The sequence below is a fragment of the Scomber scombrus genome, chromosome 12 (assembly GCF_963691925.1).
Source record: "Scomber scombrus chromosome 12, fScoSco1.1, whole genome shotgun sequence".
Taxonomy (NCBI): Eukaryota; Metazoa; Chordata; class Actinopteri; order Scombriformes; family Scombridae; genus Scomber; species Scomber scombrus.
Genome location: NC_084981.1, coordinates 6,738,886 through 6,810,974, shown reverse-complemented (window position 1 = coordinate 6,810,974; position 72,089 = coordinate 6,738,886). Strand labels below are relative to the sequence as shown.

General features: G+C 39.6%; 2 protein-coding genes across 2 annotated transcripts; both read right to left on the bottom strand.

The window, feature by feature from the left end:
* Positions 1-23,018: 23,018 nt before the first annotated feature.
* LOC133992273 (homeobox protein vent1-like) lies at positions 23,019-24,010 on the bottom strand. Its single transcript, XM_062430991.1, has 3 exons — positions 23,737-24,010; positions 23,398-23,630; positions 23,019-23,288 (listed from the first exon to the last, which is right to left on the bottom strand). Exons 1-3 carry the CDS (start codon positions 24,008-24,010, stop codon positions 23,019-23,021), a joined length of 777 nt encoding a protein of 258 aa, XP_062286975.1.
* Positions 24,011-29,560: 5,550 nt separating this feature from the next.
* Positions 29,561-68,588, bottom strand: LOC133992071 (kinase non-catalytic C-lobe domain-containing protein 1). Its single transcript, XM_062430756.1, has 31 exons — positions 68,484-68,588; positions 63,221-63,419; positions 58,524-58,582; positions 55,711-55,857; positions 54,332-54,449; positions 54,100-54,239; positions 51,249-51,884; positions 49,676-49,790; positions 49,376-49,447; positions 49,205-49,266; positions 48,947-49,105; positions 47,095-47,172; positions 46,843-46,930; positions 46,371-46,563; positions 45,212-45,918; positions 43,393-43,531; positions 40,346-40,630; positions 38,976-39,312; positions 38,046-38,139; positions 37,859-37,956; positions 37,578-37,762; positions 36,190-36,300; positions 35,866-36,013; positions 35,115-35,270; positions 34,562-34,768; positions 34,263-34,345; positions 32,442-32,595; positions 31,771-31,893; positions 31,311-31,370; positions 30,702-30,859; positions 29,561-29,789 (listed from the first exon to the last, which is right to left on the bottom strand). Exons 1-31 carry the CDS (start codon positions 68,586-68,588, stop codon positions 29,561-29,563), a joined length of 5,445 nt encoding a protein of 1,814 aa, XP_062286740.1.
* Positions 68,589-72,089: the final 3,501 nt, after the last annotated feature.

Below are 72,089 nucleotides of genomic sequence, written 5' to 3'. Positions count from 1 at the left end.
CATGTACAGTTGGTTCAAAATGCAGCAGCAAGACTTCTCACCAACACTCATAGGAAACACATCACTCCATTTCTGGCCAAACTACACTGGCTTCCCATTTGTGATTTCAATTAAAGATTCTATTGATTACTTTTAAATCCCTACATGGTCTGGCTCCACTTTACATTTTGAAACTCTAAATGCCTTATTCTGCATGGAGACAACTCAGATCAGAGAATCAAATGTTGTTAAAGGTTCCATTGTTCACGCTTAATACATTTGTGTATGATCTTCTAAATTGTATTTATGTTGTATTTCTCTGTTTGCTATATTTGCCCCTATATTGTATGGTATTGTATTTTGTGGAGCGCCTTGTAACTATAGTTTTGAAAGGTGCTACAGAAATAGTTTATTGTTTTCAACTCAAAGGCAGAGTTGGAGAAAATACATTTATAGTATTATGTTTGTTATCTAAATGTACTTTGGTTTCTTCACAATGCAATCCTGTTTTATCTTTTCCAGGATACATGTAATTTAAAGCCCCCTCCAACTCTAAAATATGTTTGGCTTATTGTTACTTCAGTTGGACATCTGAGCTTCACTGTGCAGAGACTGACACTCAAAGTCTGTTTTTGTAGTATGCAACTTACATAAGTGTGATGTGGGAACTTGAAGCCTCACTCAGAATAGACTTGTGGTTTCCAACCTTTTTGGATTTTGACCTCTTACAAAAAGTAATGTGTAGTCAGGCTCACATTTCAGATGTATATGAGTTAACAACTCCACCAAATAGTGATTTTCCCCTCTAAATTTCTCACATGGCTTCATATGAATAAATGTTCAAATGATCCAATATTTCAGCAAAAATCAAAGATTAGAGAAAAATTCCAAAAACTGAAAACACATTTGTGTATCAGAACTTTGTTTTTTTTTCTTTCCTCTCCCATTTATCATCTCAACACTCCTCACATTTATCTGCTGACCCTTTGGAGGGGTCTGACCCCTAGGTTGGGAACCACTAGACTAAACTAGCTAAATGCATATAAAGTAGTGTTAACTAGCTCCACCTCCAGCAGCTACAACAGTAACATGCTGATACACAGTGATGCTTCAAACCACTACCTTAATGCTTTATGTACGTTTTGCCGTAATACTTATGTACTTTAAATAATGTAGGATTTTTCCATGCAGGACTTCTACTTGCAATGGAGTATTTTTACCTTGCTGTATTGATACTTTTCCTTAAGTGACTACTTATTCCATCACTGCCCTGTTGTGAATATTGTTGCTGAAATATTACAGTAAAACTGAGTTTCTGTTTTGCTGCAGAAGGAGTTTTGATTTTCTATGGAAAAAACCCTCTTGTGTCATTAATAATTCTGGTTCATTTTGATTACACCTGTTCGGATTGGTACGGAGGTTTGACAGCTAACCAAACTGCATGTGCAACAATATAACATTACTTTGTATTTACTGGATGCATCTCTTCGAACTCTTGTTGCTAATGATGAACAAAGAAGCGTGGGCCTGCTGTCTGTGCAGCTCGGGGAAAACAGAAGCCGCACCAAATATGCTGTAATACCTATGGGCATGCCCTTGAATATTTGCGCTCACAGATAATGATGGCCTTACACTCAACATGGCTATAATAACCAGTGTGTGTTCTGTGCCTTGAGTAAATAATTTAGCCAGAATCTCTCTTATAGTGGCGGTGTACTGTGAAACAGCCTGTCATTAAAAATCAAGTTGATAAAAATAAGAGGGAGTTATTCATGAAGTTAACTTGGCAAGTTATCAATCAAAGTGTTACTTGATCTATTACACTCATCTGTTTTTGTTTGTATTGATGTGTTTTTTTATTGTGTGGTTCAGTTTGCACTGATGTAGTTTGAGTTTTAACATTTCATTACTCAGGGTTTTTTGTCGCGTTGGAAATAAGTGCTTTCACTTTATGTGTTAAACCTTGAATTGGTGTGTTTTGTCGGCTCATAAATCAAATCAAAGTTTACAAACCTGTTTTTACCTTTTGGTAGCTTTTAATATTAATATACTTCTTTCTTTTATTTCAGTTCAATTCAGGTCAAGAGGAATATTAAATTGCATTTTCTCCATTGTTGTGACCTTCTTTACAGTGCTGATCTAGGACCAGTGAACAGTCACACAACCTCCCATTTACACATGTCCTCATCATATTCATATTTCACACAGACTCAACGACTATCAGCTGAAAAGTGGGACCTGAAGTTTGGGTTCCACCTCTCCAGACCATCTAACACCTCCTCTGTAGCAATGATGAGCTGATAAATATATCACATCTGTCCTCTTCCAAACACACCTTTATGTACCCTGTGTGTGTGTGTGTGTGTGTGTGTGCGCATCCCTCCCTGTGTCTGTGTTCGTTAAGCATCTTGATTGTGGGTGTATGTATGACAGCCCCAGCAACACCTGGCCTCCCCAGCAGGAAGCGTGTGTATCTAATAATGAGGGAAAGTGTCAGGGACACACAAGGTGCATCCAGCAGAGAGACGACCACAGACTCCTTCCCTGGGCCACTTCCTTACCCACGCACGCACATCTTGTCTCCTTTTTTATACCGTAAACCACATCGGGGATGGTGGTTTGGGGGGGGGGTGATAATCACATTTTCTGTCAAACTGAATAGGTGATGGCAGCTCTGCAGAAAGAAAAAAAAGGGAAAAACTGCAGTAATGCAAATGTGCCCATTTGTTTCTTTTTTCTGCAAGCATCAGCTGTCATAGCATTTCAGGTTTTTACTGGAGCAATAACTCTGTCCTCCCTGGAAGCTACCCATAATTCAAACTTTGGTCATTTGATTGACAGCTCATTACCCTCCCCTTAACACAGACAACAACCTTGGAAAATAGAGCTAAAGCTGGAGGAATCAAGTTGAGTTTTGTATCCGAGCCGGGCTGAGACAAGTAAGCACACGGGCACAAAAGGGGGAAAATATCTGCACCCCTTTTACTTCTTGGGTAATTGTGCCAACTTTGATGTTCTGTAACTTTAATTTTCTTCAGATAAAAGATAAGATTAATGAGAGACTATATTTTTTGCTAATAATACTATAAAGGGATAATTGCCAGCTTTTAGGTTTCTAACATCCACTTAGTTATATTCAAGGACAAACCTTTGATGGAGGATTTTTTCTTATCTTGATGATTTATCACTCACTCTGACTTGAGTAATTACCATTACTGTTCCTATGACTGGAGAAAAAAATGTATCTGAAGTTGCAGTTTTTCTTCTTCCACAATACATTTGAAAGACAGTGAGTCACGGCTGAGGCAGTTTGTGATGAGCGAGGTCGTCGTGACCTATGTTTTGGTTCATAATCAGGTGTTGTTGTGCCACCAGAAGATTCTCAAGGATGTGGCAGATAGTTTGGAGGTATACATCGTGTGTATTTTGGGAGCACATATTTGTTAGATGAAAACTTGACTGAAGGTTTTTTTTTTGTTAGGCTGTGAGATTGTTGCATGAGAAAAATGCCACATGCATCCAGGAGTACAAGCTCAAGCGAACACTCACACACATACACACAAGCACGCTCGCAAATACACACCCTGGCAGTATCAGAGGAGTCTGAGAACTCCCTGTTCCCTGGAGAAGGCCCAGCAGCCGCCCCACCGCCCACCTTATCTCCGAGTTCCCACCACCGGCGGAAAGGAAGGTCTTTCATACGACTCTTATCGGTAGACTAGAAGGGAGAGAAGGATGTGGGAGGATGGGATGGTGGAGGTAGGGGGTGACAGCCCCCATCGCGCAAGGCCAAAGGGCCACAGCCCCACTTTCCCATGCCCGCATCTGATCATCAGTCCCACCAGGGTGCAGTGTACAAAGACAGAGATCTCACCTCATTCTCGGTATGAGATTCATAGAAAGGCAGAGACGAAACAGGAGACATGTCAAAAACAAGAAACAGCCTGACGACCCTCAGATCTCCCCTCTGCTACCCCAGCACAGCACGGGCACCACAGCAAAGCCACAGCTCGACATTTCCATTTCCATCGGCAACTCTGTGAAACTATTTGTGTCTAGGTTCGCTCACACCTTAGTATACACCTGAAGTGAGAACATTCACATGCTGTTAATTTAGCAGTAGTGTAGTAGTGTGCGGTGCAGTATGTGTCAAAATGTGAAAAGCAGTTGAAATAGAGTTTGAGTTGACGGGGGCTGTAAAGGTTCCATAAGTTAAAAGACATCTCATAAAAGAGAAAATATTGACCAATAGCAGTTCAGATGCTTTTACACTCAATAAAATGCTGGCATAATTAAAACTCATAAAGGGATTTAGTTATTTTTTGAACATATTATTCTTACTAAAGATCATGTTAACTTTGCACTTTCCACCTTTGAGGATTGTCAAAAACATATATCAGTGCAAGCTGTGGGCGCTTCCTATATATATATATATATATATATATATATATATATATATATATATATATATATATATATATATATATATATATATATATATATATATATATATATATATATATATATATATATTTATACAGATAAACTTCAGATGCTTTCCACTTGTTTTGACAGAAGAACACATCTGCTGGATTAGCTATAGTAACTTTAAAGGGATCTAATTTACTCCTGTGGAAATTCATCACCTAACAATGTTTGCACTTCTGTAAATTGATTAAAACTAATTTTGACATTTTGTCAGTCAAGTCCAAAGAGTTATTTTTCAGAATAGATCAGGATCATGACTGTAATTAAAAGAGTTCACAATCCATTGTTTTGGGTATGTCATTGTTTTTTTGTGTAATTACAACCTGTGCATTAAAAAAGGGCTAGTTTAATGATATGAGTTGATTTCTGCCTTTTGTCCCAGTTTCATCAATTAGATTCTCAGCCCAGAATAGCTGTAAACATGTCAGTGTACAAACCTGTACAGTACATCTGTTACTGATGAAATTAAGACTCAGTACATGTGGTGTCTTCACCTGCTTAATATGAACATACATTTCTCATCTGATTTAATGTAAATATTTTCTATCAAAATATTCTATTATGCATCAAACAGCAGCTGTAGTTTTCTGAAAATTGACATTTCAGAAGGTTATTGAACAAATCTGAATCTGAAGTACAAATTTGAAATTATTCTCATTCTATGAATGAAGATAAATCATCAGATTGTTTTCATGTCAGATGTAAGAGTTATACTTTGACATTCACTCTGCAAAATGTATTTGACATGAGATGATCATGCTGTGAGCAGATCAGCCCAGTCCAAATTACATTTGAAAGGCAGCTTGTGGGCCACAGAATGCAAAAATGAAAACAAATGTAGGGGAAAAATGAAAACATCTAATTTAATTTCGAGGCCTTGTATTATAAATGAGCTCTGTGTCAAAATCTATCTTAACAACCTTTAATATTTCAGCTTATGTTTTGCTTAAATGGCAAAACTGAGGCAGCATAATGGTTGATTTTTGGGCCTTTGGGCAAAATGCAAAGGAGCCCATAGACCATTTCCGCCCTGGAGCCTTTTATCAGGTAAAACCACCCCTGCCTGAAAGCAATTTACTTTATAACTAGATATGTTTTACATCCTGTCCTTTGTGTAACCACTAAATAATGTCAAATTTGATATAGATTTCCTTCACAGTGATATATGAATGATCTTGGGGATCCTTCCAAGTCTGCAGAAAGAATTCAAGCACTGATTTCAAAGCACAAGACCCCTGTGCAGCAGCCGTGTCAAAGGCCCCGTAACATAACCCAGAGAGGCAGGACTGAACACTGTGAGAACACTAAATATTTCATTAAGTAGCGTTTGATCTTTAATTGCCACATTACTGCATAATTAGCCTGATCAAACCAAACAGAGGCACTCAACAGCAGCACAACACATTAAAGCGGTGGTGTTGCATGTGTCACTCAATTCAGACAATAGTTCGCCTTCACTCTCTGTCAGCTCCCTGCCAGGCACTGTAATGTCTACTTTACTCACTGCAAGGCCTATTACAATGCCTCCAGTAATACAAGAGGAGCTGCACGAGTGCTGAAAAGACATCATTCATTTACCCAACAAAACAAAAACTTACAGTGTAACAACAGAACCATTACTCAAATCTCTGTCGACACAAATCGATCTTCGCACTGCATTAAGGAAGCTACAGTAGTTTGGCTTATGTCTTTGTACTGCAGTGAATACCTCCAGTCGTTTATGTTTTAGATCTCGTTTTAAGGTCTTAGCTAATGCCTTTATCTGCTGTGACTCACAATGAGTGAGCAAGTAAAGGGTTTAGTGTCCTATATCTCCTGTCACATAAGCAGCCTGGCAGTTTTATTTTAAAGGATGATATGATGCTGTAGACATGTAGCAACAGTGTGAAGTTGACTTCTATTGCACCTTCAGCTCTGATCTTGATCGGGGTCAATCCACAAATGAAAACAAAAGGAAAATCTGGATGGATGTGCATTTCCATAACTGACACTGTTTGCACAGTAGTCTCTAAAAGGGCTACACACAACATAAACACTGCATGAAAAATTGCTTTCTATTTCATCACACTCCATACATTGGTAGCTGTATATGATAATAAAAAAGAAACGGTGAACTTGAACTTTCATCAATGGAGGTTGGTGAATGCCTTTTTATACAGGTAGCTTTTGTCAGTAATAAAAAAAAGTTTATTTTGATGTGTATGTGTTACGCTTCTTAAAAGAACGTCTTCGAGGTGCAACACATTTATTGTGGTTCTTCATATGAGGTCCTGTGCAGAAATACATATACAACACATCAGTGACTGTTCAATGTTTTCGCGGCACACTGGTGGTCATAACCTCGGACCTCTGACTTCTTCTGTCATTCAAATACTGAAATCTTACATTTAATTGGCACTGAACTAATATTTTCACTATGTCATATGCACAGTCACTGAACTTTCTCATATTAAACAACACCTGATGTACAAAAACTGTATAAAACAACATTTTTATAGCACCTGAAACTGTATAAAGCATTTCTATGGCACCTGAAACTGTAAACAACATTTATATCCCATATTCACATAAGGGAATTTCAACACACTTCACATTATTATGCTGTCAAGTTAACAAAACACAAAATAACATAGACGGACCTGACATCACATTTCCTCCTAATAAAGCAGTGACACCTACAGCCTAACATAACACTACAGGTCTTACTTGGCTGTCTAACTGAGCCAATGTATTGTGTTTTTAACACTGAATAGGAATGATATCAAAATAATATCAAAATGGCTCAACAGACGAGCTGCTAGAGTTTAACATTAGTGCTTAACACTGCATAGAAATCACATAAAAATATCTTAACAGGCTGCTAGAGTTTAACATTAGCACTGTACAGAAATCACCTGAGACGGCTATTTACAGACACGGACGTTAACAGCTAGCATGCTAATATTAACGCTGGTCGCTGATCTTTCATTCAAAGTAAACACACAACTTCCGCCCCCATACATTGATATTTCCCCTTTCTCTCACATCACAACACTGTCTTAGACAACTTATTGATTGTTTCTGTCATTCAACAATACATACCTGTGCAGAAATACATACACAACACATCAGTGACGGTTCAATATTTTCGCGGCACACTGGTTGTCATAACCTCTGACCTCTGACTTCTTCTGTGACCGGAAGAACAGTCACTGCCTGCATCTAAGATGCTACACTCGATAGCTCCCGAGCCTGCGCCCTCTTGTGGCAATTCTGCTGTAATTGCACAGACTTAGTTTTAACGGACTGCCACAGGAACAGATTGATAAATAAATAATCATGTTGTTTAAGTGATTTGAGTTTTAGAATGGGGGTACAATGTTTACATGGGGTATTTTGTGTCAATGTTTTGCTATTTTGTGTCAGTGTCTTCAATGTTACTCTAAATAGTCTGTAGAAAACCTAAAACTTTATTAACCAGTCTGTGGAAAACCTATAACTTTATTAACAGGTCTGTGGAAAACCTATAAGGGCCACATTTGATCAATTTATAGAGCTCCATAGACAGAAAATGATCAATGTCCAAACTGAAGGTACTTTTAACCGAAGTTTAAAGCCACAATATACAGTATAACTAATAACTGGAAAGAAGAATAATGTTGAAACAATATGACTATATAAGAGAAAAAGTTGTATTATCAAGAAAGATAAGAGCAACATCACATGTTGAAACTAAAACAGGGTTGTGGCAGAAAAGATGCACTATACAACAGTATTCAGTCCACTGTTGTCACTGTTTTTACAATTGTGATTAATTTGGCCTACTTTTAAGTGTGTCATGCATTCACTCCTATAGGCTTATAACTTTGTCAGTCCATTTTCTTTCAAATAAGTATTAAATATTAAGAATGGATGTAAGTAATACATTACATGTAGTTTGACATTTCAGGAAAAAATATTATTCACTTTCTTTGCAAGAATTAGATGACAAGACCGATATCTCTGCTTTAGCATAGCATAAATACCCAAAACAGGAAAAAGCTAGCCTGGCTCTGTCCAAAGATTTAAAACCCCCGCTTACCACTGCATTTATAGCTCATTTATCATGTCATATCTTATTTGTCCTAAAAAATAAATGTAGAAATGATTAATTGTGGTCTTCAGGGTGTGACATGCTAAAAATATTTCTTGTCCAGGACAATGACTCGCTAGCATCTCTAAGTTAAGCTAAGTTAAGCTAACTGCCTGTTTGCTGTAGCTTCATGTTTAACCTACATAGACGAGACTGATATCAAACCTCTCATCTTACTCTCACTATGACAGTGAATCAGCTAATTTCCGGGAAAGTCTAACAATAACTGTAAAGTTACAATGGATGTGGCTTGAACTGTTGTTTACTTTTTCTACGAAAGAAGACATTAAACTTTACATGCTGTTCATATTCTGACTCATAATTAGTCTCTACACCAATTCACATTCATGAAGTCCCCATCGGTCATTAATAAATGATTGATTAGTCCATAATAAAGAGTGTATTCTATTTATTCATGGACATTTACAATCAATATTTTATGGTCCATGAGAATATAAAGAATACAGCAACATATTTGAATGCTGATTTTTGAATTTGGTCATAAATACAGGTCAAATTTGTACATTTGCATATACAAAAATGTGTATCAGCTACACAAAAATAAAATAAAATTATGAATTTTATTTCAATTTTTGTATATTCAAGTTCACATTAATCGAAGTCTTGCATGTACAAATTGGTCAAAATTGACCCTGGACAGTATGTTAGGGTTAAGCTATACACAAATTCTACATTGATTAAATGAAAAATGCCTTAACCCTTTTAGATCACATCCCTAGTCATATTGTGCACCTATTTAACAATAATTGTCAAAAGAAATACAAAAATAAATAATTTCTTTTTTTATTTTCTTATATGAAAATCCAGTCATATTTTCTTTATGTGAAACAAGATATGATGTGTGCTTACAGACGCTTTAACATAGGCTACCAGTTTCATCCAATAATATCATAACATCCCTCCATTGATGGCAGAGAGCTGAGATTCTTTATGACACACAAATTCCTCCCAGTGTTATGTCTGGTCTGTCTATCATGTTTTACAGAATTTAGATAACCTTGAAATGCCATTTTATCTGGATTTTAAGCATTTATTATGCAGGACATGTTTGATGATAGATACACTCTGTGGAATGGATATTCAGGTTGGATCCTAAAATGTAGCCTAAAAGTCAAAATTGTTGATCTAACATTTCACCATTATCTCATTTCTGGTGATTTAATATCTTAAAACACGTTCTACCTAACACAAATTTAAGACATTACGCTGGTCATGCAGAGTAATGAAGCCTGCTCCTTATTGTACGGGAGAGTTTTGATTTGTATGGAGGGACAAGCATGCTCAAGGGGGGTCTGAACCCTCATCAGTATTGCTGAGCAGAAGGGTGAGAGAGAGAGGGAGATAGCATCCCAGGCCCACCCCACTGGGAGCGACCTGGGGACTCGCAGCCTTTTGAAGTGGTAATTTGCCCGGGCCCAAAGGAGGGCCGCCAAATTGAAATGTCTTTTGACAACGACAGACAGCCACCATTGTCGTCTGATTGAGCCACCCTCAGGAATAGAGAGAGAGAGAGAGAGAGCAAGAGAGGAAGACAGGGGGAGAAAGAGACTGAGACACACAGAGAAAGTGAAGGTATCAAGGACAGAGAAGAGTCATTTCACTGTTTAAAAAAAAAACTGATTTCATTGGAATCACCATTAATTTAAAAAAAGGGATCCTTCCATGGCAGCGAGCCAAAAAAGCACCACTGTGGTGACATGAACCAGTATCTGTTCTCCACTGAGCATTTCATAGATTTCACCCTATAGCCAAGCCTGTTAATTGCATTGAGTCTTGTGTATGAAAAACATTCAACCTTGAATAGTTATGTCTCCAGGATAAATGGAAAAAGAGCTGGGTATCTATACGCTAATGAGAAAAAAGACATTACTATGATAATCCAGTACTTTGCCTGCAATCACGGGGCTATTTTATGTTCTATTTGTTTTATTTGTTGGTTTCGCACACATAAAGACAAAACACAATGAATGAAGTTTAAAAGGTTAGTGGGGGTATGTGGTAGAAACTTGTAATGGCTTATATGAAAACCACACCCAAAAGATATACAAAAGCTAAAATACAAACATACAAAAATAAGCAATACAGTTTAAATATTAGTGTTGAGAAGCAGGAGTATTGCCTTATTAACAGTATGTACAACTGTTGCCAGGAGTCATTATTATTCCAGGTCAAATATCTTTGACAGCAGGGCATTTCTAAGTCTCTTTTTCTGCATAGACAATGACACAAATGAATCCATTAAATGTGCATTGTCATTCCACAGGATGACTCCACAATATTTGATAGAAAACTGACCGAGAAAGATAAAGATTCTTACCCTTTTAATATTGTGAATTAACACTATCTAAAACCTAACCACACTAAAGCTTATACTGCAGTTCCTGCCTTTGTCTCTGGATGAGAGTAACAGATACAGTAAATGCCTGGAGAAACAGAGAAGTAGGAGAGATGGTTACAGGCAGTGTGGTCTACAGCCTTGAATGATATGAGCATGTGAATAAGAGTCATGAGAAAGCTTGAGGTCAAACGCTGCCTGGTTTCCATTACAGTTGCCTGTGAACTACAAATAGATTTCTGCGCATTGCAGAGAGCAGAAAAAGACAACCGACAAATATGCAAGCAGTAAAATTAAGCCAGTGACATTTATTTGAATGTAAAATGAGGTTATGCACTCAAAATGTATCTGGTACATACTGTATTGGAGTCTGTTATGTTGCTGTGTTTCAGCTTGAATTTTGAGGTTCACGGAACAATCTGACCTCTTGTAATCATCTTTTTTTTCAGCTGCTCTTATTCTCCTCCCTTCCTCTTCCTCATCTCTCTCTCAGACATACACACACACCAATACAGAGCAGATGAAAAGAACCCTAATGGCTCAGAGATGAGGGGGAACTTTTACCCTGTGAATGCCTCCTATCGGGAGCCAGGTGGCAGCGCGGTGGCCCGACTCCCCAGAGGAGATGGTTCAGGTACTTGTCTCACCACCTCATGGCCTTATTCTGTCAGCGCCCTTGCCTGATGCAGATTGGCCCCTACATGAGGGGCCCAGGCAATCCCCCGCACCCCCCCCTCCTCACGTCCCCCATCTGTTTGCCTGCGTCTCCAGCATTCTGCACCAAAGCACAACACAACAATGGAAATAGAGGGAGGGGAACTTAAAATTCACTAACTGCTGGGAGAAGGAAATGAAGAGGGAGACGCAGACGTTTAGACTCACGGTTTCCAAAAAGAACTTCAACATTTTCTCATTGAAAAGACAGTTAAGATAATAGCAAGAGGCTTAGTAATTGAAAGCATTATCTCTATCTAAATGGCCTTGGACCTGTGTGGTTCACATAGGAGATGAAGACAGTTATCTTTCATTGTTCACTGGGCTACATTGTAGTGAATGTAATACAGTTTGAAAATTGAAAACAATTTAAGCCATTGCTCTCAGAGGGGCAGCTTTCACCAAAAAACTCTGGAGCTGTAATTGTCATTGTAAAGAGAAGTAAACTATCAAATGAATAAAAGTTGAGATACAAACTGGGACATACAGGTGGAGAACCAAAATGCAGACACATGGCAGCACAGGTTGAATGAAAAACACCTTTAATAAAATAAAGGACAAAAACAGGCTTACATGTCCAAAGCGTTGGCACGTCAAATACAGACAGAAGGTCCAAACCTTCTGTTTGACTGCGTCTCCAGCATTGACAGGGACAGATGACACACACAGGCTCAGAATACCAAATGACTGAATACAAATGTCTACACGAGCAACATGGTAATAAATACAAACTGGCAGGGGATGAGTGAGTGAGACTGGTAAATGTAAAACCAGACAGGACTGTGAAAAGACCACGACACAAACTTCGCTTCTCCAGCAGAGATAAAGTTGCAAATAATGGCAAATGAATTACTGCCAATAGAAACCAATGAGGTCTTGAGCTTCTACCTCTGAATAAGTCTTCAAAAATATACCAGTATTTCAGTTTAGCAGGTTAACATGCAAAGTAGCACTAAACACAAAGTACAGTTGAGGCTGATGGGAATGTCATTATTAGCAGGTGTATAGTCACAAACTGAAGTGTTGGACAAATTGAAGATTTGACCAAAGTGCCACCAAAGGCCATGAATGTCTGCACCAAATCCATTGTATTATAATCCATTCAGCAGTTGTTGAGACTGCTGGCACCAGAATAAATGTCTGTCAATCACCAAAGTCATGATGATGTATCACCTGGGAACCATGAATGTCTGCACCAATTTTCATTGCAATCCATTTGATATTTGTTGAGATATCTGACCAAAATGTGCCATCCCTCAGCCATGCTTGGCTTGGCTAATAATACTATCTTCATCCATTGGAGAATCTGCTTAGATATCATTTCATGGAACAGCCACATTGGATTGTATTACTACATATCCTTAAAGGGAAAAAAAGGGTTTGACATCCATAAAAATTCAAATGCTGACTTGCTCTCTTGGCGAGGGTTAGATGAGAAGATTGGAACCACTCTGCACGCTAAATATGTACTACCACAAGCAGCATATTTAACTTTTGTATAAAATGTTCTGATTTGTACCTACAAATACTAGAAATTACACAGCATGTACTTTTAAGTCCAACATGGTGTTTACTGAGTACAGTGGGCGTCTGATTGTTACTAATAAGCGTGACACATCCTGTAAATTGCCAATCCAAGCTTTAAGACAACTACACTTGTTTGTTGTGTTGCAATTCAGGGAATATCATACCCTCATCCTGTCAGAGTGTCAAATTCTCAAACCGCATTTCGCCTCTGTGCTGTTGTACTGAGTGAACTCGCTTCTGCTCCGTGGCAGATACGTTTAGATGAACAAGCAGCTTTTGTTGCCTTTTTCTATGTGAGTGAGACATTTCTGCTTAACTCTGCAAATTTCGCCCCACTCGAATGAAACACTCTGCAAAAACAAGAGTGGATTTTAAAAGCTGTATGTTAAAGTGTGCCCAATTAAAAGCGTTCCCTCGTGAGACGTGGAAATGAGTCCGACATTTTGATGTAAGGGAAACTGCTGCAGTAGAGTACACTTGTTTGCCATTGTTGTGTGTGTTGTTGTTTTTTTTAGCTGTTTGATTTGCAGCTCTCCAGTATGCATCTATAGGAGTGCAGAAAGGGAAGATGCTGTATTTATGATGCTTGGATTTACTCTATAAGTACAGTCCATGTCCAAGCATCAGTAAACACCGCAGGCTCTCCATGACTATAAGCTCTCTAGTCAGAACACAAATATGCCACTGCCCATCAGACCTTGATCAAAGAACTCGTTCCGGATCAAATATTTTTGTATTAGTCTCACCAAAAGGACACGGCTCAAAGCATCAGTCAGATACTCTCAGCAAAGGTATTTGACTTCAATGCACATGCCACTGTTGGCATCACTCTCAGCAGTGTCATATATTAACTTAATTTAAACAAATATGTACTATTAGACTATAGACAAATAAGGTTTGACCTCAGTGTGATGCCAGTCAGGGCTTGAAACTGCTGCCACCAAGTGGTGCTTTGGAGGATTTATGTTTATTTCTGACTGTAGGGCTGGAAAAGAACTGGGTTTGTACAATATGTAGCATTAACATAATCATTTAGTGAAAGTACACTCACTGTCTACATAACCTTTGAAATAAAACATGTTATTTCTGTAAACACAGATAATATAGGAATGGACAAATGACATTTTTTGTTGTGTCATACATGCAACACGATCCAGAATTCTGCACATACATTGTCACTACGACAAAGTCAACAAATAAAGAAAACCAACTAAAATAATTAACACAATCAGATTTTCAGTACTATATAAAACCAATACTGGAGAAATCAGAATAAATAATAATTTAATTATTTCGCCCTCTTTTTCAGGCTTTAAGAACAACATTAACAAATATCTAAACTAAATGACCAATTTGTGTACCAGAATATGTCAGGATTTTCTCAAACCATTTAATGGAAAATGTACACTTTTAATGATCATAGTATGTTATGTACAAAAAAAATGGTAATAACTTTCCATAATCCCATTTGTATTATGTTAAATCACATAACACATGATCTGGCAATCTCAACTGTGCAATTAATGGTTTTTGGCCACTAGAAAAAAGATATTCAACATATGAATCAGGCCCATATACACGCACACCTACCTACCTACCTACCTACATACATACATACATACATATATACATTCAAATATGTATGATTCAAACACACCCTTTACAGCACTAATTATAATATAAAACATATCAGCCTCTTTGAGTATTGAGCACAGGTCAGAGCAGCACACATTTTTGCCATGTTTCTTAATGTAATATGACATATGCAATCATCGCTAAGTAAAAAATGTACAGTACATGTTGACCAAAACTCAATACCAAAGTATAAAACATTTTAACAGCACTCTAAAACATAATGCAGCTCTGTTTGAGGTGCTCATCATCGGCATCCTTCATCTAGACATACCTAGAGATTTTTACTGCCACAATATGGAGTGAGATGACATCAACTGGGACAACATGCTCATCTGTGATAGATTTCCCTCTACCAAACCCTGTGATATATGACTGCTGAGCTTAACGGTGCAAACTCAGAGGTTCAGAGAAAAGAGCATAGTTTTATCTTCCACTGTTTGCACTGGCCTTGACATGCCACAACACTCCCTCCAGCACACACTACACAGCGTGTTGTGTGTGTGTGTGTGTGTCAGTGTCTCACTTCAGCACACCCTGAGAGTCCTTGTCTAGAGACCTTGAGTGCTAAAAAGCACGGGGGGCCCTCTTCTGGGAGGGTGAAAGAGAGCGAAAAAAACCCTGAACAGATAAGAAACTTTTCCACCGGTAGGAACGGGGCGTCCTGAACGTTTCCAAATCTTCCACACTCTGCTTTCTGATTCGTACAGCATGTGCCAGATAGGAGATGATAACTGTGACAAATTCATTGTAGCTAGAAAGATTTGGACATAACAGACAATGAACTATGCATAGGCGTCAGAGCTACTGTATGTGTATCAGTGTAGCAAACTTGTTTTTTTTCTTCAGAGGCATCTGTGGTCTCCACAGGTGTGTTGCCATGGCTTGAAACCAAGGAGGGAGGATATGTGCTGACTGAGTACAGACAACAGTCTGTCTTTCTCAAGCATCTTCAAGGTCCCTGTGGATGGATAAATGGCCAACAGGAGGTGCTTTCCTAGGAGAGAATCATCTGGAGCTTTACAGGGTAAGTCCTCTTCTCGCTCTACTCATTTCATAGACTGATCTGTTTGATTTAAACTAAGAAAACTTATTTTAAAAAGATGGTAAAAGAATGTTGTTTGAGTTTCATATTTTCATACCAAAGTTTTCTGCTTCTAGTTGACAAGAAATCTCTCCTTGAGAGATGATATGTGAGTTACTAGCTGTGCTGTACATGTAGTCATATGTCTCTCATTTTTTTCACCCCTGCCAGGTTGCAGCGGCAGGGCAGCACGGCTCTTTGCACTCGCTGTTCCTTTTTCCTATGCATATACCTCTTTGAGATGTAACTTTAAAGAGGCATAGGGCATGGGAAAATGGGGCTGCAGAGGTATTCCACTCGTCTAACAGCTATTTCATCATCCTCTCTGCACGACAGCTGACCTTAAAGCACGCACACGCGCACACACACACACACACACACACACACACACACACATACACACACACACACACACACACACACCGTGGACTCCAGCCTTCCTGATCACAGCAGAACTGAACATTGACCACAGGTGATTTTTGTGTCTCTGTGATGAGTTTTTTATGTAATATCATAACTCAAGTTTCATTATATTCATTCATGATGACAATGTGTGTACGGGGTGATGTAATATTGTACAGATACAACATTATTGTTCATTTAAAACATCTGTTTGTCTCTGTTTGCTGTTTTTTTAAATAAAGATATCTTGCCATTAAATGCTGGGGCTGACATTTATGTCGATGAAGTTGAATAATAGTTGACTTTTTAGACTGTAAGTAACGGAGTCTTTAAGTTGAAGAGGCTGAATCACACAATACAACTATTTCTACACTGTTACTTTTACTTGCACATTAATGACTTAGGGTGGTGATACACTAGGCAGTTTTTTGGGCAACTCTAATTGGCAACAGTGCCCAACAAATTGCCTCGGTATTGCTGCTTTAACCTAATAAAACAGGACATTTTAACAGATTCTACCATGTGCTTCACATTTTTATTTGCTGATAAAATTGATACTGTTATACACTGTCGAAACTATATACTATATCATTTAATTATCTTTTCACTTTTATTGAAAATGTCAAAACAAAAGTTGAAAGGAGTGCAAGTATTCAGATCCTTTACTTAATTAAAAACATCATTACAACAGTAAATATACATTTTAAAAATGCCCTTTTATAAGTACAATCCCTTAATTCAAAATAAAAAATTATGAACAAATAACAAATATGCATTGTCCCTGTTCATTAAACCTTTAAATAAATAAATACAATTATTATTCAAGTTAAAGCAAAAACACTTTTTCTGCAGAAAAGTGGCATCTGTGACTGATAGTTTACATTACAATATAATACTGACGCATCAATGTATAAACAGCTTTTTACTCTTGTGGATGATCAGGGTGGTGCCTGTATTTACTACAGTGGTTCCCAAACCAGGGGTCAGCACCCCTCTGGTGGGTCACAAAACAAATCTGGGGAGCCATGGAATGATCAGTGAAGCAGGGAAGAAGAAAAAACCATCTGCAACACAAAATGTATATTCACTTTTGCTGGGCTTGACTGTAAAATATTGTATAATTGTACTTCTTTTGGCCTAAAACAGTTATTCAAAGGAAACTATGAAAGTTAAAGGGGAAATCAGTCTATTAACTCATATAGACATCTGAAACATAACAAGAAGCCCCAACTACACACTGTATTTTTATAAGAGGCACCGGAGCGGAGAGAAAGTTTGGAATAACTAATCCAAACAGTGCATTGCATTTTGAAAGTATATCATGAGTTTTTTCAAAGTAAAATCCTATTCTGCAGAGTAGCTGGTAACTACAGCTGTCCATTAAATTTAAAGTAAAAAGAATAATATTTCTACGTCAGTTGCCTCAAAATTGTACTCAAATGTACTTTGTACTACTGACAAAAGCTGACATGTATGATGAAACTGATATATGTGACCTCTATTCATTTTCAGGATATAACTGTAGAAGTATTTTCCTAACTCACTGCACATTTCATGAGTAGTTCAACCCAAAGTTCCAACCCGTAGCTAATTATACATTTAAAACTGTGGGAATGATTCCCCCTGAAAGCCACATACTGTAATGTTAATGTCATCAGAATAATCAGCAGATGAGGCTGTAGATCTCATTAACGTCTCTCTAACACTGAACTTGTAAACAACCTTTGGCCTCTCCCGCAACATCCAGCCTTGGCTCCTATCTGTCTGCTGCCATCCAGCTGCAGCTTAGTGACACTGTTAACACCCACTCACCTGGCTCAAAAGGATCAGTGAAACAGTCATTGTCATTCAGTTCAATTCAATTCAAAGCGGCTCTATTGGCATGGGAAACAGACGATTGCCAAAGCAAGTGTGAAATAAAAACAACCAAAAAAGTGCATAAACAGAAGCATTGTGCATGTATATATACATACAGATAAGTAAAATACACTTTGAAAATCTACATTTTTTCTATTCTTTTGAGTTCAAATATAAAAAATAAATAAGTGAGAACTATATAAACTCTGTAATATTTTTAAATGAATGTATTAAAGATATTTGTTCTGTATATATGCAGTAATGTCTTTGTACTGATATCAGCACAGGGTAAATTATCAATGCAGAAGTACATAGGTGACTGACAGTCTTCGTGGTAGTTGTTTTCTATTGGACGCCCTTTTTTTAGTCACTACAGCTCACAAATATCGCTGCTGTGTTTGCACTTTGCTGTATTTCACCAGGCAAATATGGAATTTTTTACCATTAGCAGTGTTTTCAAGAAATTTTAGGGTGGTTGTGATCTGTGGGCAGTAGAAGTCTCTGATCTCTCTGTACAGTTGGCAGGTGGTTAAAAAGTGCAGCTCGGTTTCCACCTCCTGCTGTGTGCAAAGGGTACACAGTCTTTTTTTTTCTCTCTCTGGGGAGTCAGTACTCTTTGCTCTCTCACAATAGATAATTTATTGCTCATGTTGCCATTAGTGCTGAAGACAGTATCCAAGTTAATGCTGCAGACTGAGACCTTGCACTGTCTGGTTGCATAGAAACTTGCATAAATGGCTCCGGCAACCCTTTAAATGAATACTGTTCCTCTCATTATAGCAGTTACTGATGCACAGAATTCTAATCATCCCCTTTAGTAATTGTGCCTCCTGGTGGGAGGTTTCAGTATTTATTTTATTTTTAAATGTACTTGTATATACATATAGATATATGCAGGGTGGTAGGCCATTCTGAACATCTTTTGAAAAAGACAAGGCTATATATATAAAAAAAAAACTGCCAAAGGAACCCAGAACTGAATGACACAGCATATGTTACAGCCTGATAACCTACAGTGAATGTAATCACTCCACCAGCACTTACCTCCTATTCTTATTCCCAAATTGCAAATCATAAGAGAACCCAGCATAGCCGCTTTATGACATGTGTGACTCAATCAGCCACCTATTTAGCTGGTGCCACCTAATGACTTTAACGTGAGGCAATATACACCTTCTGCAGACTTGAGGGCGCCGTCTCTCCGCGTCTTTCAAGTATGTGCGAACTGTTCAATCGGGAGACAATAGAGCTCAATGGATCTCAATGATCTAGCAGTTACCTCTGCTTTGATGTCCCTTTGAAGATGCAAATCTTCAACGAGCATGGAGCTATCACAGCTTGGAGCTTGGAGCAATGCCACCGGACGCCTCAATGAAAATATTTGCCTGCAGCAGCCGGAGACAGCATCTTTAACCGCCTGAACAGGGCTGAGAAACTGGCTGGTCAAGGCCTTTTGCATGATATGTTACAGTATGCATTGTTGTGAACAAGTGATATCAGAGTGAGAGAAACCTGGCATCTTTAACTATGAACTTTCTTCAAAGAAAACGAGGTGGGAGATACAGAAAGATAATGGAGAACAGTATGGTGAAAAACAGGACACATGAACAATAGGCTGCACCGTTTGGTCCTTGGTGAAGAGTTAACATCAATGTTACAACAGATGGCAGCACACTGTATCTCCTAACTCACTGTAGGCTATGATCACATGGCTTTGCGTTTTAATGAGTCGATTCCTACACTTGTGTGTTTTTTCAAAACACTTTGACATGAGTTATTGTGAATGGGAAATTGAAACAACCCCTAATCCTTTTTAAATTTGTGCAAGTGTCCCTTTACAATTGTATACACGTACGTATATATATGTATATATTGAGGATACCCGTCTACACCAGTGGCTTGAGTTTTAGATGATATAATAAAGAAAATATTGTCAAAGAATCAAAAAAAATTTAGAATATCAAAAAAACCTGAAGAAGCCGTTTATAGTCTTTAATAACGTTTTATTTGTGACATAAAACTTAAAATGTGATGCAAATACATTACATTCTATAAACCATACATACACATAGCTTCAATAACCTATATAGTGCTTCATAAATATGTCAAAGCAATTTTTATAATATTTACAACCCCTCTTTTAAAGAGAGCAATTGAAAAAAAAAGTCTAGATTCTAGACAGGCATTTTTGGTGGAAAAAAAGTTGGCAGAGTTCAATAGAAGGGTGGGGGCAGGATGACAGGGTGAGTGCGGTGCTGGTGCAGAGGAGGGGGGAGGCTCGTCCTGTGGAGCTGCTGCAGACGCGGGTAGAAGGCGGCGCTGCGGCCGGGGAGCTGTCCACTGAAGATGGGGTGCTGAAACAGGACAGGCGGCAGCAGAGCAGCCGGGACCGAGAGGTACTCAGGGCGCATATCCTGGACCTCCCGTTTCATCTTCATCCTCCTGTTCTGGAACCAAGTTTTCACCTGAGGGAATATAAAGAAGCCATTAACTAATGTTCTTATATGTAAAGTTATGAATGTATTTTCATGTGTTTAAAAAGTAATTGAGTTTGAGGCACATTAAAAGTCCTACATGATGCCTTTACGTTGCTTTACACAGAATAACACAACTCTACAGGGTATAATAAACCCAAACTAATAAAAAAAACAGTTCTCATAATGTGATCTTCTACAACCACAATTGTAACCACTGGTTCAAATTTACCTGAGTTTCAGAGAGGTTCAGCTTCTCAGCGAGCTTCCTCCTCTGCGTGGCTCCCAGGTATTTATGCTTGTTGAAGGTATTCTCCAATTTGCTGATCTGCTCGGAGGTGAACATGGTCCTCATCCTTCGTTGCTGGGTTGCTTCCCCCTCGCTGTCTTCCCCAACCTCACTCTCAGACCAAGAAGTGTAGCCGCAACTATCTGAAAAAAGGAAGGAAGAACAGAGCGTTGAGTTAACTCAGTCGAAATCAATGTCTACACAAAGGTGTGTCGATTTTAGCTCATGAGGAAAGTTGATTAGTGAACTTACTGTTTGGTGAGATCGGAAAGTATTGGCTTTTTGATTCCTTTGTAAATTCCACAGTTTCACTCTGGACTTCTGAATAAAGCGCAGCATCCTTCTTCGGAGTCAAATCCTCAGTGCTCTTTTGCGTTGCGTAATAACTTTGAGAAAGCCACTCTACAGAGAAGTTTGCCATGATGTGCCCCAAGCAGTGATGTCTCAAGGTGTGTGTTGTCACTTGTTTGACTCTTCTTGGCCTCTATATAGGAGGGGCACACGTCTCTATTTGCATATGCAAAGGGATCTCAACGGAACGATAGAAACTTGATGGTCGTTGTAATTGCGGTTAATAGAGGCTCAGTTGTGGTTTTTCTCACGTTCATGGCTGGTTGAGATGCTCTGGCGCCAGTAAGTCTGAGTATCAGTTACCTGGCATCTCTGCATAAAGTGATTCAGGGCTAAACATCCGCCACACACTACAAATGTCAGACATGTAGCCCAATTAAAGCTATCTACTAGTCATTGTCCCATAAAACACATATATTACCATATCAAGCATATACTGGCGTAAAGGCACTGGAATTTTTAACCATTCATCCAGTCAAAATTTCTCAACTGACAGCCTGCCAACTCATTTTGAGTGACTTATGAAGCTGCAGACCGAAGCGCCCAGCTGTCTGCGCATCAAGCAACCCATTGATGAAACCTTTGTTATGGTTGGGAACTGGGTGTGTGTGTGTGACCGCAGCCAGAATAGCATCTACAGAAAGTGAGAACGTTTGTTTGATCTTTGTTGATCTGTTTGAATGAGACATTTGCTGCAGGGGCCTCTGGGCATCTTTCAGATCTCATACAGAAGGTAGTGTGAGTGTATTGTTGGCAAATCTAAATGAACTATCAAATATATCAACTGCAGCATCAGTTTTTTTTAATCTATAAATGAATTTTCTTGGAATTGTATCATAGATTTAAGGTGACTTTCAAATGTCTTGAACCAATTTTGCACCCCGAAAAAAACAAGATTTAGAGTTATGGAGGGCTTGCAATGCACACATATGACCCTTTTAATCATCTTAAAACTTTTTGCCAATCAAGTCTATCTTCAAATCTCATCACATACCTCAGAGATCAGGTTCTCTGGCACACAAACCTCCAGACTCTCTGGAGCCAAGTCGGAGGGCTCCTGTGGTAAGTGTAAACTCATCAATGAGAGGCTTAATTAGGACTAATTGTTGACCATGATCTCCCCGTTAGCCGGCTTTTTGAAGTGCAGAGATGGGTGGGGGACAAACCACGCATATGAAAGGCCAGCATATGGTCAGTGAAGAGGGAGGGGAAAATCACCCATCATGAATTTGACATTTGTAGGATAAAAGCTGCTTTTGTTTGTCTGTAACTTTACAGCTCATGACGCCCAAACCCTCAGTGATTTAATTTATGCACCTATGATTTTATTTGTTTATTTACGAGAGGATCAAATCAGGAGATCCACACAATGAGTTGTGATAAGAATCTTTAAACTAAAACCAATGGGATTTGTATTGCCTTTCTTTTTCTTTATCTCCCTATCTTCTTAAGATGAAAGACAGGATGATTCATTCATGTTAAACTAATCCTGCAATAAAGATAAAATCATCGGCTTTATCTGAGAGATACAATGGCACCTTTAATGTGGCCAGGCGAGGCAAAGAAAGCAAAGAGTCCATTGCTGCAGTATAGAAGATAAACTTTATTCAGTGATAAATAGACTTCTGTTATTTATATACAACTTATATATCAAATATAAGTAATAAAAATCACACTTCAAATAAAACAACTCTGGATTGCACATGTTTGGATTCTAAGTGTTTCAGTGGGAAAAGTCTAGTAGAAGGGGAGCTTCAATAGAAATGTGGGTTGTGGATCATGACGCGTTGCTGGTCGTGAGGAGGCATCTGCTGCTGGTGGTGCTGCTGGTGGAGGACCAGCTGCGGGATAGGGAGAGGGTAAAAGGCTGGGCCCGACGAGGAATACTGGGGTCGCTGTCCAGCCATGCCGTGGTACTGAGCCGGGGACATATGCTGGAACATCACCTGTGGCACTTGTGGAGCGAGATAGTCTTGCACCTCCCGTTTCAGCTTCATCCTTCTGTTCTGAAACCAGGTCCTCACCTTAGAAAAGGAAAGCAAAAATAAAGTGAGTATTCTGAATAGTGCAGAAAGAAGTCATAACAAACAAATGGCATTAAATGGATTTAGTGGAGTGAGAATCGCGTTTTACCTGAGTTTCTGAGAGGTTCAGCTTCTGCGCTGTCTTCATTCTCTCTCCAGCATCCAGGTATTTGTTCTTGCTGAAGATCTTTTCCAGTTTGCTGATCTGCTCGGCGGTAAACTTAGTGCGCACACGCCGCTGTGATCCCTCTCTCTCCACCTCGCTTCCCTCATCCACAGAAAGACACTCAGAGGAAGCCGCTTCGCTCTCATACCCGGAGGAGTAGCCGCTGATTTCTGAAACTAAAGGAAGGACAACTCTGGTTAGAAACACTCAAAACTTGAATAGAGAATTTGATTTTTTACAAACTTTAACATTTGTTCTTGTGGAGTTTGGATCTGAACTTACTTGGTGAAGAGCAGTTTGTTGGATGCAAAGGTGAGCACAGGCTGGAGTCCTGATGCGTGCTGTTCTCCATTTGATCCATGTGCTCAGTGGGCTTGGATGATCTGGGTTTGGGCTGCAGGTAACCCTTGCCATAAGTCGGAGGTCGTGGCTGCACCATGCATGGAATATGTGGCCTGCAGGTGGGCGCAGTATCCGTGACATCTCCGTGATCTTCTCTTGGCTCGGTGTTGTGGTGGCTCTGAGCCAGCCAGTCTACAGAAAAGTATTTGACCATGTTTTCAGAGTGCTGCTCGGTGACCTGTAAATCCAGTAAATGTCAGAGGGAGACTGGTAGCAGCTTGTGTCCAGGCTCAACCTTTATAGGACCTGGCCCTCCCTTCGATTTGCATATGTAGAGACCCTTGTTAACGCCCGATCGATCCCGATGATTAGGGGTTAATGGCTCGTTATTGAACTCTTTACATATCCTGTGAGTGTGTGAAAACCTGGCGCCACCGAGTCTGTGAGAACCCTCCTGAGCTCATACATTTGTCCGCCCCAACTGAAACTGGAAGGGGGGGGCTCCGCGAGAACAGCTGTATCTTCTGCAGAGGTGGAGACCAAATACTTTCATGTCACTGCTGCATACAGTAGCACCGGAGGGAAAGTGTGAAAATGACGAGACTCATTAGGCCTGGTGCAATTACAGTTCTGATTTGATACAATTTCCTGCTAGATTAATGCCATGTAATTTAATTTCACATGGATGTTCTCTGAGTCTGATTAAAAACATGTTTAATGCAGTGGTTCTTAGAGTGGGGTGCAGAGTCCCATACGTTTCAATGTAAATACTTTGTCAACAAATCACTGACTCTTCACAGTCAATCCTTTATCAGGTATATACTACTACTTTTTTTCTCTCTCATTGAGGGCATCTATTATCAGATATGGTTTAAAGGTGTCTTTTTGAGGTCTGTCACATGGCAGTATTGGAGACACTGGAGTGCAATCAGGGGCTGAAGGCTCAGACAACCACAGATATGGGAGCCAAAGGAGAGATGGAGGAAAATGCATGTCATTCTCAACCTTTAGGGCATGATTACAAATGGTCAGCAAGAAAGAACAACATATATTTAGGGATGTAATAGGAGGAGACGCTCCAGATTTCACTCAAACCCTGCTAGCTGTGATCCATGTATACGAAATCTGGTGTTTGGTGATGGACTCAAAATTCAGAATGTAGATGTATTATTGGTTTTCTGTTTATATCAGAGAGTTTTAAATATTTATATATGGCAAAACTGTCCCATACAACATGACTGGTGATTCTTGTATTCAGTAGAATCCCATTTGAAGTCATAGGGACCAAAAACATCTCACAGTGCGTAATGACCACACAGAAGGAAGAATTTAACGCACTTTTTTTGCACTGTAACCCTTCGCATTTCACAGGAGAAAACTACAGCCCCTGCAATTATATGCCTATACATGTGCATTAAAACCGGTCCACCCCATTTGATTGCACAACGGATCCTCAATGGTTCCGTATTGACATGTCTTTGATACCCTGGTGAGCGCTGGCGCCAGCAACTCAACAGCCAGCATTTGGCACAGGCGCTTCAAAACATTACAGATCAAAGGTATTACAGTAGCAACACAATTACGGTTGATTGTCGGTCCATTCAGATGGAAATATGCTAAAACAAGCTGCAAAGGGAGCTGGGAAAGCCCTGAGAGTACAAACAACCCAGCAGAAAAGCCTCAAGTAATCCTGAAATTGCCCTGCATCACATACCAGTGGCTACAATAAGACACTGATAATCAATTAGGCTGTAGAATAAGTAAGGATTCAATACAATCAAATGAATGTGTAGAAAAGTGTATTTTGTTGGGATTTGGCGCCATGTAAATACACTGATTGGATTTTAAAACTCACTGAGATTCTCTAAAACTTCACTTGAAAATAGGAAGGCACATTTTTCAGCAGGTTTGGTTTGAAATGTTCACTCGTCAGTACTTGTGAGCTGTTACATGATGATTGACAGCCATGCGCATTAGGTGCCAAATAAACCCAAGGTGGCCCAGGTGAGACGGCGCACACAACCAGTCGGATCTGCAGCCCTCCCGTGAGCGATCTCTGCATGCATTAGCTCTGGAACAACTGATCGTTTAGTTATATGACAATGCAGATAAGAGGCAGGGCCTAGTTGTCTCCTTTATCGATGATCTGTCGCTGTGGACGCAGGAGTCCTTCAGCCTTTTGGGGCTCTTTATCTCTGAGGCTTTGAAGATGCTGCCCTGATCCCGTTAGATAACAATGAAAAGAGGCCGGGACGTCGCCTTCACACTGAGCCTATTTCCTCAACTCGCCTGCCTGCCTGCCTGCCTCTGTCTGTCTGTCCGAGAGGAGAGAAGCTGCACCGATTGTATTCTAATGTTCACTGGGGTACTATAGTCTGGATAAAGCCATTCATCCTTCAGGTCATGTTTTTATGCTGTTGGGAAGTGGCACAAGTATCTTTTATAACTCTGTTTTTCCAGTGCTTTTAGAGGAGATTTTTCAAGATTGTTCATGAAAAATGTATTTACAATATCAAACGTTTAGTTAGTCATTGGGCAATAGAGTGACCCTGTTATTGGAGTATTAATACTGATGCATAAAAGTGTAAACAGCTCTCTGTGTTGCAGCTAGTTAAAGTGGAGATCTTTTAAAGTATATAATAGGATGCTGTTGAGTAGTTTAATCTTTAATAGTGCATCTTTTATAAAATGGTTCCCTGTTTTGTGTTTAAAATCTTAATCTGCAAAGTGCTATAGCTGTAAAAATGAATTTAGTGGAGTAAATGTGCACAATTTCCCTCTGAAATGTATTGTAATAGAAGTATAAGGTGCATAGAATGGAAACAGTCAAATAAAGTACATGTTCCTCAAAACTGCACCTTAGTAGAGTACTGTGATCACCCAAAAACACAGATTAACATATGACTTACCTTGCCCAGAAGTATGCTGAATGTTGTTGTTAGTTCTGTTTCAGTACTCCAGCTATAAAACATAGTTAAACAATGGGTTTTTATCTGCTCTGTTACTGTGATTGGTGTTGATGATATTATTTGGCATTTTCCCTCTTACATCACAAATAAAATCATTTAGATTTTTTGTGTTAATGAAGTTTTCCACTATGTCCATAAGAGGTGTAACGAGGTGTATGATAACATTATTATGATATGATAACGTTATGTTATATGTTTTTGGCAAGCTAAAATAATATAGCCTATATTTGTTCATGTTTAGTTTGGATACATTATGTCACATTAATCATGAAATATTCCCTAACTTCTTGCAACAACAATTATTTAAGATCTTCATCAAACACGTAAATCCAGTTTCTGGCCAAGGGAAGGGTTATCACTTTAACACGTCTACACATTGGGTTTTAATAAGGCCAGAAGGACAGAAAAGTTAAGTATTAAAAGGGAAAAAATAGCTGATTTTACAACTCTTATTTATTTTTACACATACAGCAGTGAGCTCTATAGGCCCCCAAAGGGGGAGAAAAGCACATTTCCACAAAACATAATGGTTAAATGTGCCAGGATAGACACAAATGTAACTATTTTGACATATAGTGCATGACAAATATGTGGTTTCATATACTGGCTTAAAAAATATAACATAAAGAGAAAACCCTGTTGTGATAATTAAGGCGAAGAAATGACAGAAAGTATAATAAGGTATAAATATTTTACTCTATAAATAAGAGGAGAGAAACCATCTGCAGCTCTCCCACCACATTCCCTGTCAGATATAACAGGAGTGTAGCCTGCAGTACAGCCATTCTATCACAAATGTTACCAGAGAATAACACAATTTGGCAAGAGAGGGCTTATAAAATCTCATTTATTTGGCTAAATTAAGCAAATCTTCATAGCACGTCACATTCCATCTCCACGCTGTGTTTGACGGCAGAAGACCATGGAGGAAAGAGCAGGCAGGAAAATAGAAAAATAGACTTAACATCATTCCTCAAATAACATTTTGCACACTGACATCTCATTACATTCTATCATTTTCTCAGTAATGGTAAGGTATTGTCATGACGGTAAGCTGATCTGGGTTTTGCCCTTCACGGCACGCTATTGATTATAAATGCAATTATTTCACATTGTGCGGTTTAAATGGAATTAATATTAGATATTCATTTACCGATCTAGTCATATCAATCTCATTTTGTAAACTCCTAATTTGTAAACAAACACTAAATATGTGTTTAAGACAAATGATCCACACACTGTCCAATGAATGTAACACATTACAGTTTGTCTTGTTCCCTAATAGTCAAAAACACTTCAGCAACATCAAATAGATTTTATTTGAATGTTTGTCATGGATTAATCTGCTGGGGGGTCACGGGGGCCCTTTTGACCCCCCTGTTCCTCCCAGTCTTTGTGCTATGTGTAGTATTCCTCTGCTGGAATAACATATGGCTGCAGGTTTGCTTTGAGATTATATAATTGCACAAAAAACTAATTTAGGAATATGTACCTTGTAAAATAGATATCAGCTGAAATAATGAAGGTCTTGACACAGAACCTCTTCAAATGAAGGCCTCAAGTTCAGGCAACAAGATGACTCTGCAGCCATGCTAGCAGCTCTGTGAGCTAAATGCTAACAGCATGCTAACATGCTCACAATGATCTAATGTGAAGGTTTAGCAGGTTTGATGTCCGTATGTACAATCTTAATTTAGCATGTTAGCATGCTTACACTTGAATTAGCACTAGATACAAAGTACAGCTGAGGCTGATAGGAATGTCATTAGTTTTGCAGGTATTTGCTCATACATTTAAGTACTAGACATATTTAAATTTTGACAAGATGATGGCACTCAATGCAAAGTTGTTACAATTCATCCCAAAGGGGGGACATAAAAATTTGAACCAAATTTGAATGGAAATACATCCAATATTTGTCAAAATATTTCACTCAATGTAAAGTCGAAGGATTACAAGTTCTGTGGGACACCTTGTATGGGACTTATAAATGCCTGTATTTAACTTGATGGCAATCCATACAATAGTTATTGAGATATTTCACTAAAAATGTCAACCTGATGGTGGCACTATCGGAAAGGTCAGGGGATAGCCAAAATCAGCAGGCTTCATCCTCTTGGCGATAGGAATGTGTAAGCAACATCTCACAGCAACCCATCCAATAGCTGTAGAGGAATTTCACTCTGGACCAAAATAAAGGACGAACATTGCCATCCATAGAGCCACACTGCAGGATCCACCCAAAAAGCCCCTATCATGTCAGCTGACATTGTGCTGATCATTACCACACTGCTACACACTGAACCTGCTGCTTTTGAGGGCTTCTAGGTGTTTCAAGCTTTGGTTGCCCACTTTGCCCCATTGGTAATCCATCCATAATCCTTGATGTTTGACATGAATTCTGAATTGTCTACATATGAATACACTGAGGCCTTAACAGCTAAATTACAGGGTAAAGTCACAAATAATGACATACAATGTTAGCATGTGAGCTGAGATGGAATCATTGCAAAATTACAAACATCACCCATTACTTGAATTTCTGTGGAAGAAAATCTACAGAAGAGAATGTGTACTCCAAACAGTGTGAGTTATGAATTAAGTCTAAATTGATATTGTTATTAAAATTAAGGGGAGAGGGGCTCGACAAATAGTGAACATATAACAGTAGAGAAAAGCTTTCCACTCTAGTTCTGCTCTAACAACAGAGGTAAGTGAGGGTCGTGGCCTCAGTCTGGGCGTTGACCTGGTCGTAGTGTCTTGCTCTGGGCTGTGAGGTGAGACTGGGGCAGGACTCACTGGAAGGTGGCCTTAACTCTCCTCAGCGTGTTCTGGATCCTATGTGTTTGTCGCTCGGTGGACTGCTGGAAGTTGGAATCGTTGGAAGCGGCCAAGAGGTGGATGTCGGAGGTGCTGAGCCTGGCAACGCGGCGCCGAAGGTAGACCTGCAGGTCCCTGTCTGGGCTGTAGGGGTACGCAACCTCTTGGAAGGCGTGGACCTGACTCACCAACTTTGCTATGCTCCTTGAGTCGAGGACGGATAGATGAGAGGACGAGCAGGGATACAGAAAAAAATGTGAAAGACATGAGAAGAGAATCTACCTAGATGCATTTAATACCTGCTTTTTCTGCTAAGCAGCATCACCAGCTCTGTCTGTGACCTGATTTTGGAGAGAGCGGGGTAACCCTGAGTCCAGAGTAACCAGCTGTGTTTCTGCCTCTCCATGCTAGATCTCCTGACCCTAGCATCTGGCTACACCAAGTCGCCTCTCAGCATCTGGCCCACACCTCTTTTCCAGTCAAACCCCATCCCACGGGCGCCATCTGGTGCAGCACTGGCACCCCTACCAACAACCCAAATTCAACAGCTGTGCCATTACCATCCGACTGCCACTTGTTGTGACCTCAGCATCTGGTCAGCCATATTGGAGTGAAAGAGAAGGACACAGGAAAATATGTCCTCCCTCGTCAAGTTGGCCAACTTAGTCATAGATGGATACTTGGGATGTGGATGACAGCTAATTTTCAGTTAATGGTGCTAACTGTTCATATTTTGTGTCACTACAAGGACTGGTAGCAGGGTAATTTCAGAGGCTGTGTGCACATTTTACTATCCCCATATCTCTAATGATATGAAATGTGTAGAGCCAGACCGATATATCAGTCAGCCGATATTGGTCTATGACAAATATATCGGTATCAGCATATATGTTGTCCAATAAAAGTTATATATAAGCAGAATTTTATGTAAATTTGATCCTTTATCTTGGTACAGGTTATAAGTATATGTACATGTTTGTGTTGTTGTTGTGTTTTTTACTCCCTAATATTGGTATCGGCATCAACTCCAAAAATCCAGTATTGGTCGCCCCTAGAAACGTGTGCACATTCCAGCATCTATTGAAATAGCTCTTAACTACCAGAATTTCCTCTCACCTGAGCTTGGTCCACTTGCAAGCTCCAGTAGTGAGCGTGAAAGCTCCGATCTCCCGCTGCTGGATGTGCATGGCCAGGATGTGCACGGAAGGCAGGGTGGGTCTCCTCTTCGCCTGTTCTCCCCCCATCAGACACAAGTCGTCGCTCTTCAGAAACACCTGAGGAGAGAGACGGTTATGCACCCATCAAATAAATGTGTTTTTACTGGAACAGAACATTTTGCAAACAAACCAAACTCTCTCATGTCCAGTGTAGCAGTATAGAATATGACTGAAAGACTCTAAACTTCAACAAATTTAACCTCTATACATTTCAAAGCCAAGAAAGCAAACTATTCTCTACTATTTCTACAGCTACCTGGGAAGGTTGGTGAGAGAGTGACGCATGTTGTTTGATGCGCCGGGTTCTTTTGAGGCTAACTTCCAGAAGCAGAGCCAGCTGTAAGCTCTCACCACACAGGCAAGTTGCTTGAAGCTGTTTTCCTATTGATTTGTTTGCCCTGCAGCCCAGTTTCACAATATGTGGCCAGCCTAGCTTTCAGTTACAAACAAAAATGCGTGCTTGCTTGTGCAAGCACACGTCCACAAAGCACACCGACAAACAACGCACCTGAACGGCTCGTAGCTCCTCCAGGATCTCACTCACTTTGGAAGACAGATGTTTCCAAGCCTGTTGGCGGAGAGAGAGGAGGAAGTTTTTTGTTTAGTAGCTCCAAAATGAAGACTAATTATACCGTGGTTTCCATGTAACACAAGAGTTAATTAATATAACCTGCCTTTAGATGAAAATATGGAAATTTCTTATATTTTCTCCACACTGGTGTCTTTTAATTTGAATTTTTTTTTTAAATTACTCCAATTCACAAGTCCCATTCCTCCTCACTGCTCTCACACTTTCCACATCTTATTTGAATGCATTAATGTTAATTTCTCATTTGTGAAACTAATGAAACACCATCCAAGTTCTATCATAGCTGAGGAAAAAAAAACAACATTTAGCTCCGGGGCATCTGACTTATTGCAGAAGCTCAGATTTCGTGTGAGGAGTAATTTATGAGAAGCAGTCTTACTGGTAATTGCCTGACAATCACGTTCTCCAGACCTCCAAGGACCTGCATGGCTGTGGCAAAGTTCCTCGATTCGTAGCAGTGCTTTCCAATCCACAGATACTTGGTCAGCAGAGCGACTTGGGTCTAAAGGACAAAAAGAAAAATATAGCTCAAAAAGGCAAAATGCAGAAATCTAATAGCTCTTTACAGTGAGATGCCTTTTTTTGGAAGTACAGCCGACTGCATAATGAAGCGTGTGAATGCAAAAATGAGAAAAATACTATTTGTAGTCAATGTTTTCAGGGCATTGTGGATTGTTTTGTATTACATCGCTGCTTCTGCTGATTACTATCCCATTTAATTATATGTGCATTTATTTATATATTCCATTTTCTGCTATCATTATGAGCTGTTCTCTTTTTGTAATATCAAATGAAAGATTATGCCTCACAAATAATTTAACAGACAGCTGTTTCAGGTTTCATATCCATATGTTCCTGTCTTTTACTGTCTATAAACCATTCAACCAAGGCACCAGAGAAGGAAAAGCAAGCACAAACGGTGAAAGCATGTGACTGACATGACAGTCCCAGTCCGATGAGAAATCAAAGCAGAGGCTATGACAGTAATGGCTGACTTTTTTTTTTTCTCCGGCTGACCCTGTCACCTTTGTGAGTTATGTCTTTCCTCACCTTGACAGAGTCACAGATGACTATCTCACCAGAGATCCAGTTAGTGACACTGTCAGAGTATGTGAGCAGCTGTTGGAGGTAGCTGTCTGATGGCGTCCCCTCTGTTACAAGGACACCGCTGCCCTCTGCTGGCGGGATATGCTGAGACACATTCCTAGTAGATGAGAGAAGGAGAAAAATGGATGATGGAAAATCTATACAGTAAACAGATGCTTAAACAATTAAAGATCAGTTAGATTAACAATCAATTAAGTTATTTAACAAGAAAAACATTAACTGGTTACAGATTTAAAATGTATATGCTGCTTTTGGTACACGCACATTTAGATGATTGGCCTGGACATGAGCTGTGTGTGATTTTCAACTAACACAAGGGTGTATGTGTGTTAGTGGACAGAAAGACATAAATCTATTGTTTTGGCACCAAACAAGTAATTTGAAAATGTCACCTTTGGCTCTAGTACACTGTAATTTTTCATCATTTTCTGACATTTCTTGTTTCACTAAATGACAGATCTTAAAATCAATAATAATCTAAAAACATATTTATTGATGAAAGTATTTGTTAGCTGCTGTCCCTCAAAGACACAGTTATTCAAAAAATATGGGAGCATAAGAGGTCAGAAATTAGGTTTAACCACAACACTGTTGATATGACAGGCACTGAGGAAATACAGGCAGGCCTGTTACATTCAATATGTTGTTTTTTTCCCTTTTAATTCTGCTGTTTGTTGTAAGATTCAGAGAGAAGATATCATTGTCCCAGTTAGTGATTGACGGGTAAAAGCAGGGTATGTTCATACTTTTAGCAATTCAGTAAAAAATGACTCACATACAATATACAAATGTTTCCTCTGTGTTGTGCTACACAACTAGATATGTTATCTCCACACAGATTACCCACACATTATTTACAGTGGTCTGTATCATTTGCGGTTGAATGAAATACTGCTGTTGTTTTTCCTATATAGATACTAAGTGGATTATCTTGATTTAATAAACTAAACTTTTAAAGCCACCATAGATAAAAGTCAGCATGCTCTTTCTGTTAGCAGTGGAATTAAAACTGTGTTTGAACTCAAGCGGCACTTGCGTCATTTAAACACAGTGAACTATATGAATATTATTTATCTGTGTTACTCATCTCCTAACTTTATTAGACTTGGTTTCAGCACTATTTGCAGTTCAAACAGCCTGATGCAGAATGAAGCACAGTAGACTGCTCTCTTTATGCAGGGGCTTTGATTATAATTATATGCTACAAAAAATGAATTTAAGCCTTGTATTTACATTTTTGTGTACAGTAGATTTATGAAAAATCTCATAAAAGTTTTGATGTGAACTGCAAAAGGGAAAAAAGTTGGATCAGGGGGACAAATATTTTTGTTAGAAGGGTGGATTTGGCCCACAGGCTCTTATTTGCCTTCCACTGACAAACATTATTGTGTATAATACGCTGCTGTAGGGAGCAAATGGAAAACAAATGGATTAAATGAGTGGAGACACATAAAAAACATGCTAACAATGCTTCCATACCGAGCATTAAGGGGCACTCAATGGTTCAATGAATATAAAAATGATGTGAATCATATCATATGGCCGTCACAGTCATGATTTCAGCCAAATTGAACACAAAAACTGGGTTTTGGAGTAAAAAGGTTAGACAGCACTCTCAAAATGTCATCAAAATATCAAATGAGGGAGTATCTTTTGGAAGAATGATGACTATCCCACCAGCAGAGTTCACACTCTATTATGAATTTCTAATCCATCTGTATGTAAAATAGGTTAACATTGACACGGCTGAAACATTATACTCACTTGTTTGGGTTCAAGACATTATCCCTGATTCCTTGTGTTCTAGAGTTGAGTAAATGAACTGGATGACATCCTTGGAAAATGTCCTGCGTTTCAAAAGTCACAAATAAAATGTTAAATCACAAGTTGATTTATGGAGAAATGTCTCCCTCTAGTGTTGAAGGAAGATAAATACAACTTGAGTAAAAGGTGGGGGAGTGGACTCTGTGTGTGTGTGTGTGTGTGTGTGTGTGTGTGTGTGTGTGTGTGTGTGTGTGTGTGTGTGTGTGTGTGTGTGTGTGTGTGTGTGAGAGTGAGTAAACCTGCTGCAGGAGGGTGAGCTGTTGGGCTACATGCTGTGCGCTGTACTCATTCTGGCTGAAGGGGAGTCGCTCCTCGCTGTGCAGGCAGACATTGGAGAGATCATCCACCAGGGAGCCGTAACAGGGGATAGGCAGAGCCGCAGCTATGGAGAATGCCTTCTCTTTAGACATGGATGGCGAAGGCTCCACTACTCTTGAGATCCTCCACTAAAGGGTCAAGAAAAAGATTGGACAAGAGGAGATACATCTTCCGAATGATGTGACCACACAGACATTACAGCAACAGAGGAAGGCAGTATGCTGTTTTATATGACATGCAGGGTGTTCCAACATAGTCTTCTTGTCTGTATTTGCCCAGATTTAATGTAGCTAATGGATGGATTTTGGTAGCAAGATTTTTGCACAGTCATCATAAAATGTATGAAACCAATCTTTTTTCCTCCTCAACAGGCATCGATTTTATGCCGTTAGTTTCTCACTTTTTAATGATGGAGGTTTTACATTTATGAAAAACAAACTTAACATGGCACAACACACAACACATTCTTCGAACCTTTCTCCCAAGATCCTCAGTAGATGAATGGACATCCACAGATCCATCTTCTTCCTCAAAACTGATTTGGCTTCCTCCCCCTTTGCTCCAGGTCATATTCAGAGGGCTGCGGAGAGCAGCGAGAAGGGCCTGCCCTCGGCTGTCCACAGGGATTACCTGTGGAAAAAAACAAAAATGAGGCAACTACAAAATATAGTGGATATATTTAATTTACTAAAATGTTATATACTAAAATGCCTTCAATCAATCAACCCAGCAATTAAAAAGCATCAACTATATTTCAGAGTGCAAACACACACTTTTATTGATGTCTCTGTCATCTGATAAGACACTATAGTGATTTGAGTTGAATTGTTCATGAAAATTTTACTTTTGCAGTCAAAACAGCCCGTGTCTGATTGATCTTTTCCCTGATTTAATGATACGCAGGAAGCGTTGTTAATGATTGTTCCAACAGTACAAAACAGCAGTTTTGATTTTAATAAACATAAGAATGCTGAACAGACATGAATGCCTATCTGCAGGACCTCAAACATAAACTCCTTAGACTCATACGTCAGTCTCTAAATGCTTTGCTCATAGAGCCTAAGGACAATCATTTCATTGTTAAAAATAACTTCAAGCAACTACAGTAGAAATCTCTAGAATTTAATAAGTCGAGATCTCCGACTGTCTTGTATTGTGAGACAATAAAATCCCCAGTAAGTCATGGCTGTAAAATGCAAGACATGATGTGTACTTGTGTGGTTACCTCGGTATTGATGAAGTTTTCTAATGTATCCACAAAGCTGGACTTTGGTGTGAAGTCCACCGCTTTACAGTCTGTTATCCAGAACTGGAGAAGGTCCAAACTGCGATGGAAGATCTTTACACCGTCTTCTGACATGTCTGGACCTTCTCTGGCATTGAAAACAAACATCATACAATCAGTAGACCATTTTTAATTCACTGTTCACTGTTTTATAGTTTACTGGAGAGGCAGGACAAGACTGGACATTCTCCCGGGTTTTCTTGGCATATTTACTTGGACTGTACTGTGTGTCTATGCAGTCATGAGCCACTGGATATACTCTACCTTGTAGCACTGATGAACTTATCCATTATGAACTGAAGAAACTGTTCAGGAGTGCAGAAGAAACGGTAGGTGTACAGGAACTGCTGGATGTAGCCCTCCACAGCAGCATTTCTGAGAAAAAAAGGGAAACAGAAACAGCAACTGTTTAATAACACTGTCTACTGGCAGAAGTGTGAGCAGCAACCCAAATGTCTTTGTTCCCCCAGCAGCTTCCTTCAGCTCCTCCTCAGGGATCCTCAAGCTCTCTCAGTCTTAGACCATGCGGGAGAGATGATCCAGCATCTCCAATGTCGGCCCCGGGACTTCCTCCCAGTCCTTTGTGCCCGGAACATTTTCAAAAGGGGAATATGAGGGCCCCCATACAAATCATATCCTAACATTATTGAAAGTGGACTGAGCTTAGGTTCCCAAAAAATAAGGATTCATGATGACCTCCTTATGTTTAGTTCTTAAGTTCTGTGAATGAAAAAAAGAACCATCTTTTAAGGACATCAACTGAAAACATGCCATATAAATGCCTTTAGTAGTACAAAAAAAGCAGCTTTAGCTTGGGGCAGTGGGAACAAAAAGTGGTTAAAAAATTTATGGATTTCTGTCCCAGTTTCTGCGATTGTTGATACTGTTTCCCATAGCAACAGCTACAAAGCTGATACTGGATCATCAGACTTCCCAGCAGCAGTAAAAGTGTTATTGTTCATAGACTAGACTAGACTAGACTTAATCTTTCCCACATTTAAATAAAATGTATGTAACTGCATGACTTTCCTACAAAGAGAGAGCTAGCTGCTTTCTAACTTAATAGGCACAGTGGCGCTCTGAGCTAAATGCTACTGTAAACATGCTAATATAATCATAATGAAAATGTTAACATGATGATAGTTCAAAGGCATAATGTTTACCATGTTCACCATGTTATTTTAGAGTGTTAACATGCCAACATTTGATAAAAAGCATGGAAGTACATGTGAGGCTGATGGGAATGGCATTCATTTTATGGGAATTTGGTCACAAACCAAAGTAAACAACAAATGTTGTCAACTGTTGACGTGTTATGGTGTGTGAGAGGAAAAGCAGGATCACCAAAGTCAGTAGAATTCATGCTCTGGGTACTATGACAAAATGGCGTGGAAATCCATTCAATACTTGTTAAGATTTATTCTGAGACATGCCTCTAGTGCTGTGGCTTAAAACATCAATAACACATTTGTGTAATACTAGCTGTACAACATCTTCATTAGAAAAACATGCCTTTTTTGGACACAGCAGGGAGAACACATAATACAGATCACACAGGCTGCAGAACACTTTGAGACATTCAACCTCATGACTTGACAAGAAAAAAAAAGCAGCAACCAGCACATTTCAAATTTAACCCTCATCAATAATACCTGGCATAGAGGTATGCCATGAGACCCAGAGGAGTCGCAGCTTGCAGAGTTTTCTTTCCTTTGTTGCCTCCAAAGCTCAAGACAGAGGGGTCCTCAGAGGATTGGAGGTTCAAAGGGCCAGGTCCATAGGCAGCCAAAGAGGGAAGTAGTGAAACCTCCAAACCCCACTGGTCCACACATAGTATCTACAAAAATACAAGAAATCATATTAAAGTACGGAAGATCCAGACTTTTAAATAAGGAACTGATGTGGTGGTGTGATGTGAGTACTTTGTCTGTACCTCAAGGTATTTCTTCACACAGTCCAAGAAGGCAACTTTGGATCTGAGTTCTTCAAGCTGGGTCTTGAGTTTGGACAGCATCAGTTTGCTCTCAGAACCTTTGGGATACATACACTGTTATAGGTCATACTAGAAACTAAGTGTGCCATTTTCATACAGTAGTAGTGTTATGAAATGGTTACCCAACCTTTGTTTTTCCTCTCTTGTTGAATTAGCTTCTGGTAGAAATTTCTCGTTTTCTTAAGATTCCTTGTTTCAATTATCAGCTGCTGCTGCAGCTCCTGTTCAAAGGGAATCATACAAAATCATAAAATAACACCATGTCTTTCACTGAAAGAAGCCTTTGGCTGTTACCACTGTGTGCAGGGCAACGCTTTTTTCCCCAGCTCTCTTTGCCGTGGCAACAGGGCGCAACAGATCTTTTGAAGTGAAATGAGTGAGAAGTCGCAGCATGGCTCTTAAGGTGTGTTATTACTGTAGCTGATACACAAACCCCTCTGAAGGAGCAGTGGTGCCATCAAAGTGTACAAACACAAAGACTATTCATTAATATTCTTTTGCAAATGATAATAGCTTCCTCTGCCGAGGGCTAAGTTCAGCGTATTAATATTCAGATCCAGTTTGGAGAGAATAATACGCCAATTATCTTAAAGTCCCCCACATATTCTTGTCCTATTTACCCCAAAGCCTGACCGTGCCCTACTTCATTACAGATAAGAAAAATAATTCCTGAACTTATTCATAAAACCCAACCTGGCAAACGGCTGAATGAAAGTAGAAAATGAAACATAATAATGTATAAAATGCATAAAGAATTGAAATGAAAATGCAAAATGAAATGCAGCACATCATTCTCAACCAGCATTTTCTAAATATGCAGCAAAAAACACAATGAATGAAGACAATGAGGAATATTTTGATGGAAAAAGCATTTTCAATAGAGAAAACTCTTCTTAAACTATTACCGCAACCTGCATTACGTAAACGATGTGCATAGTAAATTGCATAATAGAAAACTAATAAATAAATCAGCTGCTCTATGCAGTCTGCTGTGTGTTCAAACACATGAGGGTTAAGGTCAGATATGACTCACTGGCAGCTTCACATGTTAACCCACCTGTGTTTTCACATCCAGACATGGCGATCCTGTGTGCTGTCCCAGTTTCACAGCATACTGGATCACCTCTGGGCTAAAACAGTCTTCTCCAAAGAAGGCCAAGGCCCAGGCCGGGCTGCAGATCAGGCCTGGTCCCTCTGCTCTTGATCCAGGCAAGAATCGCTCTGACACCAGAGAGTCACTGTCCTCCATGTCCTCAGAGCAGCCAGGGCTCATCTGCTCATCACGGGCTCCAGGCAGCCCTTCTGTCCCCGACAGAAATTCAGCTTCAGAGGGGCTTTCATCGCTGCCCCCCGCCGAATGGTCTCCTCCCTCCATCATGACCCCTGTGTCCGAGCTGTCCCTGTCAGTGCTCGCGCCTCGATCAGTAAACAGGGACAGAGGAGAGGGGGGGGGAAGAGAGAGGCAACTGAATCACATGGACGGCAAAAAAAATAAACTGGAGTTGTGAAGGAAAAAAGGGAGAGATCCATGGGTGGCACTGGGGGTATTTGTTACCAACCCTGTCACAGTCACACAATGCATCCACTGTTTAACAGATGAGCTTTAAGCAATTAAAGCTGATGTTGTTCTCTTGCAAACTTTCTATCTCAAGTATCTTGTAAGAGCCTGTTTGTAATCATGATCCATGTCTTGCAAATGTGTGTGTGTGTGTGTGTGTGTGTGTGTGTGTGTGTGTGTGTGTGTGTGTGTGTGTGTGCGCGTGTGTGTGTGTGTGTGTGTGTGTGTGTGTATGTGTGTGTGTGTGTGTGTGTGTGTGTGTGTGTGTGTGTGTGTGTGTTTCCTTGTGTGCGTGTGCGCAAACGTCATTGGCCAGGAATAAGTTCCACAGGGACAAAAAAAAAAAAGGAAATCTTTGGAGTTTGCTAGCATGCCTTGGACTGAGCTGAATGAGATGCAATCTTAAGAACAGCATCCAACAGCCAGTCACAGCTCTCGTGACTTTAGTCAGCAGCCACATTCAGTGAATAATATTATAGATGGGTTGAGGTTTAATAGTCACATTAAATCCTTTCTTATCCCTTGTTACATCTGTTGACGTAGTTTGCTCTTATTACACTGATCTCAGTGCAATTACATCTTTCTTCTTACAAAACATCCTGTTTGAGTTTTACTTCTTAATTATTAGCATTCAAGTTTTTTACATAGATCACATATTTAGTTTTCAGCTAAATTACTACTTTTTTCTGAAGGAAAAACAAACTTTAAAGTTGAGATTTAAGATTTTAAGATAAGATATTATAAGACTTTGACCTTTACAAATCTGTTAAAAATTAAATAGACATTTGGAAATTATCGATACAGATGTACAGTACAACCATATCATGACTTAAATGGCCTTGATCTGAAAAACAACAACAGTGTTGAGCTTCTTCCTCTTACCTTCGCAGATACAGTTTTCGCTCTCCTCCGATCTTAAATCAAACTCTTCAAGCGCAGCCTCATTTTCTCCATCACAGGACCGGGCCTTGGATCCCTCCCATGTGTCCGCAGCAGCGCAACTGGCAGTGTGAATGTTTCCATTCAGGTCGAGACAACCATGCGGACAAACTTCTCTTTTCCCTCGCCAGGCAGTGGCTATCAAGGGTGGAGTATTAGCTGCCCTTTTCACTGCCTTTGATGGAGGCTGCTCATTAGAGGCGCTGCATGGGGCGTATAAGGAGACAGAACACACACACACACACACACACACACACATACACACACATAGACACACACACGCAGCAAGTTAGGTAGTGATGATTACCACTTATGTATAGAATAGAGCCAATTATATGCATTTAAATATGTAATAAAAGAAAAATGGAAGAAAGCAGCCAAAACAAAAAAGTTGACATCACATGATGCAAACTACACAGGTGAACAATGATTCAGAATACAACATGAAACTTTTACAACATTGTGGATTCACTGATGTAACATGAAAACACAACCAGTTGCCCATAGCAACAATTATTTAAGTATCCATCAAAGACTCATTTCCAGCATCTTGCAGCTTGTCACTCACATCTTACAGCTAAGCATGCACTTGTAAATCCAACCACCAAAATTTCACCAGGAGAGGGTCCACTCTGGTCCATGTCACAGTTAGAGTGGACCATCTCTTAGTGGAGAGGCTACAGTGCTCCCCCTACTCCTCCCAGAGAAAGTGGAACAGAGTAGAAACCTTCCACAGCTGAGACCTGTGAACGAGCCCACTGCCAGAGGAAAAGAGTGTCCCTCTGTCTGCAAAGCTGTGATGTGTCCCTACTACAACAGATTAAAGGGCCTCTCCACATGTTGCCCTGAGCATAAGAGCATGGCAACGCCTGGATGAAAAGATGTCTGAGAGAGAGCTGAAAGGCTACAGTTAAGCCCCGCCTCGGGTGGGGCTTAACTGTAGCAACGCAGAGGAGGCTTTACATGCATCTTCAGCATTGTTAGACATTCTCCTCAGCACTAACACAAAGCTGTTACCATAGGGATCATTTGTACTGCTGGTTGAAGTTCATGTATGAAGTGCATGCATGTTGTATTCATGCTAAATTGAATGTCATGTATGCATGTGCACGTGAATTTGTAAGTGTGCAGAGAAGAGAGGTCATTTTCAACGAGGACTATATTCTGTGCATCTATTCTTCAGAAAACACATGAGTTCTGAACAGTAGCTAAATTTAGGCATATCTCATTATTTAGGCTGTTGTGTTTGTCAGCAAGTTATTTTGATTCAATTAAGAGTAATTATTCTGATCCCACAGATAATCTCTTTAATTCATAATGACAGCTAATTGTTCTGATTCGATTCATTACACAACCCACACCATGAAAGACAGACATTTATTTTTAGGATTAAAAATGATGTATGGTAATGAAATAACTTCAGTCATTTAAAGCTGAAATATGCACTTTTCTATATGCTGGAGAGTAGTATGGAAAGAGATAATAGAGCTACAAAAAATATAGATTTGTAAAATCATATGTTAATGTTGCAAAAATATCCCGTATGTAACATATCTGCTAAAAATATACAACATTCATTTTTAACTATTTAACTTTTGATCAAACAATTGTATTTGAATCCTACCTTAAAAATAAAGTGTGACAGTTAATGTGATGGAAGTGAAAAGTGAAAGTAAAACAAGTATTACACTTTATTTGTATTTAAAATCTGGAGGTTGCGTCTATAATATAAGGAAGCAACTATGACTGATAAAAAATGTGAAATTTATTGGGAAAAATTTGGAAAAAAGGCTCTCTTGACTGCTTTCTAGTTTTAAGATGGTCCTTAACTGATGAGCTTAGTCAATATGGTGTCCACTGTTGAGTCATGCAGCTTTGCCTGCTGGCAGTTCTTGCTCACAATGCCAAGATATCAGTCACGAGTAAAGATCTGAAGAAATCAGCAGTGCAATATTTGGTTAGTATTTCTAATTCTATTTGAACTGATATTAATTAAAACAATATTTCTATTTAGAATCTGAGGATATTTATCCTAAATGGTGATGTTGCACCAACTGACTGCTTTTTTGTTTTAACTTCTAATTATTCAGGGAAAATTCACTGAGAATAAGCCTCACATTGCCCCACAGCAGTGTGTGTATGATCTCTGTCTGACTCTGACAAGAGTGATGCAACATTCGTGGCAACAAAACAAGTATTACAGCAAAAATTTGGATGCTGCTGATATCTGCTCAGAGCACATGATCTGTTTATATTGGAATAATCTATTTGTATTTCCTTACTTAGTGCTATCAGTTATTTAATATGTTGATTTTTTGAAAAAAAAAAAGTAAGAGTTGTGCATCAGAATTTGCCCCAGAGAACATTTATTTTATTTGAAAGGTATCACTTTATGAAACCAAATATACTGTTTGTGAAACCAAATATAATGAAACGTCACTGAACAACTAAACCAACTAATCCCTTTTTTCTCAACCCACTCTCTGTAACATACATTAAAAACTAACAGGAGATTAACATAAAATTAAAGGATTTGTAAAAAATAAAGCGTTACCAAAAGAAACACAAAATCCTCACATTTGAGAAGTTAGAGCCAGTGAATTTTCCTTAATAAATTCCTCAAAAAATAAATTGATTATTGGAGTTATTGGTTAATTTTCCATGAGTCAACTAACCCATTGAGTGACAATTATTTTCGTAACATGAACTTTTAGCCATAATTGGGCTCATTATGTGAGAATGCAGTGCAGCTGGTGACACAGTTAGACATGTGAGCATGCTCTCTTTACTGAGTAAACAGTTACTGAAGAGAGGAGCGAACCAAGACAACAAGCTGTGCCACTGGCTGCAATTATGTCATTTCTCTTTTGTGAAGTCCACAACTAAAAGAAAATCTTTTTTTATGACCTATTTCAGTTATGCTTTGAAAATATTTTTAAAGAAAAGGACAGACACAAGTGTTTGAAGTTGTACTCACAGTGCGGTGGAGCTGTAGTTAACCAGGCGGTGCAATACACCTAGCAAGTCATCTTCCCAGTACAGATCACTGAAGCGCTCCCTCACAACACTGGCAAACACACAGTACTGGAGGTCCTTCAAAGAGAAGATGCACTCCCCTCGGAAAAGAGAAAAAGTCAAGTTTCGAAATGAATACGTCAATTCAAAACAGGATGATGGATGATGGGTTACTGGTGTTTTATTCTGAAATGTTTGTACTGAAGATCCTAATTGGAGTCAAAGGAACATTATGCTGATTTTTAGCCATGCTTGCAGTTTAACTCTAAGGATGGCAATATATGTCTTTCAATTGGTTCGTCCACCACTTTGGTCCAGACTGAAGCTATTCAATGGATTACTATGAAATTTGAGACATTCATGGTCCCCAAAGGATGAATTCTTCTGACTTTAGTGATCCTCTACATAATATTTCCTCTAGTGCCACCAGTAGGTCAAAGTTTTCACTTATGCTATGATATATCTTAACATCTACTTGATGGATGGGCACAATATTTGGTAAAGAGTTTCATGGTTCCCAGATGATGTATTCTAATGACTACCAATAAGAAAATATTGTTACTCTTTTGCCACCATGACTTGACTTTTTAGGTCTGTACTGGAATATCTGTGTAACTATTGAATGGATTGCTGTGAAATTAGGTACACACATTCATGGTCCCCACAGGATGAATTTAATTTGTCCAATACTTTAGTTTTATGTTCAAATACTTAAAAAATCACGTCATTCTCATTAGTTGGACTTTATAGACATTATAGCTGCTAAAAATCGACATACTAGCATTAACACTGTGAGCCTTGGCAGCATTATCCCTACATGACACTGGGAGTGTGCCCAGGGACACCAGCCAATTTATCACGCTGAGGGGCACCAATGTGCAAAAAAATGAAAAACGTAAATAGAAAGCATTTTTCATTTTTGTGGTCAGAAATAGCAAATAAAACAGTTGATTTAGCTTTTATACATTACTATTCATATTAACAAGAATATGAATAATAAGAAGACAGATGAAAAATGCCCATTTGTTGAGAGAAATTGTGCATCTTTCAGCACCACAGAGATGTATAGAGAAGCAAGGAGGTGGGGCAGAGGGAAGGTGGGCACTGTTTATTTCAGTATTAATAGTAGAACACTTTATTACTGATAGCAAATGTGTTAAAAGATAATTTCCTATGTGCTGTTTCCTGTCAGGTTTCTTGGTTGTAAGTGTTGTGAATCTATGTTGTTTATACCCAAAGTCAATTTCCTTTTTTCATGTGTAAGGTGGAAGGAGGGGTGTACTTCTAGAGTGGTCACCCTAGGGCACCACACTGCGTTAATGCTGTCACCATGTTAGCATGTTGGTGTGATTATTGGTGTCATCTTGTTAACCAGACACAGGGTTGTCTATTCTCTGTCACACAGCTGACAGTATTCTGACGTCAATAGATGGCAGGAGAACTACAGGCAAGAGTTTTGGATGAAATAAAGCTTTATCTTTTTCTCTCCACCTGAGGGCATCTTGATAGCTCGGTTTCTGTAGCTGAGAACTGTATGTTGGTGAGCCAAATAATCTCCCACTACATGCTACATGTGCAGTGTGAATACTGAAAGTACATAAGTAGCATAACAAGCCTACAATACCAGCTTGTATCACCATGTATCACTTATTCATCCTACAAAACATAACATTTATGTATAGATATAGATATGATACATAGATATAGTGGGGATTTACCAATGCTGGGTAAAGCAATGAGGCAATATGAAAATGATATCACAGTGATCCAAAGATACATACCCATGGCAATGTCCTCATGTCCATTGTCCAAACATCCATCAAGTGAAAACTCTCCCTTGAGCAGGTCAATCACCTCCTGTAAGGCAGGGTGGACTTTGGGGAAGTTGGACCCTGAAGGAGACTGGTTCTCACCTCGTGTCCCTTCATTTATTTGTCCATTGTAAGCTCCAGGCACACTGTGCTCCAAGGGGCTGTCAGAACTGATGGAGCTACCATTGAAATAAGATGATGATGGGTCATATTGTTGGGGTTCAGGCCTCTCAGGAACAGTCTGACAGTTAATTAACGGACCATCAGTGCTCTCTGGAACTGTGATTAGTCCCTGCAAAGACTGCAGAACCAATGAGAGATTTATATCCAAGCCAAGGACAGACTCAGGAGCCCTGACCTGTACAGGCACTAAAGAAAGATGTCCTGTTTTGGGATCCTGACGGAACAGATAATTGTTGAAAACACCACAACTGTTGAGGTTGGAGGATAATGGCGGAGGAAGAGAGACTTCAAGACAAGAAGTATTAGGGAGAGTAGAAACAGAGTTGACTGGTAGAGTTTTATTCATGACGACCTGATTAACAGGGTCCCACTCTTCTGTAGGTAGACTGGGTTCAGTCTGTGTAGGATATGGGTCCTCAGAGTGTGCAGTAAAATCAAGATCTAGGCTTCTTTCCTCAATATGTTCACTGCTTTTGTTGAATTCTTCCACAGTCCTGTAAACCGTATAATATCTGGTTAACTTCCTCCATTAGAATATTTATATGTACTAGTATTATAAATATTGCTACTTTCTCTTCTCATTATTTTCTTATGTATTTCCTATAACTTTATGATATGGTATAATTCAGTCAATATTGACTGAGTGAGTGAGTGATTGACATGAAACCTGTTATAAAATGGTTGTAACAATGCTATTTCCAGCATCTACTGTATGTGTAGAGTTTGAAAATTAGTAACTTCGGCACACCCTAGTGGAAACAGACGGAGGTGCATGCTGCCCCCTTATCCACTGAGATAAATGTACTGGAAGCTGAGTGGGACTGTTTAATCTTTATACAAACAAATAAATGATGTGAATCTAATTATTCTTATTGTATTATATTCATTAGAGAGACTGGAACCAGAGAATTGTGCAATTTTTTTTAATGACAAAAATACTCCTTACTCTTCAATGGCAGCTCCAAGGTTTTGGCTCTCCTCTTCTGAGTCCTCTTCATTGGTCAGGATGATGGGGGTGAAGTGTGTGGCGGTGGAAGTGAAGGCCTCTGGGAATTGGAGTTCTTTGTGGACTGGATAGCTGTGGGGAACAGGGCCAGGCACAGGAGCCAGTCGGCTCTCAGTGGCCATGGGCACAAAGCCTACACACAGTTACAACAATGCCAGTTACAATATCAGTGATATTGTCTCATGCAATGCACACTGGTAAAATGACACAAAACGTCAGCAATATTAGGAAGAGGCCATGAATCCTACAACATCTGCTTTTTATATCAGTCATGTCAAAAGAGAGAGAACATGGAGATGTAAATCAATCATTAACAGTGAATCTGTTAGTGTGATTCTTCCTAATATATGTTATATTTCAAGGTCCACTATATTGCATGAGGGCCATCCGTGTTAAAATGAAGCTGTCATACCACTATTGATCTGTGCAGACTCCTCATATGAAGTCTGATGAGGGTCATCTGCACTCAGATCCTCTCCATCAGTGGATTTTGAGGCCGGCTGAAAGAGAATTAAATTGGTTCATTATACTAGAGACAGATTCTCTTTTTTTAATTAGACAAAACATGACAATCATAATGAAAAACACAGGTGCAGAGACTTCCCAAATCAAATAAATGAACAGATGAAGATACAAAAAGCTCCAAAATGTATCCGTGGTTTACCGGGTGAACTCTGCTGAGCAGCTCGTTCCACACAGTCTCAGCGTCTGTCCCCTGACGTGATAAGTAGTCACGACAGCTCTGGAACAGATCCACATGAAAACAAGTGTGTGAACAATACAGGACACTTCACACATGATCACTCACACACACACACACATGATCACACACACACACTATCACTGAATTCATTTCTAGCCTAGAAAAACTGAAGGATTTGATTAAAAATAAAACATCCCATACGTATGCAGAGAAACTAACAGCCGCTTTTACAAAATGATTGACAACAGCACTTTTACAAATTGGATTTCCTATGTTTCCATTACAAGTGATTTCTTTCTATAGAGGATATGCTGCTCCTCTCTGGTTTTGCAACATCTGCAAACTGATATGTCAAATTAAATCAGGATGGAAAACTTTTATATACAAGTAAATGCAATTTCAAGTGTTTTCCACAGCAGGGCATATAAGACAGAATATAATAAACTGAAATACAAAAGAAGCTGGAAGAAGCAGCAGAAGGAAGGAAGTTTACTCTGAAGTATCCTTATAGGAAATGAATAAGAGACAAGACTTTCCTCAGCCACACAATTAGAAATGGTTTATAAATGTGGTGGAAATGGGACTAAGAACACAAGTGGATGGCTTTAAAGTAAAAGATTTTAACTTCCTATAGCAGACAAGAAGAGGTAAATTTGAGAACTCTGGAGCTCATATAGATGCTGATTTTGTAGATTATCTTTGTTTATTAGCGCTACAAAGCGGTTAAGTCAATATCCCTCCACTCTACTCTAGCAGCCCCTCTGTGTAAACATATTATCCCCACCCACCTGTCTTACACTGTTTGAGTATGAAAGCTAGATGGGAGGGGGTCCTTCTGTTAAAGCTCTCAGCCTGTTTGTGCTCAGTTAAAAACACATAACCCAGTTATGTTTTTATTAAAAATAAGAAGAAAATGAAAAAGAAAATGAGAAATACTCATCAAAGTCATTCTTCAAGTCAAAAATATGTATCAAGAGAAACTAAATTTGAATCCTCGAATTTCAATTGTTTAACTTTAATACTTAATAACTGAATTTGAATCATTTAATTCAAATTTTATTATTTAACTTGAATTTAAGATTGAAAAACTAAATCCAAATGGCATCATTTTAAATCATTTTTTTTAAATTTTGGAGCCAAATATAATATTATGATATTGAATTCAGTTGCTCTGAAATGGTATTTGATCCTTATTGAAAATTCAACAAATTATTATATTCAGATTCAGTTTTTCAGTGCAATTGTTTTAGTTAAATAATACACATTCAAATTATGTAATTCAAATTTATTTTTTCTGCATTTTTTCAGCTCAAATTGAAATATAAATGATTACATTTAGTTATAGTGACACATATTCCTGCCCATACATTTCTCTCATACAGTTGACTGCTGCATCTTTTTATGTTAAACCAAACCGATATCCAACAATTGCAATACTATATCTGTGTGTTACCACATAGATCTGAAAAACACAAATACTGCTGGATGGGGATGCTTAAGTCAGAGAGTTTAGTGGGAGCACTGGAATCAGGAAAGAATGGGGTGATTGAACTACTGGAATGGCAGACACAAGATCAATTTCAGACTAAATGCAGGAGGGAATTGCAAATTGCATTGACTTTGTGCCTGGTAAAAGAAGAAGACTGATTAATAGGGGGCTATATATTTAAAACATGGGACAGCATAAGGAACAGGGCCTTGGCCATAATTTGGCTCTACTTTAGACTAATAATGAGAAGAAAAGACAATAAAAATGACCAGTCAACAATGATGAATACTTGTAAAAGAAAATTTGACTGATAATCATATTGACCTTTTTAGCCATGACAATGGTCGGCCTCTCGATGGGCGTCCTCTTTGCCATCTCCAGGAGCAGTCTCTTCAGTTTGCGAGGCATGGCCAGCTTTTGATTAGGTGATAAATTGAACTTGGCTGTGGCCCAGAGAATAGCAGCGACCCCATAAACACAAACCTGAGCCAAGACAGAAGAGAATATCAATGGGAAAAGAAAAACACTTTTATAAGTGAAAGTCAATTGTAAAACAAATGGCAGCAGTTCAGACGGACAGACCTTCTCAGTTACAATTCCATGTTCTTGATATTCAGGTGCAAGATAGAATTCATCCCGGTGTCCTGCGGAGAAAACAAAGTCAGAGAGTGAAGTCAACAAAAGTCTAAAGAGTGCAATTTTAACTAAACAATCAAACATTTAAAAATGCATACTAACATAAAGTAATCCTACCTATGTTTTTAGGTTTCAAGAAAAGCACCTCTCCCTCGCAGCCAACATACACTGTGTCCAGGCACAGATAGGCTAATGGAAAAGAGAAAAATCAGCTGCACAGAACAACAGTGAGCAACAAAATGCATGCAGTGTAGCATCATTTGCATATTTTTTTTCTCTGACTCCCATCTGTAAATTTGCTACAACATGCCCATCTTTAATTTCAAGGACTGGATAATATATGCGAAAGTCTCCACTGTTCTCGCAAGAGCGCTTAATATACTTTTTTGCTTTTCATGCATGAATTTGTGAAATCACCTGGAAAGTCAATGTAGGTCTGCAGCGAGGATAGGCAGGTGTAACACAGAGCCCACAGCTCATTAACTGTCAGCCTCCGTCCACAACGAGTGAGTAGCTCTCTTAAAGAGATCCACTGGAGAGAAAATAAAGAACAGAGATAAATAAAATAAAAAGCAATGAGCTTCAGACTGGGGCTTTTTTAAAAATTCATCTGCAGGCCTAGATAACTTAAACTGAACTAAACTAAATTAAATTGAACTAAGTTGTCATTTTCCAATTCTGTTTGAATGTTGCCATCTCCTGTCTTCTGTTCAATTGTCCACTTTTGCAAAGAGATCAATTTAGTAATGATATCAACATGATAACAGCATCACGTTAAGATCATCCATCATCCACTGATTACAGTGATGGTTAGCAGTTTAGGACTTTTAAGGGCTGTTGTAGACCCAGTGTGTGCATCTCATGTATTTCTAAGTAAGAGAGAGAGAGTGTGTGTGTAGTGTGGGGCAGGGTTTCAGGATTTGGGATGTGCAGCATTGTACCTATTTAATTTTATTACACTAAATGTACACTTTACACATATTTGTGAAAGTTGGGTGTATGGGTCCTAAAACCAGTTTTAGGATGTGGGAATGACTGTGTTCTGATAATTTATTGCTACAGCTTTGCAGAAATGTGTGAATTATGGTGATTAGGCAGGGTGGGATATGGGGATGATAATGTTTGTAAAATTTCATGAGCTAATTTTGTACTCCAATTACATCGAATTCTGTCATTAATTTATTGTTCCACCTACCTGCCCGAAGGGACTACAGGCAGAAAACAGCAATTTTGCTAAAATGTGGTACAATGCATCTCTCCTTGTTATATACAAGGTTAATGTTTTATTGTGCACTGTCCCTGTTTAAATAACATTACATTTCATTATCTTCAAGTCAGAGTCATGTACAGGTGTGTCTGTAATGTGCCACATTTTTCAGTGAAAATGGCCTAAAGGTAATGAGTTTGCAGCTTTGCATGAAGCAGACATTACTGGGCATGTAAAAAAGTAGGTCTACTCTGTAGCATTTTAGCTGATATTTACTCTCTGGCCATGTCAGAAGTCACATCAACATAATTGACAGCCCTTTTTTTTAATAAATTAGAAAAGCAGACCTCATGGCAAACAGCTTAGCTTACACTAAGAAAGTGAGTTTTACATTAACATGTCTAGAATGAAATCAGCTTTACTTAGTAACTGACTGATTCCTAGCTACTAAAAAAAGAAGCAGCTTGAGTGTGAAAATGAATGCTTGATCATTGAAATAGTAGTTAGTCATAATCTTGACTCATTGCTCCCCCACTAGATTTCTTCAGGGCTTTCAACTATATTTTACTTCACTTGCTCAGAGATTTGGATTTTCCTCAAGTCAAGACAATTATCCAGGAGTTAATATAAGCTCAATGTCTAAAGCTAAATTTCATAGCAATTATTGAAAAAAAATGGTGTTATTGCAGCTATTCCCATTTCTGATCTGACCTACATCCCAACCAAATTAAAAAAACTGTAGTGCAAAGACGTAGATTAGAGAGCCATCTGGCACTGTCTAACCTCATCCTGAGATTCTTCATTGAGGCACAGCATGCTTTTGGTCATGTGGTTATTAGGAATGTAGAGGCCGTGGTTCAAAGAGCTCAGGTCCCCAAAAGAGTCATGTTCCATGTCCAGCTCCTGATATGAAGTATAGGGAGATGCTAAATCCTGGTTACAGTCCTTACATTCATCGTCTTGGCACTCTTGAATATTTGTCTCTCCACTGCATAAAAACTCGGCGACGTCCTCGTTTATTTGCAACATTTGGTTGTCAGCGAGCGAGTTCATACAATCCTCCTCTAAACTGCGTGGGTAAGCGTCGCAGGACCTTCCCCGGTTGAGTCTTTGAAGTCTGTTGCTCCACGAGGACTTGCAGCCCAAGTGTTCATCTGCTCCTATCTCAGTGAGGTCCGATACAGGTATACTGATATCTCCATGAGTTGGAGGGGAAAGGCAGGGGGGGTTGTTGGAGTCAGGGACGGAGCAGGAGCGATTGAGCGCCCCTCTGACTCGATTCAATCTCTGCTGGGCTCTCCTCCGAACCGGGGAGCTGTTGTGAGACCGGCAGTCCAACTCATCTGTCAAGATCATGCAGTCTCTGTCGCCGCTGTCCATATCTTCCGCCCAGAGAGAGGAATCCCAGCCCGTGCACACCTGCAGATGGAGATTTTAGCATAGTTATTTGTTTCAGTTGCTCTAAAGGCACAGATAATCTTAAGTAAGCTTCAACCGATGTGGAACAAGAACGCATAATCGAAGTGGAAATGAAGTAACCGGTTAAAAATGTGGAGGCCAGCTAATCAACTGATTTACAGTACAGACGAGGTTTTGAGCAACATCAGCATGGGATGAGGTCAGAGAATAAACCATAATGACTGAGATACCAACATGAGGAGTTGTTTTTGTGGCTTGAACTGTGCAATTTGCCAAAGTAATGGATGGAAAATGCTTAACATCCCAAGAAAGGAAACTTCCCACTCAGCACAGGGTTCATAATTAGCTAGGCATCAGGGGTCTGACCTTCTGGATTTTAATAAGGCGGGGGATAATCTTGGACAGAAACTAGTGACTAAGAGCCTGTTGTAAGAACAAGGTAACAATAAATACCACCGTGATTTGACATTTATAATTTCAGGTTTAGGGATAATCTTTTCATGATTTTCATACAGTTGATAAATTACACTTTTTAAATCCTGTAATGACACAGTTTCCTATGACTGACATTTTGCTTGTTTTCTCTGCTAGCATCCTCACATTATGACATGTAATTTTCCACAGTCGGGGGATTCTATGCTCTTAAAGGACAGGATCACTATTTTTCAAGTCTGTCTTCATGTTCCTACTCCTGTTCATACTGACCATTAGAAGATCCTTTCATAATGCACTTACAATGTTAGTGATGGGGGCCAAAATTAGCTGAAGCTAATATGAAGCTTCAGTTGTCTAAATGAGTCAAATCAAGAAGATATGTTTCAATGTTACAGTCAGAATTTTTAGTGCCAAAGTCCCTCTTTTTGTTACTACACTTTCACCACCGCTCAATAGGGAAACACAAAGAGGGAATTTGATGCTAAAAAGACACTAGTAGTGTAAAAGCGCATTGAGTGGTCGGAAGACTAGAAAAGCGCTAAAAATTGACAGTCCATTTACCATTTATCCTAACATTACTTGTGTGAGGAGTAGGGTTGGGTACCGAGGTCGAACTACTTCAAATCAAACAGTGCCAAATTTTGGTACATTCACACTCATCATTGTGGAGCAGAACACAGGAGCTGGGCGCATGCCTGAGTGGAGTTTTTAGAATGTTAATAACTCCATTTAAATAAAAACTACAAGCCTGTCAGCCCGTGACTTTTCTTGAATATATGTTTGATGTTTTCTGAAGCCCATTAAGTGCTTAAATAAAACACAAACGATTTCTGAGCATTTATACCTTGACCGCACGTCTATTATATTTTCCATCCTTTATTGTTTCAATTGGATATTGTATTATTATGTGTGGGATCTATCTGTGGAGAGACTTTGCCGAGCTTTCCAACAGTACGAACACCGGCAGCTACTGACCTGAGAGAGCGCACACCATTTATTGGTTGATTATAGCACAGCCAAAGCCTTCTAGAGGGTTGGGTTAAATTAACCCAACCCTCTAGAAGGTTAGTTCAAATTAACCCAACCGCTGGGTCAAAATAACTCATTAAAAAAGAACCACGACTATTAAAAGGATCCCTGACTCTTTTAGGCCTTATTAGATTAATGTTGTCATCAACTGTAAAAATTGGTGGTGTCTTAATGTTTTTTGGGAAACAATTATTTCACTTGGAGGTCGCCATTGTCGTTTACATCGCAATACATTCTGGGTAGTGCTGGTGTTATGTCGAAGTCGGCCCCCCCCCCCCCCCCCCCCCCCCCCCCCCCTCGAATAAAGTCCCCCTCCTTTCCAAATTGTGTTTCTCATAGCACCACATCCACGGTTGGAGTTGGAGTTAGGTTATGGATACGCTTAGCTGGTTGGGGTAAATAAAGTATTTGGTTGATACTTTACGTGTTACAGATTCAGAGTATAGTACCGAAATGAAGTACTGTTGAGTACTGATACCGAACACCGGGTACTGGTACTGGTACTGGGACCGGTTCAAATGTGAAAGGTACCCAACCCTGAGGAGGCTTCTTTGTTCTAACCTGTGCTGCTTGTTAACAGTTTGAGGCACACAAAATCATTTCTCAGTACAGTAACTGCCACAAGCTGCCATTCCTCACAGAGTACCATGTGCCACGTTGGCTCACGGTAACCGTTTACCATCTTCATAACACTAGTTAGCAAGTAAGCAGCTGCTTCATAAGAATCTCCACTAAAACCTTTGTCTTGTACCTGCTGCCTGGACAGACCATTTGCCTTATAGGAACTGTCAACACACAGGTCTTTGGTATTATCATCTGAGCTCAGTCTTTTGAGCAGACATCTGGGTTTGGGATGCTGCCATCTTGCTTCCCAGGAGCCTTCCTGTCCATCTGTGGAAATACAAAGAGAGCAAGTTAGTACCAGGAGAAATCACAGCAGAGACCAAATGGTGACATGTGTAAATAGAGACGATGAAAATCACCTTGAAAGGTCGCCACCGATTCGATTGAGAGCACACGCCGTCCGATAGAAGACAGTTTCCGGCACACGGCTGCAGATGAGGTATGAGACAGCCTCGTTTCAGCCAGAGAGAGGATGTCCTTGGGGGGGAATTTAGCTGCAAGTTTAATTTAGCTTAAACAGACGTGTAATGCTTATTTGCTAGTTTGGATAATACTTGTTGACAAATCTGTGTGCATGATTTTCACCTTGGGAGGGTAAAGCAGAACACAGTAGACTATACATCTGATAAGCTACCTCTGCATATGAATATGAAATGAATAAAACATGCAAACATACTGTACTGTACTGATGTTTTTAGATGAGATGAGAGTGTAACATGCTTTCAAAAATAATTAAGAGGTAATCATGCATGTCATTGCAAGCTACAATCAGTATCTCTCTAAGTGATATTATTTAATCCTTCACATCCTGTAATACTTGTATCACTTATTTAAATGCATTTAACTTACATTTTGAATTATCCCTTTCTTAAGTCTATGTTGTGAATGCTTATAAGGAGATTTCTGACTGTCATAGTGTGTGTGAGATCTGCACCGACACAGCATTACCACTTGATGCTGCTCAAGAGCAATGACTAGCTCCATGTAACACAGTGCCAAATGAGCTGCTCTAGTCATGAGAGAAAAATCGACCTTAATTAACACCACAGCCATAATGACTGTAAACACTGTTCTCCAAAAGCACTCGTGTGATTCTATAGGACATATACTGTGAGACTGTGAAGGAATGGTGATGGAGTGCAGCACTGGGATGTGTTTTATGGTCTTGTTGTGCAAGCAAATTATCAGCTGCAGTCACGGTGATTAAAAAATAATGTTAATTTATTTCTCTATGCGTTTATCTGTATGTGTTTTTTGGTTTTGTATATTTCCTATGAATGTGGCTGTTAAAAGAGACTGAAAATTGAGCTAAATAACAATAATAATAACAAATAATAAAATGTAAACATTTTCATAATATTTCACTTAATTTTTATTTTTTTATAATTATTTTTATTTGCTTTTTTATCGATCATTTTTCACATTCAATAATAATTCACTTAATTTAATTATTTATTATTAAATACTATAATTATCATTATTATTATTATGATTATTATTATTATATTTAATGGAATCTTTTACTATCTAATTTAAAATAAGAAATACAGCAAGGACACACATTTTCTAACTTGCATCAGTATCTAATTAATTAAATATGCACTTTAGACTTCATGTCAGACTTTCATCATATTACCATGACAACACAATGGCTGAAGTGAGATCTCTAATTATTCCACACCTGTCTAATGGTATTGAACCATGCAGCTTTTTTTCCCCATTCTCAGGTGTTTCATACCTGCAGGAGCGGCCTGTCCTCTGGCTTCTCCTCCTGCATCTGCTCCAGCAGCCTCTGGATCTCCACTCCCAGCTCAGCCTCCAACTCTGGCTCGATGACAAAGTTCAGTGCGGCAGAAAGCGTAGAGCCCAGAGAATAAACGTGGCCCTGCAGCCCAGAATAGAAGAAGCAGAAAACAGTATTATCGTCAGGAAGCAGCTGCAACTGTGAATTTACAGTATAGAGCTTACCAAAACTGGCTTTTAGCACTCTATAAGTCTGTGACTGTAGAAAAAAAAGAAAGAAAAAAGAAAAAAAGCAGGATCCTCTTAGTATTTTGGGCAGTAATTATCACGTATTGTACACATACATCACCGAGCGTTTCTTTTGCTTTGCTACACTTGACACTGGATATTATAGTAAGCTTTAAGGCAGCAGAGGATTTGAACCAGGTGCTTGTGAGTTCACATCCAACATGTAAAGACTACTTCCTACAATTGAAGTGGACTGTACCCATACTTATGCGGTCAACACGTGCAAGGCGGATCCCACAGTGGGACGCCAAAATAGACGAGTAAACACTCAGCTGAAGGCCTTAATGCTTGTTTTGCTCGTTGGCTATGTGCGACATCTCCCTCGAGAAAAACACTTGCACTGAGAGAAACAGACGAAAGAGAGAGTGCGGGGTTCAAATTAATCAGTGATGTTGTGTGATTTGAGAACAAACAGCAAAAATATGAATTGCTTGCTTACTTTGAAATTCTGAATCACTGCATTTCCTCAGAGGCTTTTCAATCCAGCTACATCAGAGGCATTATTGTGTTTCACAGCATTCTCATTTCAAGACTGTTTTTAAAGTAGATAGTGAGAGGATAGACAAGAGTGGAGCTGAATTTGATTATGGTATGTGGAAAAGTGCAAATAGTGGGTTATAATATTATTTAGTACAAATATTTGAAACATTTTTGTTTTTGGGAGGAAATAAAACAGGAGAAATAAGAGCGTGCAGGTCAGCACTCGTATCGTAGTGAGGTTACATCACTGTCTCAGTCTCTGTCTTCTGCTCCACTCTGTCTGCCTCTGTGTCTCTGATGTATAAATAGCTGGAGGTCTGTGTGTCTAGCAGAGCTGAGCTTTGGCTGAGAGGTCAGTACAGTTATCTGTGTGTCTAGGTGTTTGAGAGCTGCTGTGGGAACCCTAGTTTGCCAAATAGTTCAATGAAGAACACTTACTTTAATATCCTAAAATTAAAAGTGTAATAAAACAGGGTTGAATGCCTATTTCCACTTTTATTCAGTACAAATCATTTTGCTGCCTCGACAAATGCAGATACACATGCTGGGCTTTCTGCACATTCCTAGTGTAAGGTGGTATCTGAAGAGGAATATGATGAAGATAAATAAAAGTTATAAAGCCCTACTCAACAAGATGGAGAAAGCATAAATCATTTATTTGAACTTTTTTTAAAACTTACAAGAGCCTGTGATATTATTACATACTATATACTTCATTTATTTAATAAGACCAAGCCTCACTCAAAGGAACAATCAGATCTTGCTAGTCCGTCACGAGATTCACATGGATGATCAATAAAAGGTAATCTGTTTTCTAACTTGTTTTTCAAAGAATAATTATGGTTTATTTCACCTAGGGACTTACTTTGTAGCTGTGGTCAGACATCTACTAGATCAGATAATATTGTATCGATCAAGAGAATTTCTGAGATTGCTGAGTCAACAAGATGAAAGGCAAGAAACACAAGTTTAACAGCCAGATTATCTATATCACTTTTTGTCAGGATGTCAAACTGAAAATGAGAAAACCCAAATTGTTAGTAATAAGTAATAACACCTCTTTGCACAGAAAAACTGTGACGAACCTGACGTGCAGAAATCATCCATTCTTTTTTCTCTTTTTTAAGAATAAGAAGGAATCAAAGGTCTGAATAGACATGGTGAACCAAACTGTGGATGACCCAAACAGACCCAAATTGAGTGGAAACATCAACACTACACTAGCAGCAGGTTGATGTGGTTGGAAAGAGCAACAATGCATGCCCTTTCCCTGCACTTCACATTTCTTACTCTCTCACTCTCTCTGCCTAAAAACGTTTTTCTCCATCACCTGATCAGCGCTGATACATTTGGATCCCCCCTGCCATTAGATAACAGGATGAGATTAGACCGGTTTCAACTTGAGTCCCAGATTGCATCCAATACAAAATATAACTGTGTTAATATTAAGGAAAAAGTTGTAAAAACTGTGATTTTTTTTTGGTTTTGGTTTTACCATTAACCTTCATTTTTTCTTCTAAATTAGTTTGGCTAAACTGGAATTTTGGTTATAATCCTTTTAGCACTGGCACAGCACTCCCAGACAACTCAACTAATAATTATGCATTCAATGAACTTCATCAGTATGCTATGCTAATAAGAATGATGATGAAAGAATGAAAATAATACCAAATTTAAACTAAACTAAAATGATCTTGTTAGCCACGATGTCATTCTTATAACCGCCTCCTCCCTGTTTCCCCACATTATCAGATAGAGGTGTCTGAGGTGAGCTTGTAACTGATTGATTGTTGCTTTGGTGTTGCAAAATCTAGGTGAGGAAATAGAAAAAAGCAACACTCTTCCTTTTTTCCCCTCAGCAAACATCACCAAGGTGCCTGAGACTGTGTGGCTATACTGAGTAACTCCCAGGGGTGCGTGTGTGTGTGTGTGTGTGTGTGTGTGTGTGTGTGTGTGTGTGTGTGTGTGTGTGTGTGTGTGTGTGTGTGTGTGTTTGTGACTGTGACCAGATGAAAATCTCGAAGATTCAGCACGTCTCACCTCAAACGTGCTGCCTGTGTTGTCAAACTCAGGAGGCACAAAGGAGCCTTCTGGATCATCTGTGGGGACAGGGACACATAAATTAACTGAACCATTAACCCTGTAACACCAAGTGAATCATATATGATACATGAGTTTTAGAGAGCTCTGCATCATCAGTGTGATCTTTTTTTTCCTGAGAAACCTAATGTATAAGATCAGATACATGTAGCACACAGATAAACCAATGCAGTGTTGAATTGCTGCATATTTTGTAGTTTATTTTATTATATTAATTCCTGTTGAAAATGTAGAGATAAATGACTTTCTATATCTGGACATCTGTCCATTGTCATTTTATGGCATTTCCTGCATTATGTATCATCATCATACATAAAAAGTTTTTTAAGGCTGTATTTATATAGCACATTTCATACACAGGGGCAACTCAATGTGCTTTACATAAAAACTAAATATCAGATGTTTTAACAGTAAGAGTTGGAAGCATAAAAACATACAAATAAGAAAAGAAAACCCCAATTAGAATTAGAATTAAAAAAATAAAACAAAGTACAGAAAAATAGAAAGAGAAAAAAAACAAAAAGCTAGATTCAAAATAAAGCATAACATATGAGAGTGCAGCATTAAATAATCATTTGAATTAAGTGTAGGTGGTTATATGAGCTTTACCTGTAAGGGATTTAACCCTTTGTAGGTCTGCTCAACCATTTGGTTGAGCAGAGGTCACTTTGTGTCATGATATCTGGTCAAAACCAAATCTATTTATCCCAATCTTTTTGGGCAATCTTTACCACTTTTATGAGGTATGTAATGCACAAAAAGACTATCAGATTGCATTATGGTTGCTATAGATACAGGTTGTGCTAGTGTATAAATGAAGAATAACACAAATCACTGCTGATATAAGAGATCCTGCTGGAGACATTTTTGAAGCTGAGTTTTACTTTTTCATCTTGTACACGAACAAAATGAGTCTCTAGAGGTTAGGGTCAATGAGAAAAAAAAAATCATGTTTTATGTTGTCATGACCTCAAAGAAGTAGGAAAGGCAAACAACAATGTATTCATATGTTTTTGTTAGGGTTAGGGTTAGAGTTAATAAAACTCATATAAGCAAAGTGTTATTTAATTAAGAGGGAAATTAGAATTTTCTAGCAATTATTTGATGGTTCAGGATTTAAGGGGTTAAGTGATCGGGTGTGAAAAGCTCACATCATGATCTCACCAGAAGGGGGCAAACCATACATTTGTCATATTGCCGTATTTACTCCGATGCAGCCGCGTCAACTCTGTAACTGCACATGTTAAGCATCCGACGTAATGAGATGCAAATCATAGGAATATGCATCCAGCACGCCGAACCAAAACAGTCCAGCGAGCTAGCACAGCTGCTTCCCCTCATTTGCATAATTCATGTGTCAGAGATAATCCCTGACAAACAAGACAGGAGCTATCTGCAGATCAGAAGATGAAGAAGAAGAAGGAGCAGCCACAGAGGAGCTGCTGCTGCATCCTCCTCCTCCTCCTCCTCATCCTCCTCCTCACCCTCCTCCTCCTCATGAAATAGGCCACAGCTCAGACCTGCTAGAAGATACATGAAGATACATTCAACTGGATGAAGGACAAAGAGGAAGAAGAGACACATGGAGACAGAGGGAGGGAAAAGGTCGTACCTACAGTTAATGGAGGGGAAGGAGAAAAGAAGGGGAAGAAAGGAGGAAAGTGGGTCATGACAGATCTGGGTTTGTCTACTTGGAATTATGATATCCTTTCCCAGGTGTAGCGAGGTCAGACTGTCTTCTTTCCTTTCTTTTCTCTACTCGACTCCTTGCTTTCTTTCCTTTCCTAATTTGCTTTTTCGTCTCCTCTTTCCTCCTCTCAACTCCTCACCACACCTATCCTCTACTCTTTTGCTTTTATGGTGTCTTTTCTTCACATCTCTTCTTTTTCTTTTCTTTCACATGTTCTCATACACTTTCCTTTTTTCCCTTTCCTTCCCTCTCTTCCTCTGCTTTCTCCTTCTCCTCTCATCTCATCTCATTCTCTACATTCCTCTCCTCTCTCTCTTCCTTTCTTTCTTCGCCTCTCCTCTCCTCTTTTGCTTTTTTGGTCTCACATCACATCTTTTTCTTGTCTTTCACATGCTTTCTTTTCCTTTCCTTTACTTTCAATTCCTTCCCTTGCCTTTTTCCTTCCCTCTCTTCCTCTGGTTTCTCCTACTCCTCTCATCTCATTCTCTACATTCCTCTCCTCTCTCCTCCTTTGGTTTCTCGTCATATCCTCTCATCTCCTCTTCTTTTTCCTTTCCTTTCCTCTCCTCTTCTCTCATCTCATTTTGTCACTTCTCTTTCCTCTCTATTCTATCTCTTCTTCTACTCTAATTCCTTTACTCTCCTCTCTTTTTCCTTTCCATTCCATTCCATACCCCTCCTCTCCTTTTTCTTCATCCTTTTTCTTCCTCTACTCATCTCTTAACCTTATTCCCTCTCCTTGTACAAACTCCTCTCCTCTCATCCCGCCCTCCTCTCCTCCCAAAGAGATTGACAATTGAAACAAACAAAAAAAAAGGAGAGAAGGACAGACAGGAGTTGAAAAGGAGTGCAGGCGTATCGCACTCTTTGTAGTCAGCAGGAAGTGTAACACGCTGAATTCGGCAGTGAGTAAAGGAGGAGGAGAAGAGAAAGAGAAAAAAAGGCAGTTACTGTCAGTGACGCAGTTGCCTCCGGGGTGATGGTGAGTCATGTATGCCTACAGCATTTTAGCACAACAGGTAGTTGGAGCCAAGCACACTCACTGATTCAACACACTCTCCAAAAAAAAAAAAAATAGGGGGCTGATCATATTTCCCACAGAGCACAGCCGCTCCCGTATTATCAGAAATGGAACAGCTTGCAATGCTAAACCCTCATGAGAATATTAGCAGTTTTTCTTGGTCATCATCGTATGAGCGACATTAGAAGACATTTTGTCACTCTGACTGGGTGCTCTGATGATGCTGAAGCTGCTGCATCACACACACACACACACACACACACACACACACACACACACACACACACACACACACACACACACACACACACACACACACACACACACACTATTATTGCTGCGGTAATTAATTAGCTGCAATGAACTCTCCTGATCAATCCATATCTCTGTCGTTCTGGCAACAGCTGTTCTTTCCGGTATGTGTTTTTTTTTTTTTTTTTTTTTACCACCGCAGCCCTCAAGGTCATTACACAGCCTTTGCAGGGGAGGGAGGGAGTTTGTGTGTGTGCGAGCTCGCCATTGGCCGTCGGGACCGTGCGTCAGCTTGAAGTTTCATCGCTATCGCACAAAGAGTTCAATTAAACGGAATCAATAGGAAAACTGTGCGGCGAGCAAAAAGCGCGGGGAGCCCCAGTGTTATGATTAATGATATAGATGCTCTGTGTTCGGCAAATGAACGACGAACACAAGACAAGGGGTAATGTGGGCACTGCAGTGTCTTTCTCTATATCCACACTGGATGAATCATAGCCGAAAGGACTGAGAGAATCCAATAAAGCATGACAACAAATGAGGCTACAAAGGATTTTTAGGCTGTTTAAGCCTGACAGAGTCATCAAAACATGGCTTCAAAGTGTCTCTATTACTGACTGAAGATGTGAGAGGAGATGAGGAACGGATGCAACACTTTAAAAAGATACCGGCTGTGTAGCGTGTAGTGTGTGTGTGTGTTTGTGTGTGTTTGTGTGCGTCTACTTCCTATGTGCGAACGCAGGTTGACTGCTGATAGGCTAACCGAGCCGTTACCACAACAACGATCCCCCTGGCAACTCTCTGACACTCGCTGATCTAATCAATGCTTATCAATTTCTGACATTTGGCATCAGGGCATGGAATGAGCATGTGTTGCAGCATGCATGAGAGGGTGATGGAGAGATAAGATAAAGATTGAGATAGAAAGGGGAGGGAAAATGAATGAAGGAAAAGGGAGGTTAAAAAAAGATGAGTTAGAAGAAGAGGAGGAGGAGAGGTGAAGGGTATTAATTCCTGATGGGTTTTTTTTTTTTTGTTGCTTCACTCGACGTCGACTTGGCCTTTAGGGGCTGTGAAGGAGAAAGATGTCGTCTGTGCAAATCAGAGCAGACCCGCAGACCTCGGCGAAGCCTGACAGATCCCGTGAGACGCCGATCGAGTCTTTTTCAAGCGGGAATTCGTAAATTGAAGCTGATATAGATCGGGGCAGCAAATCACTAAAAGTAAAAGGTGCTTTATGTCTGTGTCGAACAGAGAGAAAGAGAGAGAGAGAGAGCTTCAAGGATAGAAAAATCCAACCCCCAAACGTTTTAAACTCTGCAATGCAGGTTTGATCTGGGATGAAACAGATTCCTTCTGCCTTCCCAATTTTCCAGCCATGAACTTGCACCGGCGTGCCAAAAAATATAAATACAACCCTGAAACATTTGCAGCTGCAGCCTGATGAGTTGCATGTAAGATTTAACAGCCCTGCCATTAGCTACATGACTGCTAGAAGTAAAAATCAAGCTAAGAAAAAGAATATAATCCAACGAATGTCATGCAAAGAATAAATAACATAGAAAAGGGGCCTATAATTAGGATGAGTGCAAATAACTGTTATCAAATATCCTAAAAGTGGTGGAATGATTGCACAAATATCTAAATGACAGTGTGTTCGTGCTGTAGACTCACCACTGAGCTGCTCCATGAAGCAAACATTCCCATGGGCGTTGAAGGCCAGAGTGTCTGGTGTTATACACAGGGTGTGGAAGAGATGGGAGGGTCTGATGCTCTGCAGGGCCACAACGCACTCCGCACACACCGCCCACACCTCCTCCTCAGACAGACAGCTGTCCCGCAAAGAGAGGATGTCTGCCAGAGACACGTTTTCCTGTCGACACACACACACACACACACACACACACACACACACACACACACACACACACACACACACACACACACACACACACACACACACACACACACACACACACACACACACACACACACACACACACACACACACACACACACAGAGAAGTACGTCCAAGTAAGCAGAAACTCAACGTTTGTGAGATTCATCACAAGCTCAATGCGACACTGTTTGCAGTTGAAAAACAAGCAGAGATGTTTGGAACCGTGTGAAAGTGTAAAGGGTAAAGCTAAACCTAAACCTCAGCAAAATTCAGCCTTTATATGAAGTTTTTCATTATTAGGGTGTAGCTTGTTAGTGAAGAAGATAAAGAGCAGAGGCAAAATGCAACCAGTCAGTCCTTAACAGTGCTGCCAGATGTATGATTATTATTGTATTTGTACAATAAACAACATAATCCCATAATGTATCATAATTTGATCATTTTTGTGACACTTAGTATTAGTAGTTGTCATCAGTCTAGTCCAGAGGTGTCCAAACTCTTCCATAAAGGTTCATGTGGCTGCAGGTTTTCATTCCAATCAATCAGGAACACACCAGGCTTGACTCATCTAATCAACTGATCTCAGTCTTCAGACAGCTGATTGGTCGAATCCTGTGGGCTCTTGATTGGTTGGAACACAAACCTGCAGACACACAGTCCTTTATGGAACAGTTTGGACATGCCTGGTCTCAGCTATCTCTTTTTAATTCATTTCCCAACTTGATCAGGATAGCACAATATGGATCCTTCATCTGTTTTTACGTATCTCTTCTCACATGATGTCTTTCCAGCCAATCAGACTACACCCTTCCACACATTTTATCATGTATCTTTTAACTTTAACTTTTTAACAATGTGGCTAGATTTGTAGGTTTATTTTCTGAAAACCGATTTTTCTCTTTGTTATGGCTTGCATACAATCCTTTTCATCAAAATATGATCATTTGAAGCCTCTGGTATGATACTTTAACATTTCCCATCTGGCAACACTGGTCAGTAATGGTTATTTCAAAAATCTGCAAAACTGCTGCCTGATAGAGAACAGCTCAAGCCCAATCTGGCAAGACAATTTAATACAGTGATTTAACTCATTTAGGGAACTGGGTCTTTTAATGTCGCACTCTCTGGAGGATATCATATATTTTTAAACTCATTCGCAGTTTTCTTACCCCCCTGACGAGCATCAAAGAAGACTTTTCCCCTCAACTGCATTTCAGTCAGCTAACTCATGTCGAACAGATTTATTAAAAATGTAAATACAGTAGTAGAAGTGTGGCGTTACGGCTCTGACCTCGTCTGCAGCACAGAGGGACACTGAGCTGAGAGTGATGATCACAAACTCTCATCTGACCGCTGGGGAATCTACAGGTGGAAGCTGGGGGGGAAAGTGGTGCTGAAGTGCCATAAAGCACTGTGTTGATACAGCCAGCAGAGTAGAACATTACAGCTTTTTGCTTGTTGTTGTTTGATAGTTTATATTCTAGTAATACATCTATATCATGATATGGTACATTTTCTGGTAATTCAATTGATTTGAAGCTCATTTAGTGATGTTTCAGGAGCAGGACCACACCTCAACTGCTTCCAGTATCCCTATAAATACCCATCTATCCCTCTCCTCCTCTTTCGCTCTCATATTCTGCTCCTCCCCCCAACCCCATTTCTCTTTTCCTGTATCTTCCTGATTCTTCCCGTCTTTCCTCGCCTTTGTAAGGCCCCAAGTGGGTCCATCGTTGCCCAGGTGTTACATAAATTCTCCACAAGCTTCCCCACAATGCAGTCAGAGAGTGGAAAAACTACACATATCAGTTGTTTTTCTTAATAAATCATTTAAATGCATCATGTGGATGCTGTCCAGTAAATGCAATATCTGACAAATGAAGACATTACATCACAGTGATGCAGAAAATCCTGTAAATGCAAAACTGCAATAAAGCAGTCCTGCTTAGTGATTTGTAACTATGACTGTGCTGGTTTAATTAAAATAGAAATCAAAGGGTAAATGTATTGCAACATTTAGGTTAACAAATCTCTATCATCTCAGAGTATACTTTACTTTATCTATGCAGCACTGCGCAAAAGTTTTAGGCACTTTAGATGTTTAGATTCTTATCCATTATAAAACCATCAGGGAGGCGCCTGACGGGCCCTGAATTTATTCTGAAGCATGTGACCTCAAACATCCAGCTGGAGTCATAAAGAACTATCTACAGCAGCGAGATGAAAAAGGAGTCCTGCAACAGATGGTTTGGCCCCCACAGAGCCCTGATCACTGAGCCCTGATCACTGAGCCCTGATCACTGAGCCCTGATCACTGAGCCCTGATCACTGAGCCCTGATCACTGAGCCCTGATCACTGAGCCCTGATCACTGAGCCCTGATCACTGAGCCCTGATCACTGAGCCCTGATCACTGAGCCCTGATCTCAGCATCATGGAGTCAGTGTGCGACTACATAAAGAGTAACTCCATTATCACACGCATTTCGGTTGAGCTTGACTTTGATAAAATAATAAGAGGTAGGTACATGCTGTTCTCTATAAGAAATTGTAAGTATTTGCACATTTTCATATGGAAACAAAGAGGTTCCAAAACTACATTCTATGGTCTTAAAAACGGGTCTCCTTTGAAAACTGGTTGGCGTGTTATCATAAAGATGACATGAGTGCATTTTTTTTAAACTGTAGGCTAAACATCAAACCTAAGCTAACAGTCCTGAATCACTGCTAGTGATCTCAGCTGGGTCGCAATGATCTCTCTGCAGGAAAACGACAGCATGGCCTCCACACAGCAGTGCTGCTATTCATGTGTCGTCACTTTAAGCTTTAATTACGAGTTGTCATGTGGACAATAATAAAAGAGGGAATAAAGAAACAGCCGTAATTAAACAGTTGGTTCTGTGACAGTTCATTACGATCAATGCATTTAAGGGCTTAGTGCCTGTTAAGCAGCATAAATAAACAATGTCGTCATGATGAAAAGTAGTACCAACTTACAGGGCTTAATGATAGGTCACAGTATAATTTGACATGAGTACTTGGCAACCAAAGGAATGCTCGACCGACTTTGTGGCGCATTTTTACTGTGTATTGAAAATGGCACTCGTGACAAGTGGATGGAAAGTTGTTAGATAATTTGACATCACATGCTGGAACTGCTGCTGCAAAACTTGGACACATTAAACATTAAAAAGAGAAGACTACTCATGTAAAAAAAAAAATGCTACATTATCTCAACCGTGGTCGTATTTGTTTGCAGGATACATCAGACACATCATAAATTCTTTACAATGTACATATGTAAGACTTTGCAGAGCAGAAAAATGCTGAGTTTCCTTCAACAGTAAGGACATTTGCAACATGAAGTACACAAACACCCTTTACATGCCACGGAGTGATGAATTGACTCTATACACCCACATATACACACTGTATCTTCTATGATCCACTTTTACCAAACGGCTCCATTAATCCTGGCGAGCGCAGTGATCTCAGAGATTCCATGTAGCATCTAGCATAATGCTGCGGTCTGATAATTACAGGATCTTCTGTTCCATTTGCAAGTGAGTACAAAAGCTGGCCCTTAGCTCAGATAGAGGGGTGGAAGTAGGGAGTGTTGGGTGGTGGGGGGAGGCATCACAAAGCAGTAATTGTCACATACTATATCCAGAACTGACATGACCATGAACTTTTTCTTCCATTGCATTATTCATATCATAAAAGTTTCTGAATACAAGTAAGACATGCGTTATCCTGAGGTTAGTGAAACCAGAGACTTCATGACCCTCTTGTAGGTGCATGAGCAGATTGTGAACAAAGCATATCGATTTGGTCTAGTGTGGGGTATAGAGCAGAATTACAGGGCAGAAAAAGTGCCACTCCAAGCAGCAGCAGTAGCAGCAGTAGCAGCAGCAGCAGCGACCCCATAAATAGGCAGTTTCCCCAGAGAACAGTGCAGAGGAAAGCTGAAAGTCTCTCTCACCCCCCTCAAGTTAAATATGCTGTCCTACATAAGTTTGCCTCTGAGCTCCGGGGGCTCTGAGGAGACCGGTGGTGTGCTTCCTGTTTCTGCAAGCTGGGACTGAGACGAGCACTGAGAGAGAGTGAAAAACTGACAGATGGGTGTGTTTGTGTTGGCGTGACTTTCTATAGTGTGACTTTATTTTGATAGTTTGTTGATAGGATGTTAATTGAGTCAATAGATGGATTGAACAGCCTGATTCTTAATCTCTCTTGTGTAATTCTGAAATATCTGCTGGAAATGTCTCATAGATTCTAAAATTCTCATTCTAATTCTCACTACAAGCTCCCTTCAGTAGGTCCTCTAGAGCTTTTGTTCATATCAAATGGACTTCCTCTGCAAAGTTTGCCAAGTTATAATGGAATTATAGATGATCAAATTTCAGTGGACAAAATAACCTTACACAAGGTCCATTTAGTTCTATAGTGATGTGATCAATAAATCCAGAACAGCTACTAAATGGGCCTTCTAACAAGATTGTTCATAATCACTGATAAAGTAACAGGAAGGAGTTACAGAGCAGGTCAGAAACAAATGACAAAGTAGCATCTGTTTCATCATTCATTTACATAATAAACTGACTGAGAGATTCAGGTGCAATTGAAATATTGTAGAGATGCCAGGCCTTGAGCAAGCCTCTGGGCCTGACTCTAAAAGCTTCAGAAGTCCCAATACTATCATGTTTTTGATGGAAAATCATCCTCTGTGGCTTAATTATGAAACTAATCTCATCTAACCAACATGTACTGAATATGTTTGCTTAACAAGGACATGAAAGAACAATGAGGACAGAGTCTGCATGCTTTTTTTCCCTTCTTTTTTTTTTTTTGCTGTATCTGTGATTAAACATCTTAATATAAGTGTATAATACCTACAGTAATGGGTAATCTAATGTACCCACATGCCCCATAAATGACTTGGAATCACTGAAAACAATTATTTCAGTGACAAGTTACTGATGTTTTATAGGATTGTGTTTAATCACAACTTCTTTCAAATAAAACCCTACTGTCTCACCTCATCTTCCAGCAGTGGAGGCAGATGTTCCAGCTCACCATACCCGTCTCTTTCTTCAGCTTTCCCCAAGTATGTGACCGCCGCATCACTCCCCGAAGTCTCCATTGCATCAAGTTTGACTCCTTCAAGTAGTGGCGACAGCGAATATCAGCCCAGACAACAATGTTTCCAGTCCAGACATATGGCATGCCTGAGCTCTCAGGGAACACCGAGCACAAACGAGAGGGGTCGACTACTTGCTGCAGTCAGTCGATGGTCACTGCGGGACATCCAGGTCCAAAAACAACGGCGGAGAAAAGGAGGCAGAGAGCGCAGCACTGCGCCTCCATCGACTGATCGTCTACAGCGCGCAGGGAGAGGAGGAGGAGGAGGAGGAGGTGGTGGTGTGGTGGTGTAGTGGTGGTGGTAGAGGCAGGGGGTGCTGGCCAGTGTTTGAGGCTGTCATGACTACTACACCTCCTCAGAAACAGGCGACACACTGAAGGCGATTATGAACTGCAGTTATTCTGAATCCTCCCCTCCCGGCGGAGGAGCCAGAGCTGGCAGAGAGTAGAGGAGAGGAGCTGATGCCTGCATGCCACAGTTGGCTCCACGCCTCTGTTCTCTGTGCTGTTTGAGTGACTCATTTTCATCACTTAGTCCTTATTATCTCTTCTTATTCCTGTGATCTGCCTTTCACTGAGCTGTTATGACATTAATATGCATCTGAGCATTTCAGCATCCCACTGCTGTTAATGCTATGGGGAAAGATTGCCATAATAACACCATTAGGACACAATAAACTAATATTCTGTTATAGTCAAATGTACATTATTTCCATTTTGACACAGAACTGACTGAAACATCATTACCTAGAGTAACACGTGTTTCTAAAAACTACACCTTCTCTTCAACCTTTGTTTAAAGGGTTAGTTCACTCAAAACACAATACAAAACATGTTGTCTCACTTACCTCTGTAGCCATGGTGATAACTGGCCAATAATAGTTCAAACTCAAAGCCCATGTATTAGATTGTTCTGGATCTTTCAACCATATCATTATGAGTAAGTTCCTTTGCTGCTATGATTTCATCCATAGCACTTTTTAGGCCTTTCTCATCTGTGTTAGCTCAAAAGTGAAGCATGCCAGTTCATTCCTGGCTTTGAACATGGTGGTTTAACTAAACAATCCCAGCTCAGGTTGCATGATCACAGAGCCATCTCCATGACAAATGAGCTACAGTAATTGTATCCAACAATAAAAAACCTGTGACACAGCTGAAAGCACAGGAAAAAAGCTTGTAAGTGGACCTTGAGTTGTGTTTGCTTTGTACAACTGCTATTTCAAAGGTCACAAATAAACTGACACACTTGTTATGAGGAACGTTTCGGTATTGGGTGTCCCTCAAAATCTACAATCCTACATCTGAGCAGTTTCATTGAAACTACAAAGAAAATCGTCCATGTGGAAACTGTTTCAACAAGAAACATGATGATGGAAATTGGGGTGAGGACAAATATTAAAGAGCTTCACATGTCAAAATATGAGCAAATAAAATCAAAAATGTATTAGGGGTTAGGATACTGACCAAGAACAGTTTGTATCCAGCTTTGAAGAAAAGGGTGAGACTGTTTATATGTTTATTTGGGTAAATGAATCCTTATGTTCAGTCTCTGTCATCATATACTGAATTTCCCCCTGTTACACACAGATTAAATAAGAGCCTCATTATTATTACTATTACTATTATTTATAATCAGGCCTTTGGGCGTTAGTTGTAATACGTGGAGACAAAGTCTGGGAGCAAAGTCTCCTCTTTCAGCAGTCTGCGAGGCATCTACCACATCCCCAATAATGCCTGGCATCCCACAGGTTTAGCTCATTTTACTGGAATGGCAGCGGAAGCCAACTAATTCGGAGCAGTGCTTCCAAGTGTTTGTGGCTTGTAACCCTTTAAAGTAATAGTTCAATGTCAGGAATACACTTATTTGCTTTCTTTGCTTTCTTACACCACTTTCATGTCTGTTAAATATGAAGCTTCAGGAGACAGTTAGCTTAGCATAACACAGCAGACCTTTTGACTTGTCAAAGCAGAAAAACGGTCTCTTTTCCACTTGATTAGACTATTTCTTGACCCGGTGTAGTGACCACCTGCTGTTTCTAGCTACACCCAGTCTTTTATGCTAAGCTAAACTAGCAATATGCTAACTATAGCTTGATATTTAAAGGACAAATATGAAGGTGGTTTTAATCTTCTGATCTCACTCGCGCAGCAAGAAAGCAAGAAAACATATTTCACTAACTATTCCTTTAAGATGAAGAAATGACTGTTTTCAACTCAGCCACACCTGATGTATTATGTTCTGTAAGCTTGTGGTAGCCAACAATGCATTTTAGAGGCCTGAAAACATCAAATAATCCAGTAACTCCAAAGTAAAAGATGAAAATTAGAGGATAATATAAATAGTTTAAACTCCTCCCTCCTATTTATTGTCTTGCACCCTCCTCAGATTTATTATGTGACTTCTTGGCGGGGGGGTCCCGACCCCCAGGTTGGGAACCGCTGCCCTAGAAGAATGTGAGATCCTCAGCTTTGCAAACCCTCATGCTTTCATATTACAAATGCAGCTGCACTCTTGCGCACTTGTTCTAGATCAATACTATTTGTACACACTCTGTTCCATCTTAATTGGCCACTCCATTTGAATATCATCTTGTGCTGTGTCCTGGTGATGATGGAAAGCCTGCTCGGTGCCAGCTGAGCCCGGGGTGGGAGGGAATGAGATTGCTACTGTATTATGCTGGCGGTGCTCTGAGGCTGCCGAGCGGTGATAGAGAGGCGTCTCTGGCCAGGCGGAGAGGAACCACTATTAGATTTGTTGACTGCTCATCGTTCTGGCATGTTGAGATAATAGGGAAATACTTTTACTTCAGCAGCCAGGCAATTAATGTGATCATACATAGTCTGGCATATCCCCTCAATGACTTATTGCTCGACAACAAGGCCGTCTATTTGATCCTTGTTGGCATTGTACGGTAGCCAACTGAGAGATACATTCAGAAGGTATTTCATCTTCAAAAGGATTAGCTCCTAATGTGAAAAACACTGCACAGCTCCTTGCCACTGGGAACAGCTGAATCATTTACAGGAATGAGCTTGACATTGCAATATGAAGTCATCTGACAGTATTATGACTGTTCAGTTTTGTCTCCTCTCTTACACACACAATGTCACTCTGTTTCTCTATTGTATTGCATTTTTCAGTATGAGAAAGAGCTGGTATCTGTTGAGTTTCTGGTCCACAGAGACTCATTCAAGAGGATATATTATGCTTTTTTATGATCTTCTGTTATTTTATGATGTCTGTTTTATGTAGACATACTTCCTGCAAGTCAAAAGTCAGGGCTTCAACTAAGGCTGGGTAATATATCAATATTATATTGATATCATGATATGAGACTAGATATCGTCTTAGAATTTGGATATCATAATATCGTGATATGGTATGAATGTCTTTTCCTGGTTTTAAAGGGTGCATGACACTAACTTACTGATGATTATTTATAAAAAAATCTCATTGTGTAAATATTTTGTGAAAGCACCAATAGTCATCCCTACAATATTG

Bases quoted from the DNA above. Each gene is read 5' to 3' on its own strand.
- LOC133992273 (XM_062430991.1), bottom strand. From the start codon at position 24,010: ATGGTCAAATACTTTTCTGTAGACTGGCTGGCTCAGAGCCACCACAAC. The intron at 23,631-23,736 runs GTAAGTTCAGAT...TCCTTCCTTTAG, and splicing joins AACAAACTGCTCTTCACCAA to TTTCAGAAATCAGCGGCTAC. The intron at 23,289-23,397 runs GTAAAACGCGAT...TCCTTTTCTAAG, and splicing joins TGAACCTCTCAGAAACTCAG to GTGAGGACCTGGTTTCAGAA.
- LOC133992071 (XM_062430756.1), bottom strand. From the start codon at position 68,588: ATGGAGACTTCGGGGAGTGATGCGGCGGTCACATACTTGGGGAAAGCT. The intron at 43,532-45,211 runs GTATGTATCTTT...CTCTTTTCCGAG, and splicing joins ACATGAGGACATTGCCATGG to GGGAGTGCATCTTCTCTTTG. The intron at 29,790-30,701 runs GTGAGAGGAAAT...CCTCGACTCAAG, and splicing joins TGCAAGTGGACCAAGCTCAG to GAGCATAGCAAAGTTGGTGA.